Source organism: Parasteatoda tepidariorum, chromosome 8, assembly GCF_043381705.1.
Source record: "Parasteatoda tepidariorum isolate YZ-2023 chromosome 8, CAS_Ptep_4.0, whole genome shotgun sequence".
Taxonomy (NCBI): Eukaryota; Metazoa; Arthropoda; class Arachnida; order Araneae; family Theridiidae; genus Parasteatoda; species Parasteatoda tepidariorum.
The window spans coordinates 38,922,312-38,994,400 of NC_092211.1; the positions used below are offsets into that span (position 1 = coordinate 38,922,312).

General features: G+C 28.1%; 2 protein-coding genes across 5 annotated transcripts in view; one reads left to right on the forward strand and one right to left on the reverse strand.

The window, feature by feature from the left end:
• The first annotated feature begins 2,190 nt into the window (after positions 1-2,190).
• Positions 2,191-57,117, forward strand: LOC107451421 (influenza virus NS1A-binding protein homolog B). Of its 4 annotated transcripts, none has more exons than XM_016067502.3 (12): positions 2,191-2,378; positions 36,316-36,508; positions 38,890-39,071; positions 39,148-39,272; positions 39,388-39,461; positions 39,548-39,727; positions 41,044-41,308; positions 42,421-42,627; positions 44,550-44,795; positions 50,436-50,561; positions 53,227-53,400; positions 55,489-57,117. In XM_016067502.3, exons 2-12 carry the CDS (start codon positions 36,341-36,343, stop codon positions 55,836-55,838), a joined length of 2,097 nt encoding a protein of 698 aa, XP_015922988.2. In that variant the 5' UTR covers positions 2,191-2,378; positions 36,316-36,340; the 3' UTR covers positions 55,839-57,117. The 4 variants fall into 4 exon arrangements, with proteins under 4 accessions (XP_015922988.2, XP_071040762.1, XP_015922989.2 ...); XM_071184661.1 differs by lacking the exon at positions 2,191-2,378 and adding an exon at positions 17,290-17,309; XM_016067503.3 differs by lacking the exon at positions 2,191-2,378 and adding an exon at positions 18,429-18,816.
• A 7,496-nt stretch (positions 57,118-64,613) lies between these two features.
• LOC107451432 (Heparan sulfate 2-O-sulfotransferase) overlaps positions 64,614-72,089 on the reverse strand; it is a 13,846-nt gene continuing 6,370 nt past the window's right edge. The window contains exons 4-7 of the mRNA XM_043043384.2: positions 71,014-71,152; positions 70,494-70,591; positions 69,807-69,964; positions 64,614-67,382 (exon numbers count right to left, since the gene is read on the reverse strand). Of these exons, the coding sequence (XP_042899318.1) occupies positions 67,162-67,382; positions 69,807-69,964; positions 70,494-70,591; positions 71,014-71,152 (616 nt within the window). The 3' untranslated portion in view covers positions 64,614-67,161. The remainder of the gene's footprint in view (positions 67,383-69,806; positions 69,965-70,493; positions 70,592-71,013; positions 71,153-72,089) is intronic.

Below are 72,089 nucleotides of genomic sequence, written 5' to 3' on the forward strand. Positions count from 1 at the left end.
AGCTACCATAAAACTGACTGATTTTTCACTGTACTCATATTTTGTTTTAAAAAAAGTTCATTAATGAAGGAAATCTAAAATATATTTTCAATTCAATTTGGGGCCCCCTCTGATGTGGGGCCTGGGGTAACTGCCCAATATGCCCCTGCTTTTGTCAGGCTCTGCCGATGGTAGTTAAAACATTTCATTACCTCGATCTTTTCCTTCCAGTTCTTAAATTTTTCTGGTGACTACACTGATATCTGTAGCATTTACTACNATAGCTTCACCGATAAGTACGGAATTTTTTGATACAGATAGCTAATATTTTTTGAGTCATTTTGCGATATTTTTGTAAATTTTAAAGGCTTTAATTTTAGCTGTTCAGTTAAGCTTCAGTTGTAACGCAGTATTTTTGGCCGATGGAGACCCGGGGGGTCCCCCTCTGCTTCACTACTTCAGTAATGAAGAATTGAACTTTATGGAGGTATTTACCATATTCACCTCATTATACATATGTAACAAGAAAATTGAATATAACCTAAAATAGCTATTAAGTCCCTCCAATGGTCAGACGAAATATCATGCCATTTAATTGATTTTCTGTCAATTCTATGTCCATCATGCTGAATGCAGCTTTCTGATTGTTAACTTTCTCATCTATAGCTACGAAAAATTCATATCCTTTCTGACATTAGGGAGGAATTCAGCTAAATTTTCGCGATTACGATGGCTCACTTATGACAATCAGAAGCCTGTATTTTTGTAAACTTTTTGCATTTTGCTATGTGTAAAAGTACAGGCTTTTGATTGGCCAAATTTTTTCATCGTAATTGCTAAAATTTAGCTATAGAAAGCCATGGATTTACGAAATATAGATTTTTTGTGTTCATGCGATAGATTAAAGCTAGCATAAAACTGACTGAATTTACACTGTATTGATATTTTGTTTAAAAAAAGTTCATTAATGAAGGAAACCTAAAATATATTTTCAATTCAATTTGGGGCCCCCTCTGATGTGGGGCCTGTGGCAACTGCCCAATATGCCCCTGCTTTTGTCAGGCTCTGCCGATGGTAGTTAAAACATTTCATTACCTCGATCTTTTCCTTCCAGTTCTTAAACTTTTCTGGTGACTACACTGATGTACGTAGCATTTACTGCCTTTTCCCATCAAGTCTTAGTCTTAAGATTAATGCATACTTTGATCTTCAAAATATTCTAATAGAGTCTCGGTGCTGCCATCTAGTGTGGCAGAAACTAGACGTCCAAATTAACATGACCAACGGTATCTCACCCATTGTGGTGGTCCTGAAAGAGTGGATACCACCTCTGCAGAACGCACTAGGTCTGCTCATCGGCAAGACCTATTGTGCAGCTCATTAGAAATAAAAGAATTAAAAGAAATCTTCAAAATATTTTTAAATCGCATTTGCAGGACTGCCATTTTTCTACGCATGTCTTATCCCTTTGACGCAGATGGGACACTGTCACCGTTATATATTTCTTTCTAAAGCTCTAATAGGCAAAAATATATTTTGTAATTTTTTTAATTGTAAAAAACAGTCTAAATGTTACTAAAAATCTGTTAGATTATCAGTAACCTATAGACTATTATCTTTTTTATCATCTTCGCACTAAATTATAAAATCGAAAAAAGTAGATTGAAAAAAGTTTTTTTTTTTTCATTCATATTTAAAAATTTATCAATAATTAATTTTGCAAATTAAATGAAATTTCAATGGCGAATAACTGTTTCTCTTAGATCTAAATAACGGCAAATAAGTGCATATTTTAAAAATTTATTAAAATTTTAACTTTAACACAAAAAAGACACAGGTGTCTCATGCTGTAACTCATAGCCATAAATTTAAAAAAAATGCTGGAAATAATATTTTTGATTTGACCTAAATTAATACAAAATAATGAAAAAAGTATGAAAAATATACTTAGTAAAAATTCTGCGTCAAAGAGTTAATTTATGACGAAACAAATTTTCATTTATTCATTTGAGGAAGCTTTTTTTAAAAAAAAAAACTTTATTTGATGTTGTTAGAATTGATCATTTTACTGATTTCCGTTATCATTTTTCTGAATAATTACTTTGTCACCATGTACTACAAAATCCTTCGGGAAAAAAACTGTACATGCCTAATCAAGCCTTTTGACCTGTTCTTAACAGATAAAATATTATCTTGTTGTTGGTTGGCTATCTTTTGGAATCAGATAATGCATGTTTATCGATGCCTAAGCATACCTCTGAGACTTTTGATATTTTTAAAGCTAAGTGAACTCTTTTTACCTTAAATTTCTCTGTACAAAGACGCGCGTACGCGATCCTTCGCTCTGCCATTGTTGAGCATTTTCCTGGGTTTCGTACCCTTTGACTTCCACCTTCCTGGTAAGTGCATAAGTATTTTATAATTTTATCGATAAATAAAGAATTTGAAAACAAATAATTTTCTTTCTGCGTAAGTTTATAAACTTTTCACGTTTATTATTGTTCTATAGTTTTGTGGATAAATTAAAATTCAAATGCAAAGAATTTTCTTTCTGTGAAAGTTTTAGAACTGCGTAAATTTAATATGTTTTATTAATTTGAGAATTTATAAACAATTTAAAAATTGAAAATTTTCTTACAATTGAAGTTTTCAAACCGTTTACAATAAATATACTTTTCAATCTTGTGGATTTATAAAAATGCAAATATAAAGAATTTTCTTCCTTTAAAAGCTTTTGAACCATTTACATACGTAAATGATTATACAGCATTAAATATTTCATAGATTTTACAATTTTGTGCGTTCATAAACGTAAAGAATTATCTTGTTGCGAAATTTTTTGAACTATTAATATTTAATACCATAAAAAATTTATGTTTTAGCATTTTATTTTATATTTTATAAGTTTGATGTACAGTAGTTTTGACCATCGTTATATCTAATCTAATCTAAACAAATATCTAAGACCCGCACTGAGACGTTTTAAGTGCCATAAAAAGAAAACAAATTGTTTTTTTTTTTCTTTTTAATTATTTATAACAAATGGGTAAGACATTGGATGAAAAATGTCCCTAGAATAAACGCTTATCATTCAATTAAACTCAGTAAAAGCGAGCGCGATCAAAAACTTCTAAGTGAATTAAAAACTACATAAGTAACATACGCTGTTAAATTTTCAACTGATTCGAAAACTAATTAAGTTATCGCGTTACGTTGTTTCAAAAAAAAAAATTTTTTTATTTATAGTTGAAAAATCTCATTACATGTAAAATTTAACCCTCCAATGCTAAGTGCGATGGGTTTCGCGTATTAAAACAAAACAATAAATAAATAAATATTATAATGCGCAAAAACTGAGTTTGTCCCCAGGCACTGTAAACTCCAGCTACGCCTCGAGGAGGGGGGGAATTGCGAATGTCTTGCGTAAGCATGAAAGGGGGTTGTGATCTGCTTATTTTTTTCTGACAACAGTAAAGGGCAGTCCAAAATATGCTTACGTAATATTTGAACGATCCCGAAAGGGTTGGCAACTTTAAATATTTATTATTTATTATCTCTTTATAATTTTTTTTTTTCGAATAGTAGCAGCCCCGTGTACTGGATATCTACTCTTTTTGGCTATCTTATTTTAAAAAATCATATCAGAACAATATTAAAATTGGGTTTTTAAAATAGTATTAAAAAAGTCTAGTAACTCAAATAACAAAACTTTTTTACGTAAATTTCTTGAAAATAAGTTTAGAGACGTCGTAATTGAAAATGGTTTGAGACGTATGAATTTGGAAATTAAAATTAGATGACAAAATCTATATTCTCTGTGTGCATAATATTATCTCTAAATAATAATGATGATATCTATAAAAATAAAACATAAAAAGAAAATTTTTTCTTCCATCGTCTGCGTTTCAGAAGAATTATAATCATCAGATAGAACGCCGCCAAGACGAAAAATCAATAACTGCCAACTCATTGATCGAATATTCTTCTGTGGCGTAAGTTTTCTGTTATGTTTCAATCATGTAAAGATCTGAAGCGAATTGAATTGCAACGCAAGACTATTGCTTAATAAAGGAAATTCAATTGGTTTGTCCTTCAACAAAACTTGGCCAAAAAATTTGGATTTTTTTTTTTATTTTTTTTTTTTTATGCTTTATCTGTCCTCAGCTGCTTCAGTTTTTATTGATTAAAACATTCTTTTTTTTATTTTATACTCTCTCCCTCCGAATTATTTAATAAAGTTTTCTACTTCTTGACATAGCCTACATATTTTGTCCGCTGCTATGGTTGCAAATGCGAGGTATGGTTGCAATAGAGGAAACGAAAAATAATAAATAAAAAGAATGTTTTATGCTTTGATGTTAAATGAAAAAATTCCGTGACTTACCATCATAATTGTTTTTCAAGTTTCTAATTCACGTAAGGGTTTTGCTTTCAGCTTTTAGATATGAAAGCTTCTTTTTAAATTACAAAGTATCATGAAACAAATTTCACTTCCAAGTCGAATTTAGTTAAATTAATTTTACAACAAAAATCCATTTTTAAACTAATCTCCGGCAAAAAAATTTATTCCTCAGGCAACCCTTGATGTATGCATGTGTTAAAAAACTCTGAATAATAAATTGCTTAATTGCACTTTAGTTTAAGAATTTTGTGACAAACCAGCCGCTTTATTGGCGATTAGCTTGGCCACCTTTCAAAATTTTCTTGAACAACATATAAATTTTATTCGTAACTATGCCGAATGTACAACATCAACTGCATTTATATACTCTTATTCTTCAATCCTGACACCTTAATTAGTTTTATTAAACAATACATTAGCCAAATTTTCTCACTATCTAACTGTTGTCCGGGTTTTGACTGTGGAAATACTTTGATTTCAGTCTCAACTATTTTCAAGAGATGTCCGCGATATTGTCAACGTTCATTATGTATTGAAATTTAGTAGTAATTTTAAACTCTGGCCAGAAACCATTAAGTCACACAAGCCACCGTAAAAACGAGTTTGGGATGTTTCAACAAATGAGGGAGCAGAAATATTAAAATTACTCCAATCTTTGTTGTGAGATAAGATAGAAAAATAATTCCATTGCCCTATTACGTGCTTTACTACTTCCAATTACTTCGAAAAAGTATTTATTTCTATAAAAACGCAAAATTATTTTACATAAATACTTAACGTTCAACTAACTATTCAGCACTACTTAAATTATTACTTAAGACTACCTAAGAAAATGAATCTAAATAAATGCTTAACGTTTAACTAATTATTTAACACTACTGTAATTATTACTTTTTAAACAACATAACAAAATGAATAATAAGTATAGCGTTGTCAGTAGATAAAACTGCAACTATCATTTTTTTCTTCTTTTTTTTGTGGATCAAGCTTCTTTTGGCGAAACCCCAGCATTATAAGAAAAAGCTCATTAGCAGATGTGAATATACTAACAAGAAAAAGGACTACTAATTATTTTTGAAATATTTTATGTAAAGAATGAAATATTTAATAGTAGAAATCTGTTCTTGGCGTATGCGTTTCCTTGGAGAAGAAAAACTGTTTTAAACATTGGGAATTGTAATCAAATGAGCGTAATTCAGTTGTTTCATTTTTTTAATTGAAAAGCCCGGTGATAAATAATTAATCTTTTATAAAATTTTATTTTTTTCATAATTTATTCAACATATTGTTATTGAATTTTTTCTTTTTTTTTTTTAGATTCTGCTACTTTTTTTTCCTCTGCATATTTTATATAAATGATTTCATATAAGCAACTGAAATATTAAATAAATTATGGATTGCTTATTAGATATAAATATAATGATTACTGGTTAGAAAAAGAATGTCTGAACCCCAAAACTCCTTTCATGGAACCCCAGGGTTCCGCGAAACACCTTTTGGGGAACTGCTGAAAAAGAGAAATACCCGAGTTTATGGTACCACAAAAAATAAATATATATTAGATAACTTTTTCTTTCAAAAACCTTTACAACAAGAATAAGAAAATATCAGTTGTTTTAATTTATTCGCTATCCGCTTGTTTTTTTTAATAGTTTATTAGATCCGTTATATATCTATCAATTTTCCTTCTGTTACTCAAATGTCGCAACTGATGTCGGTGTCGAAAAACTCTCGATTACTCACTGCTTATTCTCAAGGTGAAAGACACCACAGGAGTCTGTTTTTTCAAGGCTATGTAGAGGAAGATACCATGAATTCTGCTCTGGAAAACAAATACTGCAGACAGCTGTCAAATGTTTGTTATCTTTTTTCAATTTTTCCCTTACTCATTTAAAGTGTAATTACCTGCCTCGAATAATGCGTATTTACTAACAGGATAAAATTTTCTCTTCCGGTAAGGTTAAAATAGTTGATTAGCAGGTGGAAAGAAATTAATAAGTTAAGAGAATTATCGCCTTAGAGAACATTTTTAGAGATTCAGACAAAATGGTCTAATATCAGAGCAGAGTAGATTGGCTTTTTTGATATTGAAATCAGAACATATGAACGGCAAAAATCGGAAGAAGTTGTCCTGAAATTTTGGGGAATTGCTTATTTAAAATTAAAAATGGTGACAGTTGCAGTTAAAATGAATAAAACCGTGATTAATTTTTAAAAAAATTATGAAACTAATAAAGATCTATTAATTTAAAATATATATGTATTGAAAAAAATGCCTATTTTAAGAAAAAATTAGTCTCTAATATTCGATCTACCAGAAAATTCACAACCTAGAAAAGTAAATATTCAACAACTTTCTTTATAAAAGAACATTTTGCATTACTGTGAAAGGAGGCGTGTAACTTTCATGGGCAGAACTTTCCGGCAGACCTAATATGAGAAAATTAAAATAATTCTCTTAAAATAATAATTACCACCTTATATTTCAAAAAAAAAAATTTGTTATTTATTTGCCCTTTTTTCATGAGATTTTTGGACGAATCTTTAAGATTTTCTCGTCGCTGATTTCATATCCAATATTGGATTCGCTCTACAAGCTACATATGTTATGCAATTTAATCTTATATTACCAGGATTTTTTAAAATTTCCTCGACTGAATAATAAGTGTTTCCACTTCTCTGCTACGTAGAAAGTAGAAGAAAAAGGCGATAATACATTTCAGTTTATGATAAGATTTCATATGTTATATGTTTTTTGTCTTAAATGTTATCTTCAAAGCTGCAGACAAGTGTATATATAAGTATATAAACAAACCTATACGTTTTTTATAAACTTATACATTAAGACAAAAAATTAAAATAAAAATTTCATTTAAAAAAAAAACTTCGAGTTTCCGAACAAAACTAATATCAAAACTCCTCACTCTAATTAGGTAAGATCAAGTATTCGTATAAATGCAACAGAAAATTTGTTCTCTTGTGTAATGATTACTTGTTTAACACTAGGTTGCCTAAAGGAAGTCATTTTGACTGCTTTTTCATTTGCAAAACATGTACAAATAATAATGTATAAATTAAAATTTTCTTTCCTAGAGAAATAAATTTTTTTATTGTTAATTTTTACTAATAACCTGATATAACTGTAAATAATATAAAAAATATTCAATATTTATTAAACAAATTTCTTTACACTTTAGTTATTCTTTCACAATGCAGTCATTTTGACTGCTTTTGGGCAATATAGGTATATACTAAGTTTCAGTCTTTCTAGTGTTAAACAGCTTTATTTTATTTATTGATTTCTTTGTTTAATAATGAATGTTTTATTTCTTTTCGTCTAATTATAAAATTTTATGTGAGAATGCCCAACTATCTGATATTTCCTTTTTTTTTAACGAACATAAAATTTTTGATATGTGTAGTACTATGAATTCTAATTTAAATGGTAATTTACCGAAAAAAAGATTGTTTATACGTTTTAAACTTTGTTTTTTTTTCCTCCAAACGTTCCACACACACAATATTCTGCTGGTAAAAAGAATGCTATTCACACAGATGTCAACCTAACAACTCAGATATTTAAAGTGGTAACACATTTTACGCTTTGCTAATGCATTTTTTTTTATTTAAAAAATTTTATAAATAATAATTTTAACTTCCGCTACACATAAACAGACTTAACATGCATACTTATACTAAAATTCAAATGTGGAAATTAAACTACTACACTGTTTCTTTCTTCTTTTTTTTTCCAATTCAAATAACTTCCTTACAATTAACTTAAAATGTTCGATGTAATTCTATGCACATTAGTAACACATAAATGTTAAAACCTAATGTTTTAACATTTACAAAGTTTTTCACTTTCACTAACAAACCATCCTACATCCCTAAAATATTAAAGATCTGCTTTAAATAGTTTTTCACGAATTATGTCTTACACATAAGTAGTGGTACGATATAAATATTATTTATGAGTAAGGTTGTTAGAATATACAATTGATAAAAGTCTTGTAGCCGCGCCAGAAGAGTGCATATAAGTTCTATTTTAATCCCTAAGTGTCTCATAAAAGTGATAGTAAACTGTCCCACCTGTTTCGAATGGAACTGTTGATTCACTCTTGGCCATATGAATAATTTAGTACATATATATCTTATTTACGTCGCAAGTTTTCATACCGTAACCGTCTCGCAAACTAAATGTCGTAAACCAGTATGTGAATAAGTCATTACTCAATGATTCACTACGTTTTTCCGAGTAAAATAATGAATAAATGTATGCATACATAAAACATAAGAATTCTCTGAAGCTCAATTATAAGCATGCATAAAAAAATTCATATTTATTTAAAAAAGATTTTTTTTTTTTCGATTTACTGTATTTAAAATCTAAGAAAAAATACAGATTCACGTTTTTCGTTGAAAATATTCAATTGAAAAACTGTTGCTTTATAGTTATTTACAATAAAGAAATGGCTTCACTTTAAAAAGAAGAAAATAATAAAAAATTTTTAACCCCTTTCTTCTCGCTCCCGTGAAAATGACGGGGTGAGATTTCGCCCTCTATTTCTCGTTCCCGTGAAATTCCCGGGCTTGAGTGTTCAGTAGTAACGCACCAATAAGAATTAAACTAATTCATTTCTTTTGCCCGGACAACAATTTATTTCTCATTTTGCGCACCAGATGGCAGTACCAGGATATTCTTAAGGTAATTGTAGATAGTTAATTTATTTTAAACTAGATGTCAGCACTAATCAAATACGTGCATTTGTGATACGTGATAAAAAAAATAGGCACTTTTATAACCGTTTTCTTGAAAATTAGCCGCTCGTTAAGGGGTTCAAATGATTCTCTAATTCAGAGGTTTCCAGACTTCTTTGCCTAATTTTCACACTGGCTCCGCCATAAAATTCCAATGACCAAATCTTAGCAATAAGGGTGTTATTTAGGGGGAGGCTGATCTCCCACAACTAATTTTAAAAATGTTTAAAAAAAACAGTCCTTTTTTTTAAGATTTTGTGACTTCTTTAAGAATTTTCCGAAGTATTTCGGTACTGTGGAGGAATCAACGAGAAACTAGATTAAAGAACCGAAATTTCTGTGGAGAAGTCAACGACATACTCGGTTCATGTACCGAAATTTCTGTAGTGGAATCACCGAGAAACTAGGTTCGAGTATCGAAGTTACTGTGTACCAGTGTAACCTGAAACGAACGGAACTGAATTCAAATCAATTAAATAAATAAACATACTATTGCAAAAAATTGTTCTTTCGATTTCTTTCCTTTTTCATCTTTATGTTACTCGTCTGGGATCCTTCATGATGTTGATTATGACTATATGTTGTTTAAATTTTATTAAAGTTAAGTTTTAAATTTAGCACCTTTATCTTTGATGATTGATACATTTCAAATGCTGATAAAATACGCGAAACCTATCTCGTCAAAGTACTCTTACCGTTTCCTGGTAAAATACTTAGTATTTTAACTCATTTACCTAATAGATAACTCGTCGTATCGTATTACCAACATACTTAATTCTCATTTCGGTACTAGCCGGCAAGTAAGATATTCAATATCAGATCAAAAGTATCCAGACGCCTTGTGGCACCGACTCAGAAAGTCATGAAGCATAATAGAATGAAAAATAGGTTTATTTATGATGAATATTTTGTTGTTGGTTGGTGCAGGTGGTTAATTGAAGTAGATGAATTATGTTGATTATGATAGTAATTTTTTTTTAATAGAACATGAAGTTTTTAGTCTTCACAGTTCAGTATGGAACAGATAGATGATGATTCACATAGTAATTATAGACAATATACACGTTGAAAATATAATAAATAGTAAACGATAAGGATAATAATCATAACAAAACTTCTATTGCGTAAAAATAAATCCAGAGTTCGAGTTGCAAATATATAACGAATTTCTTATCCAAGAAGCATTTTAAGTAAAAGACAAATGTTGATTCTTGATATTAGTAGAGACAGGTCATGCGAGATTAGTCCCCCAGGACCTGCCTGATTAAATGCCAAAAAGAAATGCTTATTTAATCGAAGCTTTGAGAACATATTTCCCAGATTACGGCTATCCTCTATATTTCGGGGGTCAGAATTTTCGAATCCCCGACAAAAAGTATGGTTATTCAGAGAAAATACGTTTTTACGTTTGATTTTGTAACTTAAATATCGTCTGCACTAATTAATTAGTATATTTGAGGTCATTTCCCTTGAACCATTAAGATTAGGTCTTTGAACGTAAAAATCTGATTATTAGATTGAAAATTATTCAACGTGGTTGGTTTATTTGTTTGCGCACTATACGTAATACATTTTTTACCTTAGAATAATTTACACTAAAGTGGTACCTATGATTTGGAAATATTAAATTAGTTAAACTATAAATGTTCTACCTCTATCACATTTTTTTTATTCATTGGTGCTGTGTTTTCGCAATGGTTATCCAGAATCAGTGCAAATTAAAAATTGGTGATCTGTGTAAGAGAAGATTCGTTTTGATTTTTTCACGTTAACTACGAATTTTTTTTCTTCTAAAACTAGGTAGATTTTTCCTTATTTTTATGCCCTTCAAATTTTTGATTAGTTATGGTGTTACGGATACATCAGTTTTCTGATCAACAGAACAATTCATACAATAACTTGGACACTACTTAGAAAAGCTCTGTCCTGATTAGTTAAAACAACTACGATCCCTTTTATTCACGAAAATTGTGACTCACTCATATAATGAGACATTTTTTTAACGAGCTGTTTTACTTATTTTCTCCTTTTGTCCTTCTCTTGGCTTCTTGTATTACTATATCACGACATTATCGGCCTAAATTTTCCTTAATTGACCTACATTTTTCTGAACTAAGTTACAGACATAGATCCAATAAGGTGAAAATATACATATGAATCGTAAATTTTTATTTATTTTTACATAGGTGTAAGAAATCATATTGTTATAGTTTGTGAAAACGTGAAGAAATTACTTTTTTTGTATTAAATAAATAAACCCAAGAAATTGAAGCGGTAAAATATACTGATTAAAAACTTCATTCTTTTCAAAAATATATAAATAGAAAGTAACAGTCGACATATTTCAAACGCTGAAAAACAACAGCCCATCACTAGACTTGCCAATCGTGAACGAGAAAAAACAAAAATTATTTAAAATAAAAACGAAAAATTGCCAACAAAAAATTGGAAAATAAAGGTGAAAAAAAAAGTAACGGAGAGAGGCAAATTGGGTAAAATGTCTTTCCACGCGCAATGGAAAGTTGGTGCAATTTATAATAATATTTATTTCTTCTCATTCACGTCTGACAAGTCTTGAAAATGGGAGCCCGTTTTTGAGGGCTTGAATGAAGTCGACTGTTATTTCATATTTATGTATTTTTAAAGCGAAAGAAGTTTTTTTTATCAGGTTATTTTTTAATTTCAATAACTATACTTAACACCAACAGCCAGTCTTACCAGACGAATCCTTTCTTTTTTTTAAAAAACAAAAATGGAAAAAAAATTTGAAAACTAACTAACTTTAGCACATTGATTGTAAAATCAATTCTTAAAAAATATTCAGCTAATTGTAAATAGTACATTCAATATTGTTCGTGATGAACCGCTAGTTTTAATTTACTTATTGACCTTGAAACCTATTTCACTTGTTTAGTAGTTCCTATGATCTTAAGCACGCATCCAAACCATTAAACGTTAATACAAAAGAAATTGAAACAATGTATCGTCTGTGTTCGACAAATTTTTGGAGTAGGAATTCTAGTTACTATGGCAACGTGTGTAAATAGCTTTAACTCTAATGGAATAATTATTCTTCAATGGCAAAATAACTAGGGCGTAGTTTCCGATATTTTTATGTTATTTATTTGTTTATTGTATGTATACGATTTCTATGACAAACCTATTCGAATTTACAAAATAAATTAGATTTAATATTTAAATTCTTTCGTACGTGATTTAAGAACACAAATATAATTATAGTAAATTAGTGTTATTTATTTATTTATTGTAAGTATAACTCTACGATTTCTATGACAAACCTATTCGAATTTACAAAATAAATTAGATTTTTTATGTTTAAATTCTTTCGTACGTGATTTAAGAATACAAATATAGTTATAGTAAATTAATGTTATCTATTTATTTATTGTATGCATAACTCTACGATTTCTATGACAAACCTATTCGAATTTACAAAATAAATTAGATTTTTTATGTTTAAATTCCTTCGTACGTGATTTAAGAACACAAATATAATTATATTAAATTAATGTAATTTATTTATTCATTGTATGTATAACTCTACGATTTCTATGACAAACCTATTCGAATTTACAAAATTAATTAGATTTTATATTTAAATTCTTTCGTACGTGATTTAAGAACACAAATATAATTACAGTAAATTAATGTTATTTATTGTATGTATAACTCAGCGATTTCTATGACAAACCTATTCGAATTTACAAAATAAATTAGATTTTTTATGTTTAAATTCTTTCGTACGTGATTTAAGAACACAGATATAATTATAGTAAATTAAGTATTAGAGAGAAAGAGATTTTAAATTTTGATATCAAAATCTTTGGAAAATTCACTATGAAAACACATGAAAAATGGATGCATGATTAACTTTGAAACCTTAAAAATTGATATGAAAAAATAGTTGTAAAATAAGCTGTATTAGCTTTATAATTTTAATAATCTAAATATATTCAAACTAATTTTGGTTTTCCATCTGTATTTGAAATACGTGTTTTACTTATATTTTATTTACATTTTATTTATATTTTTTATATATTTATTTATTTATTTATTTATTTATTTTTTTTATAATATTTTAAACAGCAGTTTCAATGTAGCCTAAAATATACTCATGATTTCTAAATAACACTACTAAGCATGCATTTGCAAATGAATCGCATTATAACCTCAAGAAATATAAACTAAATTTTAATGCGTCAAGAAACATAAAAAATAGTTACATAATAAGCTGGATAAACTTTATAGTTTTAATTACCTAAATTGTATTTACACTTTGTTTTTTATCCGTCTCTTAAATACTTATAAAAATATTTTTTGTTTAATTAAAAAAATTATAGTATCAATAAAAGTTAAAATATTATTTGAAGCACACCTTGATTTTTAAGTTATTCATAGCGCATATTTATAAATAAATCCTATTAAAATTACATTGCGAAGAATAGAGTTAATTTTTTACCCGTTTTCACCAGAACATTACCCATAATATTTAACTAAACCTACGTAATTATTATTTATTATTATTTTTTTATTATTTATTTATTTATTTTGTCATTAAAGCCCTTACTGATGTCCGATTTATACCGCCAGTAAGGAACACACCTATTTGATATTCCACTTCAGTTAAGCCACTTCTAAGAAATGGAATATTTTTTTTTTCTGTAACATTTTTCAAATATCGTTATTAAATGTAAATGAGCTAACTGCTAAGCATATATGAACCAACAAAGCATAGAAATTTGACTTTGCAAAAAATCAAGGTTAAGGTTGGGAATTTTAAATATTATTTTTTTCTTTTGCTTTCCAAAGTAAAGGTTCCCGAAGGCCTTTTTCTTTGACGTCAATCCCCTTTGCTGACCTTCGGCTATTTTTTTGTTCACAAAAGTTGATTACAAGTCAACTGCATTCATCTGTATAAGTTACGTGTTTTTAAGGACTAATATATTTTTTAAAAGTAGAAATGGCAGGCAGCATACGACCCTTTTCTAAAATTACGTGAACATTATTTTATATTGTAATACTGTTTGAGATAATCTAAGAAAGTAAATTTTTATATCATGCATCAAATCTCAGGAAAAAAAATATTAAATGCATGATGCGTAAAATAATTAAGTTAAAGTTTTTTTTTTTAAATTCAAGTATCAAGAAATTAAAACTATCACCTTAAAGCTTATGTAATTTTTATTATTAGAGAATCATTTGCAATCATTAAGTTTATTAATAGTTAGGCGTAAAGCAATTTTACATTACATGTGTAGTGAAATATAAGTATATTTTGCTTTCTTTTGAGTAAAAATCCATACAAATGAAATTTAGCGAAAATATGTAGTATTTTATTTCTTAACAATTTTTACATATATATAAATATTTAAAACTTTGCATAAATGCCTATTAAGATTTCCACCTTGTGCATCCTAAAAAAAAAAAAAAAAGTGAGACGAACTCATTATTATTTACCGATATCGATGGTGGACTTCTTCAATATCTCATTACCCTTTGAAGCAGATGGGACACTAGCACACTAGTGTCTGTTATATATATATATATATATATGCGTATNTTTATACATTCTTACTATCCCTATGCAATCCCACACAATTGTTATATATATATATATATATATATATATATATTTCTGACTCTAATGACTCTCTTCTGACTCTCCTTTTATATATATATTTTTCTGACACTATTTTACTCTAAAAAAAAGTCAAATAGTTACCAAAAAATTCTGTTTCATTATCAGAATCATATTTATATTAAAATATAAAATCCAAAAAAAAAAAAAAAAATTGAAGCATGAAGCAAAAACCAGTGTTGTTATTAAATAACTGCCTTCCTTTATAAAACGTAATATTTCTTCCATTTCTCATGAATAACATGAGGCGTATAGTTTGCTTACGGTAAGAACTCCCCCCACCACAAAGTCTGAGATCGTTTGTTGCTATGGAAACAAGAATAGCGCATTTCAGGGAGCTTAGCCAAAGAATATATAAGATTATATATTCTTTGGCTTAGCTTCCCTTCACTCTAGGGCTAACACAGTAGACCGAAGAAAAAGATTCCCTTTCTCTAGCTGACCCGAGCCGAAACCTGTCCTAAACAATGACCCCACATCCCTGTTTGAAATAGTTTGACCTCGTTACCATAGTCACAGCCACGGGTCCAGACGAATGGCTAGGGGAGTTCTTACTTTAGACAAAGTATATACGACCTAGATGGTTTGCCTTCTTCAGATAGACGCAGATCCCTTAACCCTAAAGTTGCTCGGTGACGGGACCCTCAACCCAGTGATCTTATTTCTTTTTTAACTTACAGTACTGTTCAGCTAGCTTATCAGAGTATATGCATTGCCGTTTATTGTGCGGTTTTGAGAACTCCTCCAGACAAAAAGTCTGGGGCTGTCTGCTGCCATGGTAACAAGCTAAAGCACATTTTTAATGGCTGTGCAATGGAGCAATGAAGGAGTCGATTGGTTTACTCATGCCGACCTATGCCAAGATCAAGACAAAACTACTCACCCCACACCCCTATTCGAAGTGACTTTTCCTTGTTGCCATGGTACCCGCCACGACGCGAGCCTGATGTTTGGAAGAGTTCTCCTGAAAGCCGCACTTACGTTTGGTACTGTATAATCGAATCCGGCTTTTGCGCCATTAAACTCTATATTTAATTCATACCTTATGCAGTTGCGCTTATGTAGTACCCTTATGTAGTTATGTATATTTTGTAAAAATATTAAATTGGGCCATTTAAAACCTCACAAAAGAACTTATCATTTTCTTTTAATTGAAGTAAAAAAAAAAAAAAATACAAAAATTAAATCTGCAGCTTGATGCAAGAAAAACCCGCATTAAAATTTCAAAATATTGAGAAATTGGTTTCAAATCATTCTTGAAAACATATTGAAACCACAACCAGTACTTTCGTGTTTTAGATGTAATTTATATGTGTGTTTGACGCAGGGCCGTCTTAATAGCATGCAGGGCCCTTGTAACATGTCCTACTGCTTAAGATCGAACTAAAAAACTTCACATACATAAAATAAAGCGTTTTCTGCATATGCAATAATTTGAACAAATTTAAATACATTTTGATTAAAATGTATTTAGATTTGTTTTTAGTAGACTCCAAAAATTCTGAAACACATAAAAATTTCATTGGAACGTAGAAATATATATTTCAGTTGCCTTTTTAAGTTTCCTTGGTGATAAAATATTCTAATTATTGTTGTTTGCAAAATTATCAATCACTATTTGTAGAAAGAAAAACAAAATACACACTTCATGCAATATAATATATTTATTTTAAAAAATCTGTCAGGTAATTTTGTTTAGTCTTAGTTTTTTTTAATACAATTTATAAAAAAAAAGATTCTCAAGGGCCCCCTGAGTGCCTGGGGCCCTCGGGCACTGCTCAGGTGTGCCCATGCGTAAAGACGGTACAGGTTTGACGTTCTTGTTCTCTCTTGAAAGTTAGTCTTACGTTGTTAAATTTTCATTGCTTTTTTTAGCCTTTCACGCAATTCTTCTCCAAATATTATTACTGCTTTTTGTTATATCAAATAACGGAACTGTTAAATACTATATTTACAAATTATTAAATACAAAACTATATTTTCTGTCAGAAATTTAAAAAAAAAATGACACTTGACAATTTTAATTATAAGAGTTATCGTAAATAGCTCTAAGCAGAAAATAGAGTCTTAAAATAAATATAGAATAAAAATATTAAGCACATAATTCGCAAGTCATAAAAAGTGATAAAAAAAAAGTATATTCGTCACGGCAGGTGTTTCTATTTTGAAAGGCCACATTTCAAGGAACTACATGGGTAGAACAAATTTACCAATATCGTTAGTCATAAAAGTGTTTTGATTTGTTTTGATAAATCACTTTTATTTATTTTGCTGATACAGGATAATCCTAAATCGTGTCGTGAGTCATTATTTGACCACCTGACTGTCTATACTTATTTTAATACTGTGTATAGGAATTTTTTGAAGATTACTTTACTTAAATGATTAGTTGCAGTAATGGAAAAATAGGAGTAGATCTTACAATTTCATTTAACCACAAAGAAAAAGTTTCTATCGAAAAGCCTAAGACACGAATGTCGTATTAAAGACATAATTCAAATTATAGAAGTAATTTACTTCGATTTTTTATCTAGTTGCTTGTTAGAATTTTTGTTTAGTTATTTAATGTTATATTTTAGTTACTTTATTTTCCATTTGAGATTATTCATTTATTTATTGTTCCTCCATCAAAATTTCAATAAGAACAGTTTCAATTTTGAGATTTCTAAGATATTGTGCATTTGATATTCAAAGTTCTGCAAGTACATAATAGCTCGTTATTTATATTTTAAACAAGAGTGTCAATGAGCGAAGAGTTTTAAAAAATAAAGGTTTTTAAATAAATAATAATGAAATTAAATAGATCTTAGGCGAAATTTTCCTTTTTTACATCAGTCAGTAGTTTTTCTTCGTTACTAATCTTTTATGCTTTCAGTGCAGTAAACTTTTATGATATAATTTCAGACATACTTTTACCGAATATGAAAATGCCTTATTATAAATATCGCCAAATTGGCGAAAATGACGATACGAGTTTCATTCTACTTGGACGATTTTTTTCATCCTTTTCCGTAATTGCAATTATTAATTAGAATAATCACCTAATCAGACATTCAAGTGTCTGTTTAACAAAAATTAATAATAGTTTTTTTTAGCTATTTTAACGGAGACAATTTCTGGAAATTATATCTGGTATCAATACATCTAAAATAATGTAATCTTCAACAATTCTATTTCGAATTGGGTTAATTTTTTTATAACTTAGTGAAGTATGTGAAATTAATCAAAACTGCGTAGTTTCCGGTCCTACGCTTTTTTTTAATTACTACTCAATAAGTATAATTCTTTTTTTGAAACTATTATTTAATCTTCCAGCTGCTAGCAAAAATGTGAAATTAATTTTCTGTTAATTACGGTGAAATTATTTCAATTTTAAGTCGTGTAGTAAACTTAGAGCTTGAAAAAACATCTACCCTATAAATATTTTTCATCTTTTTTTTAAATAGAAATTTTCAAACCATCTTCCCAACTAAAAATTAAATTATTAATTAGAAGAATTATATTCTTTTTAATATGAGATATAATGGAATAATGAATTTATTATTATTTTTTCCTTTACCAATTTTATTGAGTAATGAAGATTTGGTCATAATTTATTCAACAGCTTTTGCTTCGAACAGAATTGGCATAGCGCCAACAACGTTCTAAGGTATGCCATCTACCGAATAAGTTTGCATTATATGAAGTTCACGAAAAATCGATAAATCAGTCGCCAAAGTGGGCGCCGGTTCTGTCTTTTCGAATCGTGTGTTTCTAGTGGACCTTCGAGCGGTTTTAACCGGATTTATTTATATTCTTAAATAAAGCGTGCGATTGTTTTCCTACTAAAGCTTCTTCATCTCAACGTGTTTTTTTCTGATTAAGCCGGTAGTTGACAATTTCCGTATAGAAACTGTTAGATTTTATTTAAATTTTACAAAATTGGTAAATACGCAGTTATGTTTCTCAAAGGAAACATAGCGGTTGCTTGACCCAGGCTTATCAGCTGGCTTTGCTGGCTACTTTGAAATTGCTGGTAAGATACTTACCAATTTTTTGTACAGTTTTTTATTCTTAAAATTTATGTCATCGTAAAATATGTGTGTGTTAAAATGTATTTATTGATTGTGAAGTGTTCTAGAAAATGTAGTATAATCAGGTAACATTTGCGCATGTGTTGTTGACATTTCGACAAAACCTCGGTTTATGTTTATTGCATTTTTAGCTGATTTTCTAATCTTTTATTGCAGAAATTAATGTGGTTTTGTAGATTTTGAGTTTTAGTTTGTTTTTTAACTGCTATATTTTACTGCTAAACGATCGTAACTATGAACTTAATGAAAAGGATTGTAATAGAAAAATTCCACATCGATCTCTAACGTCGTACATTGTTTTAGATAAGATTATTCACTCTGACTATTATAGTGTACTTTTATTTATGCATTTAGTTTCAAGCGTTATAAATAATTTTTAAAATTTTGTTTAAGATTAAAACAAAACCTTGTTTAAATAACAGCTTATGCTATAAATTATTTAATAATGTTAATAACATGAACAACTGCTCCAGTTGTTAAAATTTATGTTCGTATTTTAGATTTTTAAGTAAAATAAAAAAACTTAATAGATAGTGAAAGTTGAGTGAATTTCTTCGATATAGATTTCACTAACTTTGATTTTTATCGAGCAAAGCTGTCTGGTGTTCAGTAATTATATTGTTTATAAGTTGTTTTAATAATCTTATTTTCTGCAAAGGAAAGAAACTTAACCAATCGATGGCGATTGGTTAGGTTTAAAATGATTTAAATTGCAATAAAAATAAGATTATTATTGTCAACAGTGCTTATTTTTTATTTATTTTGTGAAGAAAGTGATCGTATTGTATTGAATGGTTTAGGGTTAAAATAAAAAGTCTCACTTTTCCAACTAACAAACATCAAATACATCATTTAAATCAAATTTTTCCTTAGAATTGTTTCTGGAATTTTTTACTAAATTGCAGCACAAATAGTGCTTTTTTTTACATTTGCCTAAACAATTTGAATTTGGCTGTTCATTATTTCACAACTTCGTTTTTATTAATAGAAATTAGGTTATTGACCATCTATCATTCTGTAATTATTGACTTTTCATTCTATTGTGAATGTTTGTCTATACTGGAGGGGGGGGGAGAAAAGATCAGCTTTAGGTATACTTTTTGAACTAAAACTGAATTGCTGCACTCTGCTGCTAAATCCGGAAAAAAGAAATACTGAAAAATATTGCCTTTATAAAATGCTCCAAAAACAATGATTTGAAAATGAGTAAAGAAAAAAAATTATATATTTCAAAGCCGTTTTGTTGGGAACCTGCATTAATAGTAGCATGGTTCAAAATTAATGGTGGTCCAAGGCCAGAGATGGCTAAATTCAAAAATTTTTATAAAAAAAATAAACATCTGACTCATTTGATTTAAATCAGATTTTTTTTTTTTTTAACTCTACCAACTAAATCATTGGACAAAATATATTAACAGTATTTTTATAGCTGAAATTGTTGATATTTCTAACTGAAATATTTAAAAAATTATTTAAGTATTTACAAACTAATCAATGAATGAATGAAATCACAATTATTTTTGTTCAAGCTAAATGTCCTGTAATTTTCAAGACCGGGAGGCAATTAGCCAGTTAAGTCTCCAGTGAAGTGTAACTTAATTTAGATCGGAACACAGTAAAGAAAAAAATGTATATATATATATATTTCTCAAGGCAGAGCAAGACTTTATTAAATACTGGTAAACACCAACTACATATTTAATATGTATTAAAAGCACTTGAGGTATTCAAATAAGCATAAAACGAACTGGGTATATTTGAAATATTTTGGTTTCCAGCATATTATTTTACATATACAGCTACTTAAATTATTATTTAACAGTTTAGCAACTCATATCCACTTTTAGTCTATTAATTAATTTATTTATTAGTCTATTTTGAAATATAATAATTGACCCTTTTATTATTTCTTTGAATAAAATCTTCATTATCAATAAAATCAGCCATTAGTAGGAATCACACCCTATTGAATATATTTATAAAAATGTTTTTGACTTTAAAAAAAATCAATTGGTTTAAATCTATTTTTTTTGTTAAAGCATGGCATCCCTGTCTGAGATCACTAAAATTTGATTTGGACCATTAAAAAAAAAATTATCAGTGGTCCCCCGACCAAAAAGCGATGTAAAGAGTGTTTCGATTTCATTTTCTATTACATGTCTAGGTCTATGTTATTGTCATAAAATAGCATATTTAAACATCATTACACACTCTGTTGTGGACTATAATTTTCCATTTAAACTCACTTTAATTATGTTTTTAAATAACAGAATATAATTGAGATTTGTAAACGGACATGTGAAAAGTGTTCGGACTATCATAATCTTTTGTCACTAATGTATAGCAAAAGATTAAGATATAATAAGAATTTTAAGACACTAATGTATGGAAGATCTGTGGACCAGTGACTAATTTTTCTTAATTTCTGACCCTGAGTGATGTCTGCATTATTGTTGGATTAGTACATATCTCAGGATTCAGGAGATAAATTAGGAGGATTCAGAAGATATAATTAAGTATAGTAATGAAACAATTTTAGGTAATTGGTAACAGCTAATGGGAAATAATAATTTAATAGTTTAACGTTATTCTTATCCACTTAATTTTATTAAAGTCATTAATTTTATTTACTATTTAGAAACAATTTATTCTTTTTTTTTATTGCTTTAGTTTAAACTTTCATTATCAATGAAATCAGACTTTAAAAAGAATACTATAAAGAATATTTTTATAAAAATATTTTCCATTAAAAATGATACGTAACTAAGTTGTGTTATTTAAAATATGTAAATTGAAATTATTAAAAATATGAGTGGTTTTATTTCCATTATTCGTCCAAAATGAATATTCTGTGTTGAGCTGTATAGGCTAAATACCAAATATTTGTATGTTGCATCTCTAATTTAGTAGCAGCAATTGTTGAGCAGAATCTTGTATCTATTTACAATTTAAAAACTTCTTGAAAAGATTTTTTGCAATAACGGAACCCTACTTGTATAAATTCACAAAAGCAGGACCCTGGTTGAAAGAATGTGACTTAACGCTTATTTTATATTCACAAATTATGAATAGTTTTTACACAATTTTACAAAAACAGGACCTTTCACAAAATGTCTTGACAGACCCCTGCCTTTACTCACAACCAAAAAAAACAGTATTTTCCTTTTTGTGAGATATCTGGAAAATCTTATTTTTGTTCCAAATTGTAGCTGCATTTTTAGTCTAGTGTTGTGTATTTTTTTAATACATACTAAAATATTATTAATTCCCCTAGCTTTTTTTAGTGTTTATTTCAGTTGAAAACTAAATGTATTCTACTGGTTTTATACATTATTCATTCCATATTAAAGAAAAACTCAGCAAATTTTTTTTTTAAACAAATTTATCATTTACAACACTTTTTATATTGAATTTCAGCTGAGTCCTTAACAGCAGCTCTCCCTGTGTTTATTGCCCCTGATATTCCTCCTTAAGTAACCTTTTTTGCTTAAAACTTATACACTTAATGTTCAGCAAGAGCTTCTTACGTTAGTAACAGGTATTTATGTGTTTAAGTTTGTGAGACTGCAGCCTGCTGGTAATCCGTTTAGGCTTACCTCAATTTTTCCTGGATTGTTTGATATTTTAAATGTGGTAACTTAAGGTCTAACTTCAGGCAATTAATTTGTTTCTGAATCCCAATTCGCATTCAGTTTTCACATTTAGTAGCAATGTCTTCATGTTAACACTTGAGTAGAGAACAGGCTTCTTAATAAGGTTGAAGTGGTTTTTACTGTGAGATCATAAGTTTAGTTAAAGCAAAGCATTAATTATAAAATCACTTGTACTTACATAAAAAGATAAAGCTAAATGAATTTTAAATGATTTCCAATTTTTGTTTTAAATTGATCTTGTTATAAAATATCTTATTTTGATTTGAGAATTGTTTTGTTTGCAAGTCTTACAATTTATTTCTGGTTTCAACAAATTGTGAACATACTCTCTTACTTTAAGTATATAAATTAATGATTAAAGTGTACTGAATGTCTATGTGGATATTTTATTATTTCTGCATTAATTATTGCAAATTTCCCTGTGGCAGAACTTTTTCGAGCTATCTGCGACAAAACTCTCTAGCACTAATATCTTTCTGTAAGATACTTTCAATAATAACAAACATGTATGTTACTAATTTAAAATAATAAAAGCGCCGTAGTTACCCAAAAGAAAAAAAAAAACATATATATATATATATATTTTTAATTGAACAAGTAACAGTTTTTTATTCTAATATTATGGGTGATATTCTCGCATTTTGTTGGGGGGGGGGGTGCGCACAAATTATTTCCTTCTTCGCATTTTGTAAATGCACAGTAAAAAGAATAATTAAAAATCATGAAATCTGTAGTAGTAATTGCCGAAAAAAAGATCGACGACGAAATGACGCTAATCCTTAAATACGTGTTTCGTTTCGAGATAAGGTTGTAATAAGTAATATAGTATAAAAAATATCGGATTTGAAAACTATGGAGAGATCAATAGCAATAACTGCATAAAATTCGATAGAATCATTGTCTTAAAGTACATACTCAAATGCACGATTCGAATTTTCCATACTGTTTGAAATATATCGGGATATTTAAAATTCACATGAACATCAATATCAATAACTGCCGAAAATACAATCGGAGCCATTATACATCGATTCACGATACTATCGACATAAATTTAGCGCGTCAAAAAGTGATTACCTAAAGGCATGATTCATATATTACGTGTAACCTTCTGATGAAAAGTAATTATTCTTTAATTTTCTAAAGAAAAATCATTCTGCACGAACTCAGTAGCGTTCTGCGACAATGTCGCCGTGTCGCTGCGATTCTGCCGCGGGGGCGAATTTAATGTCATGCTTTTCCCAACATGTGTGCACTGTTTTAATATGTGATATTACTCATGCTGACTCTCCTGGTTTTCAAAGCCTTTTTTTTTTTTTTTTTTTTTAAACTTCTTGAAGTATTTATTTTTAGAATCCAGTAATGGTGAAATTTTATTAAATTGATTTTTTATAATGTCCAAATTAAGATAATGTAGAAATATTAAAGATTTCATAACCAAGAATTCAAAATAAAAAGAAATATTTAAGTCTAGAAAGCTGTATCTAAAACATCAAAATCTTGTACATAATGCAGTTTTTAATCTCATTTTTTATTTTGAAAAATGTAAAGATGGAACAAATCGCCACAGTTTTCATGGCTTTTCTGAATTTAATTTTATGATTTAAAATTTTCTGACCTTAAAGGATTAAAGTCGCTCAATTTCATCAAATAAAAGTTATACGCTAATGTTTTATTTAAAGCACGGTTGGTAAGATTAATAACTTTAAAAAAAAAAAATCAAAAATCGATATTTTTTAAAAATTTTTTTTATTTAAATCAGATTTTTTTTTTTTTTTTTTTTTTTTTTTTTACATATTAACTATCGAAATCATCTGATAAAATACATTTACAATGCTTAATAATATTTAAATACAATAACATAGCAAAATACTATATAATTCTAACTAAAATGTTTCAAAAATTATTTTAATTATTGCTAACTAATCACTGACTAAATAAAATCACGGTTATATTTGTTCAAACTAATCATCCTAAAATTTTAAAGACAAGGAGCTATTAGCCAGTTAGATTTCCTATGAAGAGTAAATTAATTAAGATCAAAATACATTAAAGGGAGAAAAAAAAAATTGTAAGCTTCTTTGGGCAGAACAAGTTTATTATTTTTTTTCATTATTGATAAACACTAACTACGTGTTTAATAAGTTTGAAAAGTACTTAAAGTATTCAAATAAACATAAAATTGAATGGGTATATTAAAATATGATTATTAACCGCAAATTATTTTACATACAGCTAATGGAAACTTATGATTTAACAGTTTAACGTTATTCTTTCCTATCCACTTTAATTCTCTAATTTAATTTATTTATTAATCTATTTAGAATTATAATAATTTTAACTTTTCATTACTTCGTTTAGTAAAACCTTCATTATCAATGAATACAGTTTGTATAAGAATTACACACCCTAAAGAATGTAATTATGAAAATATTTTTGAATTAATGATTTATTTAAAAAAAAAAAATTTGCTTAAATCAATGATTTTCTTAAAATGAAATCACAGTTGGTTTAAATCATGCCAACCCTGATTTAAAGCTTTTTTAAATATTTACTTTTAAAAGTTACTTTTTTTCTAATATAAAGGGACAATATTCAAGTTATCAAGAAAGTATAGAAGAAAAAAAAAATCGGTAACAATAAAAAAAATTTATAACAGCCCCCACAATTTAGTATTTGATATTAAACTAATTTTCTCCGTCCAAAGAGCAGCATGACGCCCCCGACAACGTTTGACCTCGTCTGGGCAAGTTCACTGAACTTAAAGACGTAGTAAGTGGACTGTCACCAATTTATGTCGTCAAAGTTTGCGTCACATCTACTTTATTCCAGTCATAGCATTGTAAAAATACTGCAATATTGAATTGCGTTGAAATCTAAGCATTGTCAGAGTATACTTTATCTTCAAGTCGAAACAATAGAGAGTATCTTAATTATGTTTTTAAAATAAATTTTTAATGCGAAATTTTGTAATGTTCCAAGTATTTCAACAATTTTTAACCAGTTTTATTTATTATGGTTGCATTGTGATTATTTTAGGATAGTTGAACATTTAAATAATGAAACTTAAATAAAAGTTTGATATCTCAAAGTTATTTGCTTCAAATTTTTGGCCATTATTTTATTTGTACTATTGAAATAATGGCCAAAGGCAGACTTGGATAAAATAAAAAAGGTTTTGAGGCGAACATAAATCAACCGTTTCGTCGCCATCTCATTGTGGCGTAATTTGTTTGAAAATGGCGGATTTTTTTTAAAAATGTTCAACTTTTATAGAATTTTGCATTGATTCATACCACAGAGATATGTTTGGTAAAAAAAAAACCCAAAAAGCTGAAAATAGAAGTCCAAAAATGTTATGTACAAAAACACTTTTTAAATAATTGAAAAAATAAATGAAATTTGAGCAAGAAAAAAGTGCATATTGGAAGCATTTGCCCACAGAATAATATCAACGATAGAACAGAATAATAGCAAATTTCAGCAGAATAATAGCAAACAACAGAACAATAGCAAATTTCGATGCGAGATTTTATTTATATGAATTGTGTGGATCTGAATCTCAATGCGTAACTTTAAATCACGCAAATACGAATCTTGACTTCTAATTTTAAAATCGCTAGAAGACGAATCTCGATATTTGAATTTAAAATCGCATAATTGCGAATCTTCTGTGTTTGATTTTAAATTTGCAATACGAATCTCAATGTTTGATTTTAAAATCGCGTAAATACGAATTCCGATGTATAATTTTTAAGTTACTTGAAGGCGAATCATAATAGCGTCTTTTAAATCGCGAAAATACGGAACATGATGCGCGATCTTAGATAGCGTAAATGGAATTTTAAATCGTGCTATTGGTAAGTAAAAGCGTAAAAATGAATTTTTTTTCCTACTTGGAAATTCGAAAAAGACACTTTCTTTTCTTTTTTCTTTTTTAGTAATAGTAAAAAAACATTTTTTCGATGGTGACAAATTTTCCACGAACGACGTACGTACGTTCGTGTATAGTATATTACAGGAGTGGCCAAGCTCCTTGATAGTCGAGCCATTTTTCAAAATTAGAAATTTTTCGCTAGCCGCAATTAAATACATATTTAAAAAGGAGGCAAAAAAGGTATGATTTTTTTCTTCTTTTTTTTTTCTTTACAGAAAATAAATATATATTGAAAACACATAAATAAAAGTACACGTGTATTGAATTTAAATATTAAGAATTAAACACATTTATTTTACATCTCTTGATAATTTGGTGAATAATTGGTGATAGCACTTTTCAGTAATTCTTTGAGATGCTGGTTAGTTAATACTGATCGGTGTTTGGATTTCTCGAATTTTAAAGTGTAATAAAATGATTCACATGAGTACGTTGTTCCGAATATTGAAATAATTCTACTAGCAGTCTTTTTTAATTCAGGATACTTCGATTCTGGTACAAATTTCCAAAATTAAGTAATCGACGTCGACTTATATTTTAATTGTAGAGCTTGATCTTCTTGCATTAACTCATATTCTCCAGATGCTTTTTGGGCCATAATTATATTGGAAAGGGAAAACTCACCTTGAATTATATTAATTTCAAATGGATTCAGAAAAAAATCAAGAGACGATTTAAAATATTTTAAGTCTTGAAATCTATCAAGGAATGATAATAATTTTTTAAAAATATAACAGCTCAAAAATGAAAAGGGAACTCAGGTACATTTATCGAGAGCCACAAATAATCCTTCTAAGAGCCGCATGTGACTCGCGAGCCGCAGGTTGGCCTCCCCTGGTATATTATATAGGTCTGGCTAAAACGCTAATTTTTTATTGTTTATTTATTTGAATTTTTTTTTGTTAAAAGAGAGAAAGTATAGTTGGAAGTTTTGAACTGCGTTGAATCATAATATCGTTTTGTGTCAAGTTTCAATTCAGAATCATCGTGTAAATTAATGCTTCATTGAATCGTATGGAGCCGAATTGTGATTCAATTTAACTATTTATTTAGGGTGCAGTCAATTTACGCAATAGGTATGATTCAACATCGAATAATTTTTTTCTGAGATAATAATTAAACTATTTAATTTTAATTCTTAGCACTCAAATGGTGTATCAGCATCTTTTTTAATGTGCTTCTCGTCTAACTAAATTTTTACTTCTTGGTGTTTAGAAATCGCGTAATAAACTATTTTACTGTATCCCTCTGCAGATTGACAAAGCTAGTTTCAATCATTTCTTGATCAGAATTTATTTTCAGTAAATAAAGCTGAACAACGTGAATAAAGCACTTACAACGATACGGAAACTGACATATTATAGTTTCGTTTTTTTTTAAATAAGAATCTTCCTCGTTGTTTTAACCAGTAGGGAAAGAAGAACGAACTTGAATAAAACCAGGTTTTTTAATATCAGTTTGGTTTGATATTATGAAGACCGCACTGGCAAAAAAATAATTGATAAACACCCCAGCTATAAATGTCTGCAATAGGATTTTTAAGATTGGTGAAATGTAACTTATATCATATATTATTCTTGTTTGTTTACAAGGGAGCCCGTTTATCTACAGGTAAGGAAACGACCTGATACAATTTTTGCAATTTGGGGACTGATTTTTGAAAATAAGGTAGAACAATTATAATTTTTTTAAGTTCAAAACCAGATAATTACATTTTGTGGTTAATTTTCTATAGAAGAGATTAATAATATTAATACCATTCATTAAGCAATTGCTGTTTTTTATAGCATCGTTTGCTTTTAATTGTTCTTCGGTATGTCCTTTGAAACATTGTGGAATAAATGTTCTTAGTTTCAATTCAAAATGTCGATGGCTCAGCTGGTTCTAGGAACAATTCGTGAAATGGAATTCTAGATTCAATCCAACCATGTGTTTCTCTTATTTTCACTCATATTGTATTTAAGTCTAATTCGATTCTTGTGTCATTGTATATCATAATATATCATAATTATAAATAATCCATTAATCATGATTACTCAATCACAATCTGTATTGGTTTGGGAAACAGGAAACATTTTAAATTATAGTACGCTAACGAAAATAGCAGTTGAATACGCAAATTGGGGGTGCAGCTGAGCTTTTATTTTTCCGAGAGAAAGAAAAATGTTTCTATTTCCATGAAAACAATGTTGTCAGGATTTGTTCTGTCTCTCACGTGTTCTGTCTACAGCTTCTGGCACGTGAATTTTCTGGAACCATTTGTTAGAGTTGAGGAAAGGTTGCCCACACAGGATTCGACCTCGCTTAATTATTTTTAGGTTCTCCCTTTTGATGCTTTTGTTGAATCGTGGATTCATCTTCCTTCTACCCTCTTTCGTCCCTACAATATCTTAATTTAGATCTGCTAAAATGTATTTTCTCTTTCTAAATAGCTGAAAGAATCGTTTTCCCGATACCTATTATTGTAACATTTGATTCTATGTAAGTTACACGGACATTCATTAAATTATACTGACTTGATGTATTGTATATATATATATTATGGTCTGGCAGATACGTATTTCTTTCTACTAAAAAACAAATCCATCTTTCTTTATTTTTTAATCGTCAGATAATAGGACTTTTCGGGATAAGAATAACTTGATGGATAAAATACGAGGAAAACTCAAAGGAACGTTAATTCAAAGACTAGATTTGGGCTCGGAAACAGAGCTCTCGGAAAATTTTTAGCATTAAAGCAAACTATTAACAAAATGTTTTATTTTAAAATCGGACTCTTTACAATATTAAAAATTATATCCGTCCGCATGGTTAAAATTCGCATCAAAATATTGCTATATTTATCAAAGAATACAGGCATTTGGGAAAAGAAGGTGTAAATAATGCCGAGCCGATGCGTGTCAAAAATAGAACTTATTTCAAGAAAAAAAAAATCACACATGTATTTGTATATAATCTAAATAAAGAGCAAAGTGGCAGTTAAATGCGATTTATATCTTCTCCTTATCTATGAATTAAATGTTTATTTGTATGTAATCTAGGATATTTTTTATTTAACGTTCAGAATAAAGGTATTTAAAAGAATACAAATATTTCAATTCTTTTGATGAAAGTTCAAATAGTTGAGAATCTGCAGCAGAAATGGTTAAGATCTAAATTCAATTTATAAACTTATTATTTAAAAAAAAATCTAAATAAGAAATCGGATTTATAAATAAAGATCACGAACGCTGGCTATGATCTAGACCCAGGGTGCTTAGCGTTTTTAAAAAGTGCTTAAAGGTGCTTATTTTCGATTTTCGTTTTTTAAAAGCCCTTAAAGGTGCATTTTTCATTGGGTGTTTTTAAAAAGTGTTTAATTTCCCCTTTTTCCAAATGAGATTTTTCTTTTACTATGTTGATTTTCGCTTCTAATTATGCAAAAAGACACAGTTTACATTGTTCTATTCAGCGTTTTCATAATTAATTCAATCCCAATCTATTTCGGCGTATAGTCTGTCCTTAGCGTATGAAAACGCCATTCGCTTTACATGATTCAAAATTTCATGATTTTTGACAATTGTCAAAAACAATGACAAAAGTTTTTTTTTTTTTTTTTGACATGACGGTTAAAACGAGATAAAAGCGTCGATTGTCAAAAACTTTCCAACAATGCCTAATTATATTTTTTAAAGTGCTTAAAAATATTTTTTGACTTCTTGAAAATTGCTTAAAAGGTGCTTATTTTTTGTTGAATAATTTAGCTACATACCCTGAGATCTATATAATTATTATTATTTTGAGAACATTAAAGCAATTGCCTGCTAGTAAGAATGTGATAAATTGGAGAATGTATACTCTTTAATTATAGCTGTCTATTAATTTTGTCAATAATGTCATTTTGAGCTTAGAATATTTGCAGAATTCTTATTAATATATTCTTATTGTTGTTAATGTGAGATGGGGAACGCGGAAATTAAAATGATGGCGAATTTGCTCAATTCAGTAAATTGGCAATTTTAATAAACAAACATAATTTGCCAATATTTATTATTTGCCAGGAAAAGTTTTGGAAACCGTATGGAATATTGTAAGAATAATTCCTTTTGACGAAAGCAGTATTATGCAAATACGTGGATTGCAGATCTCAAATTAAATGCTCCTGAATAGAGAAGCGTAACTCACTGGAGGTTCAAAAGTAGATAAATTCATAAGTAAAAAAATAAAGCTTCGGAAAAATATGCATTTATAGAAATCTAAAGCCATTTTTATATAAGTGTAAACAATAATTGAATAATGATAAAAAAGAAAATGTTTTTTCAAACCAAACATTTCTATCTACTATTTTCGATTAAAAAGGTTTAATTTAAATTCATTAAAAATTTTACTTACAGGGTCTTCTTGGACTTATAAAAGACCGTTCAAAAATAACGTAAGCAAGCATTTAACGGAGGGAAAGGATTTATGATTTGATAAATTTTGCTGACCAGAGAGTATAAGCAATGCTTACGTAGAGTACTGCTCAAAATTTTCTTAAGTAATCAAACATTAAGCAAAGAAATAACGCATGGAAAAATTTCAATTGTGGAATAAAAGTCAAATTCAGATAAAAGACAGAGATTTCTTTGAAGCTTAAATGAAATCAACAATTTTGAACACAAAATAAAAACACTTAAGATTCCTAAAGAATATTCTTCTCTAAGTTTCATACAATGAATTAAAATTTTATCTTTGTTTAAAGCAAATTTGTTTATTTTAATTTAATATTTGAATTTAATCGTAATTAAAATTCTGTAATTTTAGTCAGCTTATTCGTTTATGTATTTATTTTTTTAAGAGGTAATCTAATTTGAATTAATCTTTGATATAAAATAAAATACATTTGTTTTGTCAAAATATTTACAACGTGCAATAAATTATGCAGTTAGGTTAACATAGTTGTTAAGCTCATTGCTTTTTTTTTTTGTAACGTAGTAGTTTTAACTTCTGGCAATGTAGGTGCAATTGAAGATTTGGCACGAGGGCGTTGCTTCTTTTATTTTAGTTGATTTGCTTGAAGGCAACAATAGGTTTTCTGAGAATTTTCTGGAGAAAGGACATGCCGTCTAGCTAGATGTAGAATCCAACTCTGGAGTTGGTTCTTTTTTTTTCTTCTCTCCTTTTCTGCCGTAATACATGAAGTGTAGGTCTTCCTGGGATTACTCAGCAAGTGCGTCATATTTGGCATTAAAACTTTCTAAGAAGCTTCTCTTTCGCCATGAATTGCTATTTATGCCATCTGCGAAAACTAATATACATTTATAAAGTATTGTCACCAATATAATCAAAAAGTAAAAGTTATATAAAGATAAACAACATTCAAACTGCGCAAATAATGCCACACGAACAGATATACTATAGTTAGGAATCTATTAAGAATCTTCTTCACTGGCGAAACATGAAAAAATACTATAGGGTAACGTGGGAGGTTCTCGTGGTCTTCCTCTCCATGTAACGCAAATGCGGGTTAGCTCCATCAAAAAAGTCCTCCACGAAGGCAAATTTCTCCCAATACTCGATCCAGGAGTTCCCTTGTCTTCTCGATTGGGTTTAAAATTACAAGGAGCACGGAGTTGAGCATTAGTAGTCGTAAACCCATAAAATTGGGTCGGCTGTGTACGGTTATATTATAAAAATAAAATAGGGTAACGGGCAGCCGTGGTGGCTCGGGGGATAGAGCGCTCGCCTCCCAATGAGGTGACCCGGTTCGAATCCCGCACCTGGCTAGCACCGACCACAGTTCTGAAGTAAAATATCGTCAGTGGTAGACAGATCTTGGGTTAAAGTCCCCTTGCCGTCATACTAACCGTAGAAGATCTTCGTGGTTTTCCTTTCCATGTAACGCAAATGCGGGTTAGTTCCTTCAAAAAGTTCTCCACTAAGGCAAATTTCTCCCTTTACTTTATCCAGGAGTTCCCTTGTTTTCTGGATTGGGTTCAAAACTATAAGGCTACGGAGTTGAACATTGGTAAACTGTTCAACGACGGTTATAAAATAAAATTAAATAGGTTAACGGGACTGATCTTGTTTATTGTCTAATATGTATATTTTTGTATATTCTGTACCCATACGTGTGTATAAAAATGTTAGTGAGTAAATTCTTTTGTAAAGATAACATTTGTATCAAGTTTAACTTATATATATCGCCAGAGTTTTCCCTAGAAATAAACAAGGACCAGAGTGCTCACAGAAAAGGGTTAGTTTTTAAAGGGCACTCACTCACTTACCACAGTTAAAATTTATCAAAATATTATGTAATGACTGAATTTGAGCTTCAATTTTTATATTACCCTCTTATACTCTTTTATGTGCATATTTCACATAATAATTGTCACTCATTATCAAAATAACAGAAAAATTTTAAGCTTTTGATAAATAATTAAAGGCAAGCTAAAAGAGTATAAATTTTCTTCAAAAAAAAGTACTTAAAAAAAAAAGGATTAATTGATTAACAACTTTAATGCTTTTTTTTATTTATTTAAAATGAAAATTATGAGAAAATAAGCATTTAAAGATTCATTTTTAAATAAAAAAAAAAGTATTTATTTAAAAAAAAAAAATGGTAAAATTGAAAATCACTAAAAAATTCATTAATACTCCTCAAATAAACGATATGAATATGTCTGGGATGAAATATCTTGCGAATTTTTACTATATAACTTAGGCAACGTAAGAAAAATCTTGTTAAAGATAAAGTATCAATTTAAAAATTAAAGTTAAATAGTCATCAGTCACTTGATAAATCAGAAATGGACTTTTCATTAAAACAGGTGGTTAAGAAAACGACTTTTTTCTGAAAAAAATGAAAAAGCAGTGCTTTTATGGCATGGTGGCTTTTTTTTTTTTTACAAAAAGAGCGAGGAGGGCTCATTTATAGGGAGGTAAACTGATTTTAGATTTTCTGGATGTTTGATTGTTTTTACGTGTACTGGTTTTAGAAATATTTGGGAAACATTAGAAATATTTGTAGTGCAATGCTGTCCGAGTGCAATGCTAATGGTCGAATCTTTACTTTTTTGGAATCATTCTTAATAGTTCAAGGGGATGACCTCAAATATGCCAATTAATTAGTGTAGACAATATTTTAAGTTACGAAATCAGACACAAAAACGTACTTTCTCTGAACAAACATGCCTTTTTTTCGACACGGATTCGGATTTCTAACCCCCATAATCTAAGGTGGAACAGCAATCTGGGAACTATGGTCCCTATAGTTTGTTCAGGAGAGCGATCCACAGTTTGAAGAGAAACAGTGTGACGTCCCTCATTTATCATAGTCGTGACAGAGCTGTAGCTTGGCTAAAATTGAGAAGAAAAATTTTTTTAATAACTAACATATTTTCAAACTATTGGCTGAATTCTGTACTTGCTATTTCTGTTGACCACGTGCTTGCGTTAATGTTCCCGATCAATTGTTTGTAAAACGCTGTTCTGATATAAATGATATTATGATGATATATTATAGTAATGGAGAAGAAACTAATAAACCTAAACCTCCATTCACATTCAAAAACATGCAGTTTCCCTGTTTGCATTTAATATGTGTTATGAGATTTGCTTGTTGAACACTATGCCGAAGAAAGACAAAAAAGTATCACATTATTTTCTTCGAGTGTAAACAAAACGCTTATTCAACGTTTTTTTAGCTTCTTTTTATTATTAAAAGCTTTTATTTTTTGAAAATTTTAATCTTGCTAAAGTTGAACGAATAATTACCTTTTTGTCCCTCCATTTGTTTTTTAAACGAGTTCCAATATATTTCGCTTAAAATTTAAAGGTATTTGTTCTACAGTACTTGCGATAGATGTTATTTCTTACATGTTAGTGATTGATAATTAATTATTCATTATGAGAGTTGCATTTTGAATAATTGTCGAGAAAAGACAAAAAAAATTCTATCACTGTTAAGACACGCTATTCTCTTTGAATATAAATAAAAAACAATATATTAATCAGGTTTCGACATTATTTAGCTCTTTTTTTAAAAAAAAAAAAAAAATTAAAAACTTTTATTTTTGAAAATTTTATTTGATCGAGGCCCTAATGTGCGAATTGCCGCTTTCTCCGTTCGTTTTGTAAACGAGTTTGACTATACTTCGTTCTAAAAATCAAAGATGGTACTTGTTCTTTTGTATCAAACGACATTTGAGCTCTCAGCTATCTTAATTGTCCACATTCAACCATTATAAATTTATAAGATTTCCTGTTTATAATACAGGAACTCATTGCTTTAAACCTGAAACTCGCTTTATCATCATTTTTCTTGGCTGCATTTTGGCGACTTCCTTTCAGGTCATAATACATATCGCGATACCCCGTTGGAGCTAGTTTTTTTTCTTTGCGTTTGGCAGAATCCCAGTTCTTCGCTGCCGCGTGTAATTAGGACACGTTGAACAAAATTGTTAGGGGGATACGAAAAGGTTGCCTTTTTGTGCCGGTACCAGAGATCACATTTGTTGCCGCGTTTTAGACATAACTGCTGCCAGGAAGAATATGCTTTAGTTGTGAAGTGAAATTTATCAAAGTGTATTATTTTGAAGTTATTTTCTGGTGGATAATTAGATCAATAATGCCGTCCACCAAGAGGTAAGATATGATTAAATATTTAAGCAGATAAATGGGCAATTAAGTATATGTATTATTTCTTAATTATTAGATATGTATTATCATTGTTTGTAAAAAATATGATAATAAAAATTAAAGTGTACCAATTGTTTTATAGTCTCGAATCTTATCGCTTCATGATTATTTAGGAGAAATAAAATGTAGGAAGGGGTGTTTGGCCATGTGCTGTAGAAAATGAGATTTTATGTAATTTTTTTTCTTCTTCATAATCATGTGTATTTAATTTTTAGAAAACAAATAATGTTTATATTTCTTTCTTAATTTATGCTATACATATTTTATTTATATTTTTTGTATATTTTGTATAGCTATATATTGAAAACTTCTGTTAGAATAAATGTATGTACTTGTAATGCAAGGGTTAAAAGTCCTTTCGAGTTTATTTATTTTTTATGTTATTGCGTATTAGGTTTCGTGTCATGTATTTAATTTTTTAGAAACCAAATAAGGTTTACTTCTTTCTTAATTCATACTATACATATTTTTTTTTTGTATCTTTCGTATAGCTATATATTCAAAACTTAAGCTGGAATAAATGCATGCAAAGTATGTAATGCAAAGGTTAAAAGTTCTCCTTTCAATCCTTTCGATTTTTTTTTAATTTATTATTTTTTTATGTTATTGCATGTATAAAAATTCTGATTTAATTTTTTCTGGTAAAACATTAACTTTGAATCTAAAAAAGAATTTTTCACTAAAAACGGTGTTCTAACAATTTTTTTAGCATATTGTATTTTTTTTTTCATTCTTTAATTTTTTAATAAATTTAAGTATATAATGAAATATATAATGTTATATTTCTTGAGAATTTAAAGATACATTATATTTAAACGTTAGATAATAATTTTAGTAGAATCAGATTTTTTTTCTTTCTTTTTTAAATGCAGATTTAAATATTTGGCTTTTTTCTGTTTCCTTGGGGGCATAAATGAAATCCACAATTTTTAATTTTATTTTTCTTTATTTACTTTGCATACGGAACCTTCATTTTGTTTTGTGTTCAAAAATAAATAAAACAAAAATTGTAAAAAAAAATGTTGAATTTTGAAATTTGTAATGAAATATAGGTAGGAAATTTTGAACTTTATTAGTAAATTTAAATATATTATATAAATAAAATTAGAAAAAATAAATCGAAAAAGTGACTGTTTTATTTGATTTCTTTAATTTATTTTTGCTTTACTTAAAATTTATATTGTTTTTCACAGCTACAGTAGTACTGTTAACAGTCTTATGATGCATAAGACTCCATCCATTGAAGAAATGGCTGTTAAAGAGAAACAGAGTGAGCCGAAGCCGGCAAATGTTTTTGTGTTTGACGATACTGTTTATAGGGAGAAAATGTTTGACAACTTAAACAAGCTGAGGAAAAACAAACAATTTTGTGATGTCACATTGCAGGTATTTTATTTTTGATCTTTTTTTCTTACGTTTAATGATTTCTTGTTCATAGATTTTACGATTTGTTCATGATATACTAATACTAGGAAGGCTTATGTAGAGAAGTGATTAATTCATGAGTAAATTTAAAATTTCATGGATATAAAAATAAGATTTGCAGGAAATATTAAAATTTTTGTGGCTCGAAATAGTAAATATTAAAACTTTCCTTTATTAAAAATGCAAAATATCCTGCAATCGAGTGTTACTAACTTTACACTGCTTGTTGTTTACTTGATTGCTTAAGAAAAATTAAAAGTTTATTTAAAATGGATATCTGCAATCAGCCTGTAGCATAAATAAGATATGGAAATATCCCCCGCAAATTGTTTGAGGAGATTTCTGTATCGTTATTTGTGGCAAAATAATTGCTGAGCCTGCCAACTTCCAGGTAGCGGCCGGCAAGAAAAAAAGAAAAAGAAATGAAAACGTCACAAAGAGGGAACAACTCAAAGTATAACTCTTAGCCACCCCTGGGAAAATAACTAAATGTTTTTTTTTTTTTTTTAAATGTGCAAGTTTAAAATCTATTTGGCACCTTGTTGTAGTTGTCACTACAGATTGGGATATAGAAATATCCTCAATCAATTTTTCATTTGTTTTAAACGCTATTTTAATAGCTTTAGTATTGTATGAAAAATAAATGTCTTTAATTTAAAGACATTTATTTAAGTAAAATATATACGTACAATATATTCCTATATGAAGTAAACTAAATTCAACTACAAAAATTAAGAAATTACTGTTAATCTATATACAACCATTCTTTAAGTTTAGGATTCTATAGAATAAGAGTTTATATTTCAAATATTCATATATATGCAAGTTTTCAAATATTCATGTACATTCAACAGTAGTTACAAACGATGAATTAAGATTCATCGTTTGTAACTCACTCAATTCACTTCATCACTCAATTGACGACTAGCATATCTCTAGTGCATCATTAACTATTTTATCAAAGACTCCCTTATTTGAGGGAAGAATATTTTAATCTGACAAATTTTAAAAATTTGTTTTAGAAAAGCTCTAAACCATCTGCTATGAAGAAAAAAATAAGTTAAAACCTTTTTATTACAAAATAAGTATTAAAAATATTTACTAAATAAAATGCCAAATATTAATTCATCCATTATTAAAAAAACTTCAAATTTTAACAAATTTGTTAAATTTTTGCCAATATAGGCTGAAAAACATTTACTTAACTAAATTTTCTGTCTATTTGTGAGAGGAAAATCTTTAAATTATAAATTTTATAGATTAGCTAAAAGGCTTATTGAACAAATTTCAACTTGATATCTGTAGAATGTAAAATTTTAATTGCTTCCCGCCGTCTACTCAGTGGCCAAAGAAAAGTATTTTTCGAATCAAATAATATGTAATATGAACTTAAAATTTCGATATTTTGTTTAAAAGCTATTCGTTTCGTTAAAAGCTATTCGTTCCCCCCAAACTATTCGTTTTATTTTGTGTAAAAATTCCCCCTCAAGCTTTAAGTGGGCGCATCGTGCGCCCACCTCCCCCCCCTGGTGGGGGCCCCTGCGTCTACTAGTTGAATTTATTGTTAATAAAAATTTCAACCAATTTCCAACTTAAACTAGCAGCATCAGTTAGAAAAAAAATATATATACACGGGTCTGTCTAGGCCGAATTTACTACCGTTTAGCGGTACCTTCACAAATTCAACTTAAGGAAAAATGGTAGTTTCACAAATTCAATTTTAGGAAAAACGGTAGTTTCACAAAATACTTTTTCTTGAAATTTTATTTTTGTATCCCTTTAGAAACGATAAATCCATATTTTTGTGTTGATTTTTTAATATAATTTTTAATTTTTCGCAAATTATGTCTAAATTTTCACCAAATAGGTACCTCTCAGAAAAACCTAGACAGACCCCTGATATATATATTTATTTATTTATATGAAAATTGTGAAAAAAAAAGAAAAAGTATAATAATGTCAACCAAAAGTGATGTCGTCAGGGAGTGCCAGTCCCAGAAGTCATAAAAATATAAAACCTTTCCTATGGAGAGAACAGAGCATAACAAATGTCTAAAATCAAATGTCAAGCTTTCTCTGTACCCCAAAGGCTTTGCAAGAAGTCCAGGAAAAGAGAAAAAGTGAATACAAAATGTGTAAACTAATGACAAAATGAAAAATAATTTTCAAAAAACCTACTTAAAAACATATTCCTTTGCCAAAGCGAAAGCATGCCACATTCAGAAAATCCCAAACCAAACTGAAATTCGCAAATAAACTTCACGCCCCTACTTATTGTGCAGGAAGAAGAAAAGGAAAAAAATGTTTCAAAAGTGATTCTCTAACAAACTCTAAAATTTTAGGTTGGCACCACTCAAGACGTTAAGGAAGTTTATGCTCACCGAGCAGTGCTCGCAAGTGCAAGTCCATACCTATTCGACTTGTTCACAGCTGAAAGCAAGGGACCCAGAAATCAGTACAAATTAAATGGAAACATAGAAATGGAGGCATTTGAAATTTTAGTTGATTATGCTTATTTGGGAAGGTGAGTACTTTTTATAAAATAAACTATGTGATTTAATTTTTATAAAAATTTTAATTGGTGTAATTCTTCCCCAAAGGCTTGAAGTTCCTTCAAAATTAGTAAAAGCCACCTATGTTGCTGCTACCAAACTGCGTATGAGCTCAGCTGCGAAACAATGTGGTAAATACCTTGTTGAGAATATGACACCCGACAATTGCATCAGTAAGTTTTTATGCTTTTGTACTTTATTAGAATTTCAAATTTAAGTGCTCTAATGAATTATAGTGAGTTTTAAAAAGAATAATGGGTAAACATTCTGTAAATCAATTTATTTTAGATCTTAGAGCTCTACCAGGAATTGCAACCAACCCTGAAGTTCTTGCAAAAGTGGATGCTTTCATTCGTCAAAATGTGAGTATAGTATAATAATAAATTTTAGGAAATATACATTTCTGTTAAGTGAAAAATCAATAAAAAGAACTTTCTTTGTGTTCTAGATAAGTGAAGTAGTTAAATCTAAAGAGCTCCTTGCATTACCAACAATACCAGTGGAATTATTGCAGAATAGTCACGAGGAAAAGAATGCCACCAATATAAAGCATTTGTGCGACATGGTTCTTGATTGGGTTAAATCTCAGGCTGATAATCAGATAACCATTGATGATTTGACACAAAAGGTAAAGATCTGCTTTAATAAAATACTATTTATATAATTTTTTTAACATTGCTATAATTTTTAGTTAACAGAAAGTAATCACTTTTAGCTTTCCACTTACTTTCAAAACATAGTTAAAGAGAAATTTGACATTTAAATTAACTTAATGTAACAAAGTTAAATGTTAATTTTGGGATTGCAATTTTATGATTAAGTATTAGTGAAAATGGGAGAAGATATCTTTTCCTTAAGAGGACACTATACAATATATAAGAAACTTTTTGTTGCTAATTTTCTTTCACCTTCATTAGTAATTATAAAAAAAAAAAAAAAATGAGTGCAGGCAAAGCTAGAGAAAGCTATGAAGTTTCAAATGTCGGAGAGAAAAATAAATCAAATTGCAAACAAATTATTAAAAGAGAACTTCTCCATTTCATAATCCTAAGTCTCTTCTCATAATTTATTTTCATTTGGATATTTAAAAAATTTCTTTTCAGTATTTAAAACTTCATGGCTTACCCTAGGTTTGTCTGAACGCACCTTTTCTATGCATCAAATTTTATTTTTTATGAAAATGAACAAGAATTTGTGACAAAAAGTTTCTCCCAAGGTATGACGTCCTCTTAAAATGTGGAGGGCCGCCAACTTTTTAAGCATTGAGGGGAAACTTCTAGTGGTAGCAAAGTCTTATGTTTTTTAGTCTGATTCTGTTTGTTCAGTAAATAGTTATTTTCCACACCACAACATGTGAATGATTTAGAAGTTCATATAAAAATCCACTTTGCACTAGTTTTGTTTTTGGTGAGCCTTTTAAAATATTGAAAAAATTATTCTAAATTCTGAAATTTATAGTTTTTGATTGTCTACTGCTCTATAAAATATTTTGTAAAGAGAAATAGTAGCAGCCTTGAATGCCTTTTGTTCTGTGATGCCTCACAGAAACAAAAGTTAGTGAGATTTTCATCCCAGTACCTGCTTGTGCAAACTAAAATTGAAAAGGTTCTATTAGACGGTTCATTTCTTCTATTTGTAGAAAATTTAAATTGGATATATTGGAAAATTTTAATTGGATATATATGGAGGCTACAAATTATGCTCTTAAAGATCGTCTCCTTCAGTGATGTTTTTCTTTTAGTTTCTTGTTTGCAGTTGCCCAGTTAAGCCATGATTAAGCAATCATTTTGGAACTTGTTATGATATAGAAATCTTTCCCTAACATTTTATAACAAAAAATAATAATTAGAAGCTGTTGATTTAAAACTACTTAGTTCAAAGTATATTAAATTGTTTTATTTAAATGAAATTATTAATGGTTTGTAATAAAAACTTCTTTTTTAGGTTCATATGCTCTATCTGAACCCTGACCGTACTCTTCATGATTGCAGTGATATTGAAAATGGAGACGTTCAAGATTCTGAAGTTATTCAAGATTACAAAAAGCTCTCCAGAAAAGTATCAGTACCAAAATCTGGAAATCCAAGATCAAAGCGATCCAATCAGACACCTGCTAAACCTCGCCAATTTTTATTCACCAAATCTGATTCCAGCTCATCTGATGAAGAGGATAATGATTGGAAAGTTATTGTAATTACTGCAAATGGAGGTATTTTTTCAACTTTCATGCTTTTTTTACACATTTTTTAATATCAATATTTTAAAATTATTAAGAACAATATGATAATAAAGATAATAGAAAATCAAATGTTATTATTTTTTATTCAGTTATAATTTGTATTAGTTCTAGAAAAAAAACGAAATATTTATGCCGGGGTGTTAACAACTTCAAAATTCCAGTATGTTTTCTGTAATATTTGAAAAATTAATTTCCTTAGGGTTTCTTTTTTATTTCTCTTAGTTTTAATTTGTTTTCATAAATGCTACTGAAGTTTTTTTTTAAAAATGTTAAACTTCGTAATTAAGACACTTGTAATTATTTGCATTGAGAATGGTGAGTTCAAGTATTTGAAAGAAAAAAATTTAACTAAATAAACTTAACTCCAAATTTTTAATATAAATATTATTAATATTTAAGTGTAGCTTCTTTAAATATCAATCATACTAATATATGCACTAGCCAATTATGTTTTGAGCTTTTAATGGATTGTTGATTAAAAATAATTTAAAATGTAAGTTTTTAATGTATTACGAAGTTATTTTCTTCCTTATTTTAGTTTTACTCCTATTTATAGCATTCGTTTTACTAAAACACCAGATGCCAGCTTGCTCCATTTTGTGGGGATAATTTTTTTTTTTAGTGGATCCAAACTTTATGTGTTAATGATTTTGAAAATTTAGTTTCTTGATTAGATTAAAAGTATTTTGTCCACGATCACATATAAAAAGCTAAATTATTATTATTTTTTTTGTGGTAAGCCTAATTTCTGCAAGTTTTAGTTGTTAATACTCTATCACATTACAAAAACTTTTGCAGAAAGTTGTAAAGTCCGCAGCCCCGTGTTATAGTAACATATCATTTATAGAAATAAATAATAGATTTTTTACTTTAAGTATTTTATAATATTTGTTTGAAATATTTCATAAAAAACAGCAAATTATTAACACTAAGTTGTTTTAAAACTTAAGTTAAGGCAAAGAAATTTGATGAAATTAAATCTCAAAAAAAATTTCAAACTTGTTAAAATAATACCAGCTCTAGTGTGTATAATTGAGCCTATTTATCATGAATGTTTAATTTTTTGTTTTATATTTTGTTAGAAAACAGTATGCTGGGTGTTGTTGCTGCATATGGAAAATTGACAGTGCTATCAATTGTGCAAAGGGTTCACACTCCGAACAACAGCCCACTTTCTTCAAGAAATGCTTCAGTGGAAAAGATTAGCACCTATTCAACTGTCCCTCCTATGAGCTCTGCCAGGTGTTCTGTGGGCACTGCTGAATTTGATGGGAAACTTCTAGTTTGTGGTGAGTATAAGTAACTATGAATTAAACAAGACTTTCTTAATTTTAGATATTAAATCTGTGCTCCATGTGTCAAGCTTGCCATATTGGTGGCGTATTCTATTATGAAGTATCAAATGTCCAAAACTATTACAGGCTTCCCACTCCCCTGGGAAAACCTGGAAAATGCAGGGAATTTTGATTTTTTTTTCCTTACAAACTGGGAAAATACAGATAATTTTGTTTCTTATTTTTGTCTTTTAAAAAATGGTGACCACTCAAAGCGTAATCTACGAGATATTTAACCATGATATTTCAGCTATACTAAACTATTTCATTTACTATAGCAGGGGTCGCATTCCCCCTAAAATTCATAAAATTCCTAAAACTATGTGCAAACCCTAAAAATCTGATAAAATTTTGTTGGTGTTCCTAAAAAATTAAGAGTTATAGGCTAAATATAAATTAAAAAAAGCAATAATCTAAAATATAAGAATTTAACTACATTAATTAAAACTGTTTTAATTTTGCCACATGGGAATTCTGATCCTGAGAGAGGTTTTTCGATAAATAAAGCAGTGCTTAATGTGAGTCACCATGAAAATACTATTATGTCTCTTAGACTAATCAAAGATACCATTTGAAATTATGGAGGAGTGTTGAAGATCACCACAACACTATTGTGGGCAGTAAAGAATCTTACAAATCATATCAAGAATATGTTAGAAAAATAATCATGATTAATTTTTTTTTCTCTAACTTTTAATATAAATTGCTGATTTGAAATCTAATATTATCACACAATAGTTTTTCTTATTAAAGTAAGGTAAAGGGTAATAATAAAGTTTTAATTAAGAAGGTAAAAATTAAATAAAAATCCAAGTTGGTGTTAATTTATTTTTTCTCTTGATTTATTCTCACTTTTGCCTGTTCCTGAATTATGCACTTAATTTCTGATAGGTAATATGTAAAGTTGAAATTTCATTTTTACACTTTAGAGATTTCATTCTTGACTTAATAAATTTCAGAGCTTTATTTTATGGCTTGCAATTATATATGATATGTGTGGATGAATTGTAATAATCTTCTGTTATGTAATAAACTACCGTGTGATCTGTTTTTAACCTAGCAAAATCATATATTACCCCTAAAATTTACCTAAAATTTTTTGAAAAAAGTTCCTAAAAATACCCTAAAATTTTAAAAAACTTTGCTGCTACCCCTGCTATAGCATTATTTAAGTATGTTCAGCTGTCTTTCCAGTAATTAAAACTAATAAATAGAGTTAGCTCAATATAGCTCGCATATAATATATTGTGTATAATATGTACAGGGAAAACATAGGAAATTTTTTTTCCAGATTTGAGTGGCAACCCTGTATTAATGCCCACTCCCTTTTTTTTTTGTCATTTAAAATATTTGATTTGAGGCTTGTAAGGATTTAATTTAGTATGAGGTGTATAAAGGAAATATGAAAATATAAATAAAAATTTTACTATGAATTACTACTCTATAATAGACTTAACAAAATCATAGGCAAAAAAGCTGGATTCTAATTTCAGGATCTTAAAATTCTATATTAAAAGTGATAAATAATTATTCATACGAGTAGCATTGTAATCAAAATCAATTTGATATATAAAGAGATTCTAGCAATCACTTAAGTAGCATTATAATCGAAATAAATTTGTTATTTAGAGAAAGTTTAACTATCGGTTAATGTAAATGAAAATACTGTGTTAAATTATATTTCAGGGAAGTAATATAATTCTAATCAATTTGTTATTTACTTTCTGTTCAAATAAGTGAGAGCACTGTGCTACATTTCACAAAAATAGTGTTGGGATTCAAATTAATTTTTTGTTCTAAGATATTTCTTTAAGATATATCTCACTGCAAAATCACTAAACTGTAGACTTAATTTAATGTGGGATATAAAATTACAGGTGGTTACGACCGAGGAGAATGCCTCAAGACTGTTGAATCATATGATTTTTCTACAAACAAGTGGACCACCATGCAACCAATGAAAGTCCCACGTGGAAGATTCAATGCAGCTAAAGTAAACAACAAAATTTATGCTGTTGGTGGTTGTGATGGTCAAAAAGAACTCAGCTCAGCAGAGTATTGGGATCCAGATACAAATTCCTGGAAACAACTCCCAAATCTTCCTGCAGTCAGATCTCATGCAGGTGGGTGATTTCTGCTTTTAGCTCTAATGTTTCTTTTTTTCTCCATTTTGTTTTATTTTTAATGCATTTTTAATCATTACTCTAATTTTTAAGAATGTTGTGTTTGTGTGTTACGTACCATTGCCCTTCCCCACAGGGTTGCATTTAATTTTCATTGTTTATAAGAATTAACCTTAACCTTATTTATAAGAATTAACCTTGTTTAATATATATTAATCTTAGCTATTAATTGTGCCTCTTTAATTATGACTTTCCTCTCTGGAATGTGTACTGTTTTCAACTTAATGTTTTTAAACTTTTTTGAATAAAAAATAGACTATAGTATATAATAGATAGATAACTAACTTGAAATTCATTGAGAAAATTTAAATGCACCTTGTTTAGTTGATTGGTGTTTTTCTAATGTTTGTAAATTAGGCAACTAACTTTTTTTCCAGTTATGCTTTCTCCAATTTTTCCTACTAATTTATGATGTGAAAGATAAAATAACTCAAATATCTTAACAAGTGTGAATGTAACTAAAAATTGACCTAATGTTTAATTTTAATATAAGTTACTTCAAAATTTAAAAAGCTTTATTTATTAGGGAAACTATTTAATATTTTACTGGTGAAATATATGTTATTCAAAAATATAAAGTGAGAAGATAATTTTACAAGGCAATTAAAAAGTTACACATTTTGTATGAAGTTTAATTTTTTTGAAATTTACATAATTTTGCTTTAAAAACATTTGCGTTTGAGACACTCTATTTGAAATATCTTAAATAGTGTGGTAAGAAAAATTATTATTCAACTTCAAGCCTTCAAACTTTACCTATGGCTTTTACTGCAGTATTTCTGGTCGTTTATTCAATGATAAAATAAGTTTTTTCCAGCGACGCTAAAAAAAGTGAACCAAATTATTCTTAAAGAAAAATTAATTTGAAATTAAGTTAAGAAATTCATTAAAAATTTATTTTAATTATTGTAAATTAATAGATATTTTAAAATTAAGAAGTACTTCTATTTAAAAACTAAGAGCGATTAAATTTTTATGAATAGTTTTCTAAATTGATTTTTATCTTACCTTTTACACCTACATTAAGTTAGTTAACTTAAAAACAGTCTTCAATTTACAGAAAGTTTAAATAGTTTTATCCGTGAAGTATTTTTTCAATCTAGTTTCTATAAAGTGTTTATCTGTAACATGTAAAGGTCTATTTGCAAATAATTCTAAACCTTTTTACTATGAGAAGTTTTATTCCATAATATTAATAATAAGAAGATGAAAAACAAATAAATAAATAAAAAAATAACTTACCATTGATTGGAAAAAATGAATAATTTGTAATAAAAGACTAAAAAAATGAACGTGCTTTTATTTACATTTACAAAACATAGTTTTTAAATATTTTTCTTTAAAAATGAAGATTATTATATAATTTTTGAACACAATATTTATACTAATTAAATGACACTTCTAAATTTGGAGAAAACATTTGTATTTAATTAGCTTATTAGTTTTGTACAACTATCTAAAATATAAACATAAAATAAAATATTTGATTTTTGCTGCGCTTGCCAGTAATCAAATCAATACTTCTGAATTGTTAATCTTTATTTTCGTTGTATATATATATTTTTTTATGTTTATTATTTTTTAATTTGTTTTTGTTTAACAACTCGGTTAAAATTTCAATAATATTTTTGTTAAAAAAAATACATATTTGCTCTTGTATAAGTTCAGTACTGATAATATTTAGAGATGGCTATTAGTTAATATATGTAGGTGTGGCTAAAATTACTATTATGAATTTATAATTAGCAATAATGTTGTTCTGTATCTGTGACTAATATGAGGAGGGGAAAAAAAAGAGTTTAACCTTCGATTGGCTCGAGCGAAATTCTGAAATTTCAAAGTATTTTCGATCGAAACATGCTGAAGACAAGAAAATTATGCAAATGTCTCTTATCTTTAACTCACTGCAAATTTAGTTTTGTTTGATTAGCCAGAATAGTTAAAAAAAAATAATTAAACAGAATTAAAATTTTTAAAGTACCTTATTTTTGAAAATCTTAGCCAGAATAAAAAGATCTATATTGACAATTTGAAGATTAAATCCCATTACTAACTGTAACGTTTGAAGAACTCCATCAAGATGTTTTAAGTGTGCGTAATGTATGTGAATGTTAAAGTATTTCCCTGTCTGAAAAAGTTATTTATTTAGTATATGTTTTGAAAGTATGATATTCAAGAAGAATTCAATGTATATATATATATATATATATATTTATACATGCTTTATATTTATGACTAGATTAATAATGATACATTGATAATATCCTTGAAGAATTCATGAATGTTTCCTTCTTTGTAATGTTAAAAAATATTGCATCAACTGTTAAATGTTGAAAATTCTGGAAACAAAGAAAAATTAATTTGAAACAATTTTCGTTTGACTGAATAAGCAAAGGAGGAAAAACATTTATTTGGAAAATTATCATTATTGATTGGAAAAATACTGCTTTTGATTTTTAGTTTGCTTATAATTTAGCTTAGCAAGTTTCTCAAGATTATATATTTTACTTAGCAAGGTTAATATATGTATGTATATTGTAAGAAATTTGTACTCATGTGAAATTAATTTATCTGTTTGCATATTTTTGTACTTGGATGCTAGCAGGCAGATAGTATTTATTTGTTACTCAATCCAAAAGACATCAAGAAAATAATTCTATAAAATACGATTCTCATTTGTTGATCATGTTTACACGATTCAAATCTATCTCTCTAAAAAAAATTTGATTATCATGAGATAAAAAGAAGAAATATATGGTTTAAAGGAATTAAAAATACATAGAAGATTATGAAAACTGCAAAACAAAAGAAGTAGGAAGATTATTGCTTTCAATCTACAAATATGAATTTTGCCATATGTATTTTAATTATTGATTTTTATTCTACAGTATTGAAGCAAATTTTTCAATTGTAGTTTTAGATAATGTTGAAAAGAAACTATTTTGAAGAACCAATTGATTATCAATTATATACTACTTAGCTTATATGAGCTTGTTCATTTTTAAAAATAAAGATGGAACAAATTCTGATTGCTATTAAATGTAATATTCTGAAAAATAAGATCCAAATATGAATAGGCTGAAATTATTATCTATAAAACCTGAGTGTTTTTATACTTGGTTTCTCCATGCGAGAAATTATTGGTCTGCTAGATATTCAACCAGTGCAAACTTTGAGTGAGTTTGATTTTGTTTAAAAATTGAGCTTTGTGTTCAGAATTATACTAATTATTACTTTTATATTAAGAATTTGCATTTAGTCATTGGGGTTAAACTGTTTTCTTGTATAATGAATTACTAATTTTGATAAACCTTACTATTTTTCACAGATATATAATAACGCTTGTGGGTGTAAGGGATAAATAGGAGCTTATATCCTCTAGCTAGACTGCTGATTTAGCTACATCTCACTGTGATGATTCGATGGACAAGACCACTTGAAAAACTTAATCCTACCTTTCTCATGTAATTTCAGGTTGTATGTCCATCAAACTGACTTCCTACGCATAGGTGATGCAAGATATGCTGTCAACAAGATCTTCTGCTTACGAAAGTGCTTCTCTACCAATTTCACTATTCTTAGTGATTAGATTTCAGCTCTTCCATGTGTGTGCGTCACGAAGATGTTTGTTTTAGCTTGGCGGTTAAAACAGCATTAAGAAAATAGGCGAAGAAGTTAGTGCCATTGAAACCACGATGTACGAGACTTTTGTGTTCAGAAAAAAAACCCAGTCCAGATTCAAGAGACTGATATTGTTTCTTTTTTTTTTGTAATTTTTTTTATTGCTTTACAGTTCAAAATTTGCATGCATACATTTTTATTATTATATAATTTTTTTTTTAAATTTGGCGTTTTCTGAGCAGTTTTTTTTACTCCTCTTTTCTTTCTTTTTCTATTTTGTTTTTTTTTTTAAATTTTTGTTTAATATTTATTTTGATTCTTGTTAGAAATATTTCTACTTTTCTTAAGGCTGTTTTGGTGTATGTGAAAACTTAGGTGTTATTTTAAAGCAACATTTCAAGCGGAGAATATTGGAAAAAAATTCTTCAATTTAAATTCGCATATTAAGGGGCTCATCAGAAATTTTCATATCAGAAATTATTTTAATCTGCTTGTAAGAAGTTAAATATCTAAGTTATGTTTACTTTTGTAGCAGGCAACAACATTCTATACAATTACATTTAAGAAATAATTAATAAAAAATTTCCTTGGCTTTCTGAATTTCTTTTAGAAACATATTTTTGTTGTAAGTTGAAGGCAATCTAGACTGCAGAAGAGAAGGTCATGAAAATGGTTTGAAGATGTTTAAAAGCGAAGTAAGAGGAAAAATAAACTGTTTGACAAAGAATGCTATTTTACATGTGATGAAAGAAGAAAAATATCTCAGATTATAAATGGTTTCAAGAAAATCAGTATTACTGTGAAATGGAGGAAACTTAATAGAGAAAATGAGCTTTGTATTTTGAAAAATAAAAAATATTTTGTTTAGAAAAGTGAAGATTTAATATTATCAACTGAAGTTCTGTTGAAGATGAAAAACCGTATGTGAAGAATTATAAGAAAAATTGCCTGTTGAATTGTGCAGCTGATGATTAAAACTGTAGTAGTTTATGTATTTTTATCACAATATATTTTTAGGAAGAACTGAACTTAATTTATTGAAGTTTTAGGAAGAGAGAATGAAAAGTTCTTTTAAGTCTTGAAAAACTAAAAAATTTTCATTTGAGAGCTGATTATGCTTAACAATTTTAGATTTATTGTCATTTTCTTCTTAATTTTTTTTAATTAAAATATTAATAATTATTTTATAAAAAAAAATATTCAAGCATTTAACAGGCTAAACCTGATGAGGTTTAATAAGTTTCTTGTTATTACAAACTATTTTTCATGTCTATAATTTCATCATAGGTTTTGAAACTGATGTAGCTTTTTCAAAACTTAGGGAAATGAAATATCTACTACCACCTAATTAAAACTTTGTTTTTTAAATTTTGAAATAAAAATTTAAAAAATGCTGTTAAATAATACGAGAAGTATTTCTTTCCCCTTTTGACCCTAAACTCAAAACAACTCAACAAAAGTTAAACTTTAAACAAAAGTCTTTTATTATATTTGCTGAGAAGAAATGCATGAAGAAAAGTAGTTCTGATCTTATGTGTTCAATTTTGTCCTGCAATTAACATTATTTTTTATTTGAGATATCATCTTCTGCATGAAAATTATGTCTACTAAATCATTTACCTGAAGAAACTTGGAAGATTTATAGAAGAATAGTGAATCCTTCTTCCTATTATTCACATCTGTCTTTCGCAAATAAAAGTAACATCCAACTTAACAGCCTTTTGAAGTTTTTCTTTCATTTTTTTTATTTCATAAGGGAACAAAATAAGTTAGGTGAGTATAAGTTAGTAAAAAAAAGGTTCCCAGTTATAATTCTAATCATATCCACATTTTTTTCCTTTTGAAATTTTAGTGCTTATTATTTATTTATTTATCATTTTGTTAATTGAATGCAAGGCCAACAAAATCAATGACCAATTATAATTTTTTTTTACTAAAATGCATTCATTCTTAATACAGGAGTATGCAGCATGGACAAAAAACTTTATGTTGTTGGAGGCTGGAATGGTCAGCGCGGATTAAAGAGGTGTGATATTTTTGACACTGAAACAGATACTTGGGTGACTATGGCTCCATTGTCAACAGGTAAATAACAAAAAAATTGATTACAATTTGTCTTTATAGTCTTGATTTTATTAAAAACTAACTTTATTGAAAGAAGAACCAATAAATCAAAATCAGCATTGAACATAACGAAATAGTCCACAAAATTGAAAGGCCAATACTTTATATATATATATATATAACGGCAGGCACTTGAACTCTCGTTCTCCACCTCGGAAGATGCCGGAAGTTTTGCTCATTTAGCGTTACCCAGTGGGCACCTGTGAAGCTACGTCATGGAGGCGAACAACATTACCCACGCCACACTGCCACAAACCCGTTCATAGGGCGGGCCACATTCACACAAAGGACAACACAGAGAGAAACATCCATGCCCAGAGCGGGATTCGTACCCGCAGCCGTTGGCTTCGCAGTCAGGCATGCTAACCGCTCGGCCACCTGGCCGGCGAAAGACCAATACTAACACAATTAACAAAGCTTAAGTAATTTCAATATCTTTTATTTATTATTATTTGTTGCCCTTCTCAGTGACTTCAGTGTTAGATTTAGAAAAACTCCTTTTTAGCAGCTCATTCCATAATAATGAAGATTAGTTGTATTCTATGTTTGGTTTAATGCTGTTGTTTAAGGGCAACTCATAAAATCTTTTAAATTTATCACATTCTAGCAATTTTCTCCTGTACCTAGGGGTCGCAATAAACCTATTTCAATATAATAAAAATGCACAGTATTGGTGCAGTTTTAATAAGCACCGGATTCACTTATAAAATACTTTATATAGTAAGTATATCTGATGCTTATGAAAACTGTATTAATTACCATAATAATGCTAGTGCATACTACCAAAAATAATTAAGCAGTATTGGTGTCAATAATAGTATGGCATTTTTTTTCTTTTTTTATTTCGCCTTAACAAATTAGTACTATTTCTCCATCAATCTGTACTTATTACCAAATTTATTTAAGCCTTGTTGTCAAAAAGGGTATGACGATTTTTTGCTTTTCTCCTAAAATCAGTAGTATCATTACTTCATTATTAATTTTACTATACATAACTGTTATACTAAAGTCTTACTATACAAAGCTTTTTTTTAAAATTTAAATTAGTTCCTATTACCAAAATTCGTTGAACTTTATTGGCCTCAAAAATGGTATGATTTTTTACTTTTCTCTTAAATGAATTAGTACAATTTTTCCATTAATTTTTATTTTTAATACAATAGCTTACTTTTATTTTAATTAGTACCAATTAACAAAATTAATTTACCATAAGTGTCAAAAATGGTATGGACATTTTTTAGTTTTCTCATCAACAAATTAGTACAATTTCTCCGTGAATTTTGACCCTCAATACATAATTTTTTTACTTAGAGTATACTTTTTCTTATTTCCAAAATTTATCAAGCCTCATTGGAGTTAATAATTTATGTCAAATTTTTACATTTCTCCTAAAAGAATTACTATTTCTCTTTTAATATTGTTTTTCAGTCCACAGTTTTTCTTTCAATTATCGTTGATTTTAAATTGCGTAGTTTTATGGAAACTCTTCTTAAAAGCACAACTATAAACAAAATTAGCATGTGGATAGCTTTAGAAATACTAACTTAGTAACGTAGTCTGCATATTTTACCACATTCATGTCGATTGATAAGTTTATCTGACATCTGAATAAAAAATAATTAAATATCTAAGAATGTGCAATGGACTTCTTTTTTGATTAATGAGAACTACATAGCTACCTACATGAATCGCAGAAAATCCAGTAGATTTTACAAAATAATATAAATTTGATAATAACTGTTGCAAAATATACCAAATATTCTACACACAGGGCAGTTTTAGAGATTTTTAGTCATTAAATCACAATAACTTTATTACACTAACAATCTATAAATAGTTTGCAATATTTTCCATTTATGATTACTCATAATTTTGAATGGTGATAGACGTTTAATTCATTAAGGATAGATTAATTCATTATAAAAAGAAGCTAAAAATTTTAGAATAAAAGAAAAGCTTTAAACTGATTATGATTCATCATCATGAATTAGTAATACTTATTTAAACCATCAATAACATATGAAAATTCTTTTGAGTTGTGATTTTTTTGGGGGGAAATTTACTCAATTTTAAGGACTTCTCAAGAATGCACAAAAACTGGGAGAAATTTTATTTAACTAATAGACCAGATTGACAAATCCAGAAGAGTTGGCAACTATGGAGCTATAAGCAAGTAAACATCACTGACACTACCTTTAAAATCATCTGCAGACTCATTTCTATCAGTGACACTAGGTCTAAACCAATGAGAAAATTCCATTTTTTAAAATTTCTCTCCTAAACGATCTGATGAAATTTTTGAATGAATTTTAGCATTGCCCCTTTTATCCATTTCACCCAGAAACTCCCTTTTATCCACTTTTCAAATGTTAGTATGATGCACATACAGACAAACTTCAGTGTTTTTCGATTTTGAGCCGATATTAAGATAATAGATTAAACCCGTTTTAGGTAACAAATGATTCAGTAAAAATTTTTTGTAAGTTGTGCTAAATTTCAGTTGTTAGTAAGATTAAGGAATACAACTTAACATATAGGAACAACATCCTTAAAAGAACTTAATAAAATTAACCTTTTTAGAGTTTGTAAGCTAAATTTTTATAAAATTCTTTTGTAACTTTTTCAGGTCGCTATCAAGCTGGTGTTGGAGCAATGAATGGATATGTTTATGCTGTTGGAGGTTGTGATTCTTGGAATTGCTTAAACTCTGTGGAAAGATATGATCCTGTGTCAGATAGTTGGCTCACTGTGGCCCCCCTTCATACTGCTAGACGAGGATGTGGGCTTGCTGTGTACAAAGGTAAGTTTATTATAATTTGTCAGAAGAAAATTTTGCTTTGCATTTAACTGACGGGTCTATTAAATCCAGTAGTTTTTCAGAAATTTCTTACATCCATTTGTTTTTTAAAAATATCTGGGTGGAAGAATAAATGATACATTACTTGCCACCTTAGGCAACAAGCTATCAGTCGGGAACTCTCAAGAATTTGAGCTTCCCTGCTCCATGTTACATAGTTTACCATTGTGGTAATATGGTGCTTTTGTGAATAATTAAGAAAAAGCTTCAAGTGCAGCTATAATGGATTCTAAAATTTAAAATTCTCCCTTAAATTGTGAATTCTGAAAAGGCATTATTTTGTGATAAATTTCTGTTTAAGTTTCCCTGACAATGGCGTGAAACTTTTTTCAGTATTTCTAAGCATATTCTTTGGAACTTTCTTAAAGAAATATTTTATTTCTATGAGGACGAAATTCTTTAAAATTTTATTGCTAATATAAGTTTTACTAAAATCTGCAAATTTGTATTCTGCTTCAATCTATATATTCTAATATAAAAATTAACAGGTGTTTTTTTTTCTTTTCTTTTTAAGTATAAAATAATTTGTTTTCTTCTTTAATTTATTTTTTCTTTACTTATCTCATGGAAAAGACTCAAAAACTTAACCATATATACTATTAATTGTTGAAATATTCGACTACCAATAATTATTTTTTTATTAATATAATGTAATTAAATGGTTAAACCATTAATACCCTAGGCATAATTTTTTAACAAAATCAATACTAAATGCAGACGTGCCAACTCTCCCGCATTTTGCGGGAGTCTCCCGAATTTTGAGTTATTCTCCCGCCTTCCGGAATTGATTTGAAAAACTCCCGAATTTTACTGCGATCGACGGCCAAACTCAAAATTACCAAATTTTTCGGCGAGTGCGAAAGTAAGTTTTTCTTTCAGCTTGAATTCCATCCCCTCTTATCAAACTATCATCTACCTGAAGCGTAGCTGAACATGCTTTATTTTCCCCCCCTCTTCAACGTTACCTCTTAACACTNTTACTTATCTCATGGAAAAGACTCAAAAACTTAACCATATATACTATTAATTGTTGAAATATTCGACTACCAATAATTATTTTTTTATTAATATAATGTAATTAAATGGTTAAACCATTAATACCCTAGGCATAATTTTTTAACAAAATCAATACTAAATGTAAATTGAATGAAAAATTAATCTGGAAAAAACTACCCATTTTTAAATTTGTATAATAATACAAAGTATTATAATAATTGTATTTATAAATACAAATTATTTCATAAATTAACTAATAGCTCCACCACCTGTTTGCTAACTACACACACCTATTAGAGTTTGTAGATTTATAACTTTATTGCCATAAAAGTTTTCGTTACAAAAAAATTAAACAATTTAATAACTTTGAAGCTTATACAAAGAAAGATTTGCACATTTTCAGAGATAAAAGTATGCAGCAACAAGACTTATATTACTGATTATAGTTTTTATGTAACAGAATTATGCTGTGTAAAAAAAAAACCTTCAACTTTGACTTAAAGTATTTCAAAAATTGTGTGTTTAAATATTTCCCTATCAGAATATTCTTCTAACATTTCACTAAAAATATGCCAAATTTTTAATTTGTTTCCCTCCAGAATCATTTTTTGCAGTAAGTGAGTGAGAAGCCTGCATGTCTAAAATTTTCTGAAATAGTTGCAGCTTTTCTGACTTTTTCTTCTTCAGTAATACTTTTCTTCAGTCCAGAAAACTTTTGAGTCAGACTTAAAAGAGTTTATTTTATTTAAACATTTGATTAATGAAAAAAAAAAAGTCAACTTAATTGTAACTTTTGTAAAAATTCCCACGAGTTTTGGGTATTATTATTATTAATTTTTTTTGTGCTGCTTCTTGAAAAGAAGTGTAGATACTAATAATTAAAAGTTTGAAAAATTTTTCTCGTTTGAAAGAAGCCTAATTTTAAAAGGTTTAGTGTGTAATTTTTTTTCTACTGTAGAAGAAACTAATTCTGATCTTTTGAGTGTAAATAGAAATCATTTTTGTGGAATCTAATAGGCTTTATAATTTTAATAGGGAAATTGTATGCTGCTGGTGGACATGATGGAATTCATTCTTTGTGTACAGTTGAAATTTATGACCCTGAAACAGATACTTGGAATCCAGGACCATCTCTCACATCTTGTAGGGCCAATGTTGGTGTTAGTGTTGTGGATAATAGACTGTTTGCTGTTGGAGGTTTTAACGGAAAGACTTTCCTCAACACTGTTGAATACTTGGATGTCGAAAATAATGAATGGACTACTTTTGTGCCCAAAGAGCACCACAATGGCTGTTCTTCAAAGAACGGTTTAACGGACTGTGATTCCAGTACCACAAATGGTACCACCAATGGCGAGTTGCATGAAGAACAAGCTGTCCACTGATGTCCAGCTTACAAAGAATGACTTTTTTTGTGCACTTAACCATACTATAACGTTCCAAAAAAAGAAAAAGAACTGTTACAATCTCTTTGAGATACTTGTTATTGTCAGTAAAATGTTGTTCATCTTTCACTCTATGTTAAATATTGCAAGTGTATATTTTTATTTTTTTTTTTGTCCCTGTTTGTTTTGTACTAGGTCTAAATTTCTTAGACTAAGCCCGTTTTCTTCCCTATCTTAAGTAACTCTACTTGTCATTCCATTAATATAGCAGTAGTATCTGCAAGTGTATATTGTTTCTGAAAGAGTACTCAAGTAAAATAGATCGACACAGAACATTTTTAATTTAGTTGAAACTCTTAGTGGAAAAACATGTTAAGAAAATTCATTTTTGAATGCATAGTAACATCAGGAAGTTGCTGCTTGCAGCTAATCATAACGTCTCTGAAAATAGAATGTTTGGAATAAACCACTAAACATGCTGTGCAACTAAGTACTTTATTATAATTGAAAACCTTAGTTAAGGTGCATTTTAGTGGATTTAGAAAAACCAGCTTTTGAATGTATTATATCAAGGTCCATCGAAAATAGCCTTCATTAAAGATTTGGCAGAATTAAATGCTTACTGTCATCCATAACATGTCTGAAATTAAAATGTTTTCAGTATGTCTCTGAACATGTTCTTCCACTGAGTCTTTTAAAATGACTGGAAATCTTAATGGAAGAATCTGTTACAGCACATTTTAGCAAAGTTAAGAAAATAAGCTTTTGTTGTATAATATCAAAGTTGTTTACAATCGACTATAAACTGTCTTATTGAAATATTCAGCAGACTGAATGTTCTATACTGACAGCAAACAAAATATTTTCAATATGCCACTTAACATGTTCTTCCACTAAGCTCTTTAATTGATTTTAAACTTGATTTACGATTTAAATATGTATCTTTTGTCTCAATCACTGTTGAGTAGTGTATAATAAATTTTTTTTTTTATAATATCAGCTCTCATAACCTCATTGATGAATTTTTAATAAAGAAAAATCAGGAACTAAGCAAAAATGAAACCTCCCATTATACAAGAATTATAAAAACGCAAGATAGTGTCTTTCACTGTTTTTTATATTCTTTGATACAGTCAAATATTTGCTTGACTTGTTTTTTATAATCTGATTTATTACTGAAATTTAATCCACTTATGCCACTGTTTGAAATGAAAGTTTTTACATATTGCTCGAAATTTTCATTTAGTTTTGACAAAAATAAAAATGAATTTAAAATTTGGCTAGTGTGTATTATTTTGGTTGTTTCTTATTTTGAGCCGCAGATCAATCCAAGTAAAAATTTGGTGGATAATACTGAACCTTCTGAATGGCATTTAAAAAGGATCCTTTACAGCAGTCTTCCCTGTAGATCAAATGGTACCGAGCCGCCCATTTCATTACAACTGAATTTGAATTCCTAGGTTTTTACCCCAAAATAAAAATAGTTCCATTAAAATTTTATTCATTTAAAAAAAAGGGCCCCCCCCCCCCCGAAGGTAGTGACATAAATTTTTTAATGTTTTTAAAAAGTTTTAAGAAAAAGAAAAAGAAGGAAAACCACCACAACTATTTTCTCTTTCAATTAGTTTTAATTTAAAAAAATCAATCATCATAACTGTAAATATCATAAATAAAACACGAAACCGAGGCGCAAAATTGACATTGGAACTAATGAAAAACTTAGTCTTCTCTCTTTGTCTTGTCACTTTTTCAGGTTTTACGATCTCTAGATTTGAAGGTGAAATCCAAATTTTTTTGCAGATTTCAGTGATTTTAGTTATGAAATCAATAAAATATGCGAGTATTATGCATTTACAATAAAAAAAAAAATTTTTTTTGAGTAGAAAATTTTTTCTTCTCTTTAATTTATTTGTATCTAAAATTTTCATATTACATTAATCATATAAATTAATATTAATTAAAAATTTGCCTAATAAATTTACTATTTAAGTGCAAGACAGATATGAATTGATTTGAAAAATATCACGGTTTATTATCTCAATAATTTAAGAAGCTTAATTTAAATTTTAAAAAAGGCAGATTTAATTTAAGCAGAATTGTCAAATTTGATTCAGGGGAAAGTTCCCCTTAGTTTCTGAAAAAGATTACTTTCTTATAATTTAAGATTTGAATCTGTACTATATTTTTTTTCTCTAATAGAACTATTTAAAATACTGAATAATTATTTAAAATGTTGAAAAATGATTACAAAATAAAGAATTATGGCACCTGGCAACCAAGAACGGGATTGTTCGTAAATTTGGCAAACAAGCATACAGACCCTGGGAACAAATTGTAATAAAAATTAACAGCTAAATATTATTTTCCATTCAATAACATCGAATTTTTTTGTGGGAAAGCCTGCATCTGAGAGTTCGGAAAAAGAGACTAACGCCGAGAGTCTTAAAGCATAACACTTTTGCTTCTCTGGTTCTGTTTCACTAAACTTATCCAAATAACCTTCTCATTTATATTAGTTTCAACCAATCCTTTAATTGTTGAATCATTAATTAAATACATTTTTTGCTCGAAACAGATATAACTATTTCTTGGGTAATCGACTATTTTAGGAGAAAGGCATCTGTACATGATTGAAGTCTTAGAGCTGCTTTGATTAGGACAAGCAGATGGATCGAATGGAGGGTTCATTCTAAACTAGGGCACGTGTATGTTCTTTTAAGTTCATTCCCTGCGCCCAAAATGCTATTTAACTTAACTCACTTTAGAACATGCATTGGCTGCTAGATGAGTCAACTATACTGGTCTGGAGTGTTTATTCAATACTCATATATATATATACATATATATATATATATATGCTGGAACTAGACGATGCTGTACATCAAGTGGGATTACAAGCATTTCATCTTAAAAAAACCTGATTCCACAAAATAATGTAAATAAAACAATGAGAGAAACATAATAATGGTCCCAATATTTATTATAGTTAAATTTTATTTACAGTACTGATAGCAAAAGTTATATACACAAAAGAATGGAGGAAAAAAATTTCTTCTTCTGCAAATTATTTACAACTTTTTTTTTAATAATTTGCCTTCACATTATTTTCACAGTGATGCATAGTAGAAACATACAATAAAACCAAATTTTCTAGTAAAACTTGTAAATTTGCCTTTCATATAAAAAGTATAAATGGCCAGATTGTAAAACTTAAAACCATATTGTAAAAATAATTCATTTAATACAAATTTATTAAAATTGGAATTTTCCACTAAAAAGCAAACATTATAAAGATTTATTTTCAAAGTACAACAAACTTTTTTGCGAGGATATATCTCGTTACTAGATGAGTTGTTTAGACATTGTGATTAAGCATACTAAACAGATATTTTAAATGCACAAAATGAATTTTATTTGTAGATTTTTATAATTATAAAAATAAATAAACGATTAGTTTTAGAAGCATATAAAACACATCAGATTAGATAGAAAAAAATTATATCAATACTATATTATTCTTATCATTAAGGAAGTTAGAGAAAAAAAAATCAATTATATATTTAAATTTGAAATCTTAAGTACTGTTTTAAAATATCATTATTTAAAAATATTCTTATTATAAGCTTTCAACATAAAACTGGTAAAACAGTTGCCAATATGCTATTCAACTTTTATTATAATTAAATGAAACATGAAATGTTTCACAAATAACACACAAATACTAAAGTTGGAAAATATAACAAAGGATAAATTTATTAAAAATTTAGTTTTAAACAAAAAATTGCTAAATTTTTAAATAGCTTACAATAACACAAAGTTATACAATTTGTTTTGTAATTTTATAAAAAATAAACAAAATTTCTTCATATAAAAATTCAGAGTGACCTGATATAATCAGAAAAAAATATTTATCTTTAAGAACTATTCAGGAGTAAACTAGTTTTGAATCTCATTGAAACCCTTTCGTTATGAGTTTCATATTCCTCCGCTACATTTAGTTTGTGTTTGCGTGATACTTTTTACCAGTGGATAACAGGCCCGATCTACTTTAAACCCCAAGTGGCTAACATTCCATGTATTCCACTGCAGGTAGCTAATATACCATAGAACTATATTATATAAATACCCCTAAAAGTATATTTTGATGTGCTTAATATGTTTTTTATAACAGAAAAATAATTTCATTCGGTTTATAAATCAGTAGTAAAAAACTTAAATAGAAAGTTTTTCATTTGCAGTTAAAATTGCTTAAGACGAAAATCTAAATATAAGTGAAAAAACTGTAATGTGGGTTTATAAGTCAACCTTAGTTTTAAAATTTATCACACTATCTTTATTTGCATGTCTATTTATAATGTTTGCAAAATCTTCAAATCAACATGCAATGTGCACATTTTGTGTTGCAATGCATTACTTCAGAGGAGTAGAATGCAATAACAAAAGGATTAAAATGATTTGTAAATTGGAAAATATCGTTTACACATACATTACCAAGAGTTTTTCGAAATTTATGTACACATAAACACAGTTGGAGCCCTTATTAAACAAATTTCACAATTTAACATTATTTGTTTTGCTAATTAGAATGCAAGAAAAAACACAAAATTAACGAATCATAAACCTCAACTTGATTATTTTAACAATGGAATTTTTTTTGTAGTCAATATTAATTTTTTTCAGAAATTTTTGGCATTAAAAAAAACAAAAAAGTCTATGAATATACTAGAAAAAAGTTTTCTTGTTTACATCATTAATATCCTATACATCTTCCAAATGGTGTTTAAAAAAAAAAAAACCCATCTTAGACAAGTTTTCACGTTCAAATTACGCAAGTGTCCTTAATATCTTTAATTCTGTAATAATTAAATTAAAGTTGTTTATGAAAGAAATAACAGCATCGTTTTACAAAAATATGAAGAAAAGATTTAAAGCAAAAGCTTTTGGATAAGCATTGGAGAAATTTTATTTATGAGACAATCTTGGACAAATTTTCTAAAAATACAATTGAAAAATGCTTTCAGAAAAATTAGGATTACTTGACACACACAAGTGAAATTAATATTAAATTTTTAAGTCACTGTATTTATAGATACATACATTTTCTAATATTGGACATGTTTTTATCGCTGTTTGTTTGGGTTGTTTTGTAAGGTAATTCCTGACATATTTTTATTGGGGTACAACTGTGTATAATATGCGCATAGGAAAAGTTAGCAATAAGCAAAGATATATATTTAAAAACTGACAATCTTAAGATACTAAAAATTTAATGAAAAATAAACCAAGTTTTTATGGAGTGTAATTTTTTTTTCGCAGAGCATTTTTTAGAAAACCATTAACTATAAGCTCAAAACAGTAAACGTTTTGAGAGTGTACTTCAGGGCCACTCTGTTTCATCAGCACTGAACAATATAAATATACCAATGGTGCAAATTAATATTAAAAACTATAATTAAAGAAAAAAAATACAATAAAATATTGTCTAACTGAAAAATTTTAGTATTAATAATAATTATATCTAATTTTGATCACAGTGTAAGATTAAAAGTTCCTTTTAAACCAAGTTTTTCCTTAATTTAGTAACTTAGATGTTGATTAAAATAAAATTAGTTTGCATTAACCCTTTGATGCAGAATTTTTATTAAACTTATTTTTTATGCCTTTTTCATTATTAAGTCAAAGTAAGTGAAAAATATTATAATTAGCATTTTAATAATTTATGGTTACTGCACTGGTGTCTTTTTCTGCATTAAAGTAAAATCTTCTAAACAATAATATTTAAAATTTACATTTATTTTCGGTTATATAGATCTAACAGAAACAGTTATTTATCATTAAGATTCATTTAATTTACAAAATCAATTAATGAATACGAAATTAATATAAATTTTCGAATATGAATAAAGTACAAAAAAATACTCTGACAATCTACCAGATTTTTTTAGTTAATATTAGGCTATTTTTTCTTATGAATAAAATATAACAAAATATATTTTGTTTGTTATTAGTCAGAAAAAAAAATACATAAAAGGGGCATTTGTGTCCTACCTGCATCAAAGTGTTAGGTAATGTTTTGATCATTAAGTACCCTTAAAGTATTTTTCCCACTAAGTACAATTTCCCACTAAGTATTTTTCCTTTAAAGAAAAAAAAAATGAGTGAAAAACTAAATGTCCTCAAGAGCATGAGGAAAGTTGACTTTATTTTTAAATGAACTATAAATAATGATGTGCATAATAAACTTTTTCATAAAACAATGTTAGCATTCCAATGACATCATTTATTCCTTTAATAACATCTTCTCTTTCGTTTATAAATATGTGCAAAATAAAGTAGAGTTATCTAACTAGCTTTGACATACAATAAATTAGACCATGAGTTTACAAGAGACCATGGAGTTCTGTTTCAACAAAAGGAAACCAGTAAAAACACTTAAATGCTGAAAAACTTTAAGGAATTTATCAAATCCATACTTAAAAATATGTATTAATAATCAAAATTAATTGCACACTGCACGAGAAAAAATTTGCATGAATAAAATTTTGTGAGATCGATTACAATAAATGCATAAGCAATATAAAATTACATTTTCAGTCCTTCATTTACTCAAGTCAAAGTCAGTTAGATAATTCTTATCAAACTGCGGATTATATTAGGAGCTGCATAAATCTTACATTTTGCAAATACTATCTCTTAGCTAATAACTTTCAATACAAACTATTGTAAAAAAATAACAAAATATTCTAAACAAAGATCAAATACCAAAATAATTTTATTTCTATTAGGTGTTTAGAATGTGCTGGTGCTATAAAAGTGAATAATTAATTTATATGATTGCATTTTGTGTATTTTAAGTGAATTCCAAATCTACTGTTTAACTGTTCAGTTTTTTTCTAAAAATATTCACAGAACAACTTCAGCGGCACAAAGGAAAATTTACTAGATTATAAGCACCATTATCATACAAGTAGAAAGCAATAATGAAAGTTTTGGCGATGTACATTTTAAAAACTACAAAGTTATGGTCAGTGGCGTACGGAGAATTTTTTCAAGGGGGGTGTTCATAATTTTCTGAAGTTACTAAAAGAAATTCGAGTATGTAATAAAGCACTATTATTTCCCTAATTTAGACAGCTAGACAGTTTTGACTCTTTATTTAGACAACATTGTTTAGTTAAATTTTGATTTGATTTTTTAAGTTTAAGGACATAATGTAATATCTTTTTGCATGTAATATCTTCTGAAAAAAGTCTAATGTCATAAGGATGGGAAGTAACACTTTGAGGACCACTTTCACATTCATCAGATTTTGTTATGCTAGAAACGTTTTCTTCAACGGAAGTATCACATTTCTGTACAACAGAAAAACTTACATTGTACTCCGTTCCCCTTTTTATATAATTTTTCACCGCATCTCCAAAATTCTCGAATTGTCTCAAAGACGACAGAACGTCTAAGATTCCAGAATCATCGCGTAAAGACCTCGCGAATGACAGCCAGTCTCGAAAACTATCGCGACTGGCAGAACAGAAAGGAACCAGTCCATAACAGTATCACGTGAATTTGGTTTCAAAAGTACAACCCTATTATAGTAAATGTTTTTTTCAGTATTCTGAGAAATACCGTGAGAAAAAAAGGTAGGCATATGGCAAATAAAAATATATAGTCTTAAAAAAATATCTGCATAATTTCTACTAAAATGTTTATTTTTGCCATTTTGTCTGAGCTCTAGGGGGGTGTTCAAACCCCTCCCTAGCGTACGCCACTGGTTATGGTCATAAAAACAGTTCAAAAGGAAAAAAATTAAATACAGAATAAATCATTTTTAAAGAAAAGGAGCAATTAATTAAAATTTATTACATGAGCTTAAATAGGGAGAGCTCAATTAAATTCTCAACAACCTTCAATTAAATAGGTATACATAGACCATAGCTGCACTCACACTATCCTAATGTATTATCACTGATAAACAAAAACATACATTTAATAAGTTGATGGTTAGTATAAAAAGTTTTTGTTAATGTAAAAGAAAAAATCAATGATTAAAAAAATATATTAAAAAAATTAGAGCCATAAGTACATGTTCTAAGTTAAGTAGTTTACATTAAATGACATCTTTTAAACCTTCTTTATAAACAACAAAACATTTAAAAAAATATTTACATAAATATTACACAATTTCCTTTTAAAAAGAACCAAAATCTATTTAGCATGAACTTAAACTAACTGTTCTTTCTGATGGCAATTAAATTTAAAAATAAAAAATTATAGTTATTAATATAATTATAGAAATAAAGACAACCATAACAGATTTTCTGTAATGAAAATACTAATTCAGTCAGACAGTCAGCTCTCCTTAGTTGCATTGCAGATAACCAGATGTCACATTTACAGGAATAAAATTTAGAGGAGCAAAATTATTTCACAAATTTTCAGAAATAAAAATACTAATACAGTCATTCATACTTATTTGCATAACAAATAACAAGATATTCTGCTTATACGAATTAAATTAATGTTAAATTTTTCAGATTGAACAATTTTGTCTCCAGTAGCATTGTTTAGAGAAGATACTTAAATAAAATAGAAAAATTCCACTGGGGAAAGGATTTAATCGCTACTTAGAAAGCATTGTTTAGAGGAGATACTTAAATAAAATAGAAAAATTCCACTGGGGAAAGGATTTAATCGCTACTTAGAATAGAATTTTGTTTTCAAACTACGAAGATAAGAATGTTAAATATGGTCAACTTAAAAAGAGTTTTTTCACTTTCATAGATACTAAGGCAGAGGTGTTAAGGAATTAAATATTCTTGCTCAATTATTACATTAATGGTCTAAATTAGTTGCCAAATGGACATAAAATCGTTGGTGAGAGACCACTAAAATTCTGCTAGGATGATAATCAGCAGTTGAATTAAAAATCATATTTAATTGGTTAAAATTTTAGCATAAATCATAAATTGTATTTAAGTTGGTTTGACCATATTTAAAGAGCTTAATCAAAGTTTTCTTTTATATATAGAAAAACATGCTAAATGGCTTTTTAAAACACTTAAATATATCGGTTCGTACAAATAATTGATAAGTACATGCTATGATCAGCTGTAAATACCCACAACCTTCTCATGTTTGTATACAAACATTAATATGGTTTTTTTCAAACGCCACTTAATATGTTTTTCCTTTAAGCTCTTTTTTTCCCTTTAATAATATTTTATAATATATCAATCAATACAATTTTCAATTAATAACCATTTTTAGGGCTCTTATAACAAAACAAAATTCTTCTAAATATCAAGTCAATTTTAAAACTATGTCTTTCATTATAGAAAGTCAACTTTCAGAAAATCCCAAAAATAAATAAGAATCTTTTTTAGAGAAAACTGTGATTATGAGCAAAATAGAGGAATGAACGATTGCTCTTCAATCTTCAAAACAACAGACATTTTTAGAAATGATGAAATAAGCATAAGGCCACATAAATAAAAAAAATCACATAACTGTCATACTTGCAGCATTTAACTTTTAAAATGCATATTTATTTTAAGTGGACTAAGCTGCCATAGGGTACTTCATTGAAATAAAACTATTGCACTTTAAGACTATTAAGCAAAGATTATTTTCAAACCAACGTTGTTTTAATTTATTTCAATTAGCCACTATTATGCTCATAATCTCAATTAGGGCATTCAATAATAGATCTGTCAATACACTGAGAGCATTTAAAGATAGAAAAGTTTCTTTTAAATGGACTGGGTATTTTTATGATTGAGAACAATTGAAACATATGAAAACCTTATTGTGAAACAATGACAGCAAAGAAAAAAATTGAAAAATAAATCAATTAGTAACACCTTAGGAAAAAAAATAGTTAAATATACAATTTTATCAAGTTTTTTTCCTTATATCTGTGCGATTGAGTGACTTGTAAATAACCCGTCAAAAAAATAAATAATAAGTCGCTTTAATATGTTTTAACTTGATAAAATACTTCAAATGAATTTGTAATGGATGTTTTTAACAGACATTTTCTTGATTAAAAAATTATAAAACTAAAATAATGTAAAAACAGCAATTAATCATGGGACACTCAGTCTCTCTTCATTGCTTCGGGCTATGAAATAAACTTTGGTGGGACAAAATATCATGTAAACAATGCAGACTGGGACAGAAACTCACTTGGTCAAAGTATTCTGATATTGAATAACCTCCTATATAATTACATGATTTTCCTCCTACAAAATATTTTACAGGGTACATAGATAAATCTTTAAACAAAAAATAAGCACTTTCTAAGTACTTTTTATGCACTAAAAAAATATTTTTAAACTATATATACATTAACAAAATAATTTTCAAAGACCACATGATCATGATAAAATAACTAGTTTCTGACAAAGAACTATTTTCTTAATTATATTAGCCACCACTAAAAATAATCGACTTTTCGGTTAAATTTCAGAGGGTTGGAAAATGAAGCATGAAATTGAAAATTTCTTGCAAAATGCAGCAGAGTTGCACATGAGAGTGCAAGAATCTCACCAAACTTAGCTCAGTATACGCACACGTGGACCCGCAAGTATGTCATCAAACATGTAAAATGATTGGCACTTTCATACACTACATACCGACGGTAAGCGGAAATGCATTTTGTTTGAATGAATTGTGAAAAAGTTGAATAGAACAATGTGAAAAGCATACTTCTGCAAAATACATGGCGAAAATCTCATTTTCAAAAAAGGAAAATTAAGCAGTTTTTAAAAACGCTACGCACCATGTTTTAGTAATCAAAAATCACATTAGTTGTAGCATTAGCATTTGGTGCACAGAAGATTTCTTCTCATAGCCGGTCTGCATATAAACTACAATATAGAATAAGTTTGCAGTTTTTTTTATTTCAGTTTTCATTATTCAATATTTCAATTGCGTAAAAGAATATTCATATAGTAACTGAGTAATCATATACATCCATATATATTGGCAATCACTGTTGTGGTTACGGTTTATATTTTTATTAGAATCTGTTTGAAAATGAAAAATGTGGCATGTCATTATTTCCAAATAAGAAATTCATAAATATAATACAACATCAATAATAAATATTTTCCTGCAATTGCAAAATGAATAAAATAGTAACATTTTTAGGAACAAATTAAAGTAAAAAAATAACACAATTAAAAAGAAAACCCGTAATAACAGGAATATCAACGGCTTAGCATAAACTACTTAATTATGCAAATAGTTTTCAAAAATCCTTTGACTTATTCCCCAAATAAATATAACTGTTGTAGAAAAACATTTATTTGTTTACCAGGTTGCTTTATCGAGGCCTTATTTTTTCATACATAAATTGTTGGCCTTTATCAGAAACCACGCCATCTTTAACTGTTAATGTTCTCTTTCGAATAAAATGGAATTGTTGAAGAACAAATTCATAAAATTCATTTTCCATTTGCCAGACTCGAGACATTTGTATTTTGGCTACTACTTCTGGAGATGGCTCTACTTTATTAAACGTTTTTCTTAAATGAGACTTTTTACCTAAAATAGATGCAATTATTCAATAATTATGTAACAACTTTTAAACATTGAATTTTATTGTAGATTGAGTAGACCAGGTGATCAACTCGACAAAATTGCTCAACTCTTTTGGCAAAAATATATCTGAGGTTATAACAGTTACAACATAATGACATTGGGCACTATTATCAGCATGGGGTTGGGTATAAATGTGGCCTTAAAGTGGTCAACATATAGTCCCGGCATTCTAACAAAAAAAATCAAGTGGGAAAAAGTACATAACTAATATTGCTAACTAATTACTTAACTAATATAACAAATTATATTGCAAAACTTTATTACTGGTGAAATTGTAAAATTATTCTTCAAACTAATAAAAAAATTCTTAGAGAAAACACCAAAATTACAGCTTAGAAGAAAAAAATAATTTAAAAATATTAAAATATGTAATTTTCAGTTTTTTTTTTAAAAAACTTGTTATAATTTACCCTATATCTCGGCATATAAATTGAACCATTGTATATGCCCATATTTTTTTGTAATTGAAAGTGCTCTTCCTAACAAAAACCTTTACATGTAAAGAAAATATGATGAAAGAAAATGCAATTTTAACTGTATATAACATATTAAAAATAATTTTTGAAAGATGTAAATTGATTCTGAGTTATTTTTATCTATCTTATTGTTTGTAACGCATCGACATTTCACTATCAGCAAATGTCCAACTTTCTTACTAGTGTTAAACTGGACACTCTGATTTTCATACAATTTTCTGGGTTTGGAAAGTTGATTTATACACTGGTATATATGGTAATTTTATTCAAAACAAGAAAGTAGGTAGCAAATTTAAAATAATTAAACACTTTATGGATGAATTCAAAAGCATGATTGGCCAAATTTATGATTTCTTAAAAATAAATAAGTACATAAGTAAATAAAATAAAAAAAATACTTAAAAAAATTGTATTTTTTTAAATTTATATTTAGTAGTTAAACTATCTGATACAAAAAGTACCTATTATTTAAAAATAGTAACACAGCTAAAATAATTGATATTTCTAACCAAAATGTTTAAAAAAATATATTTTTAATTTTTACAAACTAATTACTGAATAAATACAATCCTGGTTATTTTTGTTCAAGCCATAAGTCCTAAAATTTTAAAGATAGAGAGGCAATTTGTCAATTAGATATCCAATTAAGAGTAAATTTGTGTAGATCAGAATACATTAAAGAAAAAAAAATTCTTGTAATCTTTTCTGAGCAGAACAATTTTTATTTTATATTAGTAAGCGCTAATATGTTTTAAAAGCACTTAAAGTATTCAAATAAATATAAAACTAAATGGGTATAGTTGAAATATGTTTATTACCAGCAAATAATTTTGTATACAGCTAATGGAAAAGTATAATTTAATGTTACATTATCTATTTTTGGTCTAAAATTTTATTTATTTATTTGTTTATGTATATATTTTTTATTTCCAATGGCAAGGCAAAAGGTACAAATAGAAAGATGAAATAAATAACGAATACAAATATACGCAGGATAACAAAAAAAGAAGACCAAAGTCGTTGCCTTAAAAGTTCTCTTGCTTCCCAATATCTTGAGGACTCAGTGTGTCCATCCGTGGTGGAAGGTCAATGCGGTATAAGTGAGCAGAAAGACAACCGTGGCCTGTATATAAGCGGAAGGCCGCAACTGCATCACATCTTAGTTTGTCGGGAATTACAGAAGAGCTTACATTTCTCCAACTTTTCAAAGCTGTGCAAGTCTGAAGTTATTAGTTTATATTAAAATACAAAATAATAATCTACCCTTTCTTTAGTTCTTAGGATAAAACCTTCATTTTCAATGAAATCAGACTTTGATAAGAATCACATCCTAAAGAACATATTTCAAAAAAAATTATTTCGACTTATTTTAAAAGAAATCAATTGGTTGAAATCAACAAATTTCTTTAAAAAAATTACGATAATCTAGTGGTTTAAATCATGCCGACCCTGTAGCTCAAAGGCACAATTCTCTTGAAGCATTAAAAAAATATGGTTAAAAAAAACGAGTTTAATAATTGAAAAAATAAAACAACAAGAATAGTTTTGCTATTTTTTAGAAACTAAGCAAGAAAATTTTTTTCTTATATCATTTCATTATTTCCTAGTAAATAATAAAATAGTTAATTTATTTAAAGTAATTTTGTAGATTTGAACATTTTTGCTTACTATTTCTGATTAATTATTTATTACATAAACAGGCAAAAGAAAATTAATTGTCCACCAAAATATTAAATTATTCAATATAGCTGAATATCAAGTAGTAACTTAACATTGATGTTACATTTATAAGCAATTTTTTTTAGCGTACGGCAAAAGTTCAATGTTTTGCCAAGCACAAGTTTTGCAGTTACTAGTCTCAAGTGAAAAGGATAAAAATAAACAAACTTACCTTCGATGAAATAACTAGTTGCTCCGTGAAAATAACGAGGCAAAGCTGCTTCTAGCAATGAGATGAAATCTTGCAATTCCTCAGTAACTCCAACAAGAAGATAATGCTGGGCTAAATTAAATTTTGCTTGAGCTAAAGCCCACTCACTACCAGGAACCCTGACAAATAATGTTATTGTTACAAATTCAGTTACTAAAATGTGCATTTTAATTCAGATTTTACAAATATAAACAAAGATGTTAAAAACAAAAAATAAGAAATTTTCAAATTAAAACTCAAATGCATCAAATAGAATTTCTATCGAAATGCAAAAATAAAAACATTCCGCAGTATAGTTAAGATTTATATCAGAAATTATAAAATACTTTGTGAAATCTATATAATATGAAAAAAAAGCACAACTCCAACTATTTCCATTAAAAAGCTGATGCAATTCATAAAAACTGGCTACTTCTCCTCTGAAAAGGTTTTTATTGGGATTTTTAAAAAAAAAATGTAACAAATTTATGTGACAGGTCTTAAATATTTTCTCCCAGGGTTACAGTTCAAAAAAGAGTTTCATGAAGCTACATTTACAGAAAAAAAATTTTAATACTCTGAACTACATAAATTTATCAAGCTGTTGCTTTTGGTTTTTAATTTTAACATAAAATGAAGAAAATAAGTTAAAAAAAGTATATTACTCACCAACATTCTGCATGATGGCCACAAAAGAAAGGAACTTGAAGCCACATGTTTTCTGGATCACAATCTTTCTCATGTTTTATTACACACTCATCAAAAGACTAAATAATAATAAAATGCAATGCAGTTAAAAATTAGATGCACTTAGACAGCATAACACATTAATAATGGCTTTTTGAATAAATTAAACAAAAAAGTTATAAATATTATTTTATCATTTAATCTATACAATTTATGAATAACATATATATAAAAAAATAATTAAAAAGAAGAGCATTACAAAATATGATAAATAAATACAGTCAAACTCAATCATTATTAGTTGTCTTCATTTCATGTTTATACATAAAATATTTAGTTTTAAATACACCCATTCTTTGTGAGCTTTTGTCACAATGCTTTGGATATTCTGTCTTTGTTATTAACAAGTTTAAAACTTCATTAAACAATTTAGTGTCATTAGATGTAATACTTCTTATTTTTTTATACTAATTTTATATATTAATAGATATATAAAATTTACCATTTTGTTCCCCTGTCTTCTTCTTACTACATATGGCCTAAAATCGTCCCCATATCGAAGAAAATAATAATATGACACTAGTCTGTCAAGTGGTTTTCTCACTATATTTATAAATATTGGTTTTTTCACCATACCAAACCTGAAAAATAAAATAAGACCAAATGAAATAAATTATAAAGAGTATAGTTACTGACAAATGTGTATCAAGAAATGGATTTACTGGAAAGAAACACAGACAAGCACTCAACGGCCCCTGACTGTTTTGCTAACGGTTTTTGAGTTCTGAAATACTCCACCACAGATTCTAAACTGATCTATGCATAAATTACCACCCGTAAATTTTATAACAAACAGAATCAAAGCAAAAGTTTTTGTGAAAAATTGAAAAACAAATAAATTAACACAAAAACAAACATTTGTAATTTTGTATGCTCTGCTCTCTTTTTATTAAAAGTTTAAATATATTTCCAAAACAGTTTTTTTTACAATATGTCATCTAATAGTTTCATATTCATATAACAGTGTTATAATGTCATTAATATATACATATATATTAGGAAAAAAATTATAAACAAATTTAAAATTCTAATGACTTTTACAGACAAATCTAAAACAGATAAATATAGACTGTGTATTCGGAAAACCAAATTATCGAATAAGGGCTAAATTGATGCGTTGGATAATAATAAGTAATGATTATATTAACTGTTTCTTTTAAGCTTTTATGAATTTTATTTTATTTCTTTTTTAAGTACATTTCTCAACAATTACACTACCAATAGAGAGCACTGGCTTAAATGTTGCTTACAAATATATTAGTCACTTCCTTCTCTCTCTTTATATTTATAAATAATGCCAGACTGTTACAAAATTTTTTAACATATCAGTAAAACAACTAGCACATGATAAAGATAGGTTATCCTTGATGCATTGCGTAACTGTTTAACATTAAACAATATGCATTGTTTCAAAAAAAACCTTCAGTAATTGACAAATTTCAACTGAGATTCTATTTTAAGTAGAAATAATAGAAAAAAAAATCTATAGCCAAAAAAAAATTCTGTGGTATTCAGTCC

What these genes read in the sequence shown, in the direction of transcription:
- LOC107451421 (XM_016067501.4), top strand. An exon ending in TGTAATTACTGCAAATGGAG is followed by an intron (nt 41,309 to 42,420) that starts GTATTTTTTCAA and finishes ATATTTTGTTAG; the next exon opens with AAAACAGTATGCTGGGTGTT. An exon ending in TATGGCTCCATTGTCAACAG is followed by an intron (nt 50,562 to 53,226) that starts GTAAATAACAAA and finishes TAACTTTTTCAG; the next exon opens with GTCGCTATCAAGCTGGTGTT.